This window comes from Ambystoma mexicanum, chromosome 12, assembly GCF_040938575.1.
Source record: "Ambystoma mexicanum isolate Mex_15411 chromosome 12, UKY_AmexF1_1, whole genome shotgun sequence".
NCBI lineage: Eukaryota > Metazoa > Chordata > Amphibia > Caudata > Ambystomatidae > Ambystoma > Ambystoma mexicanum.
Window position 1 is genome coordinate 347,097,765 of NC_090936.1, and position 72,089 is coordinate 347,169,853.

Sequence of the window (72,089 nt, forward strand, 5' to 3'; positions counted from 1 at the left end):
GACCCTTCCGATATCATGAAATGTGATATCTCAATGCTTCTAATATCAAACTTGAGACCCTCAGTGTAGCATGAGATGTGATATCCAAGTCCTTCCCATTCCAATCCTGAGACCCTTCCTATAGCATGAGATGTGATATCTCAATGCTTCTAATACCAAACCTGAGACCCTTCCTATAACATGAGATGGGAATATCCAACTCCTTCCCATTCCAATCCTGAGACCCTTCCGATAGCAGAGATGTGATATCTCAATGCTTATACCAAACCTGAGATCCTTCCTATAACATGAGATGTGATATCCAAGTCCTTCCCATTCCAATCCTGAGACCCTTCCTATAGCATGAGATGTGATATCTCAATGCTTCTAATACCAAACCTGAGACCCTTCCTATAACATGAGATGGGAATATCCAACTCCTTCCCATTCCAATCCTGAGACCCTTCCGATAGCAGAGATGTGATATCTCACTGCTTATACCAAACCTGAGACCCTTCCCATAGCATGAGATGTGATATCCAACTCCTTCCCATTCCAATCCTCAGACCCTTCCTATAGCATGAGATGTGATATCTCAATGCTTCTAATATCAAACTTGAGACCCTACCTATAGCATGAGATGTGATATCCAAGTCCTTCCCATTCCAATCCTGAGACACTTCCTATAGCATGAGATGTGATATCTCAATGCTTCTAATACCAAACCTGAGACTCTTCCTATAACATGAGATGGGATATCCAACTCCTTCCCATTCCAATCCTGAGACCCTTTTGATAGCAGAGATGTGATATCTCAATGTTTATACCAAACATGAGACCCTTCCTACGGCATGAGATGTCATATTCAACTCCTTCCCATTCCAATCCTGAGACCCTTCCTATAGCATGAGATGTGATATCCAACTCCTTCCCATTCCAATCCTGAGACCCTTCCTATAGCATGAGATGTGATGTCTCAATTCTTCTAATACCAAACCTGAGATCCTTCCTATAACATGAGATGTGATTTCCAACTCCTTCCATTCCAATCCTGAGACCCTTCCTATAGCATGAGATGTGATATCTCAATGCTTATACCAAACCTGAGACCCTTCCTATAGCATGAGATGTGATATCCAACTCCTTCCCATTCCAATCCTGAGACCCTTCCTATAGCCTGAGATGTGATATCTCAATGCCTCTAATACCAAACCTGAGATCCTTCCTCTAACATGAAATGTGATATCCAACTCCTTCACTTTCCAAACCTGAGAGCCTATCTATAGCATGAGATGTGATATCCAAGTCCTTCCCATTCCAATCCTTAGACCCTTCCTACAGCATGCAATATGATATCTCAATGATTCTAATAAAAAACCTGAGACCCGTCCTATAACATGAGATGGGATATCCAACTCCTTCCCATTCCAATCCTGAGACACTTCCGATAGCAGAGATGTGATATCTCAATGTTTATGCCAAACCTGAGAGCCTTCCTATAACATGAGATGTGATATCCAACTCCTTCCCGTTCCAAACCTGAGACCCTTCCTTTAGCATGAGATGTGATATCCAGCTCCTTCCCATTCCAATCCTGAGACACTTCCGATAGCATGAGATGTGATATCTCAATGCTTCTAATATCAAAACTGAGACCCTCCCTATACCATGATATGTGATATCTAAGTCCTTCCCATTCCAATCCTGAGACCCTTCCTATAGCATGAGATGTGATATCTCAATGCTTCTACCAAACCTGAGACCCTTCCTTTAGCATGAGATGTGATATCCAACTCCTTCCCATTCCAATCCAGAGACCCTTCCTATAGCATGAGATGTGATATCTCAATACTTCTAATACCAAACCTGAGATCCTTCCGATAACATGAGATGTGATATCTCAATACTTCTAATACCAAACCTGAGATCCATCCTATAACATGAGATGTGATATCCAAATCCTTCCCCTTCCAAACCTGAGACCCTCCCTTTAGCATGAGATGTGATATCCAACTCCTTCCCATTCCAATCCTGAGACCCTTCCTATAGCCTGAGATGTGATATCTCAATACCTCTAATACCAAACCTGAGATCCTTCCTCTAACATGAAATGTGATATCCAACTCCTTCACTTTCCAAACCTGAGAGCCTATCTATAGCATGAGATGTGATATCCAAGTCCTTCCCATTCCAATCCTTAGACCCTTCCTACAGCATGCAATATGATATCTCAATGATTCTAATAAAAAACCTGAGACCCGTCCTATAACATGAGATGGGATATCCAACTCCTTCCCATTCCAATCCTGAGACACTTCCGATAGCAGAGATGTGATATCTCAATGTTTATGCCAAACCTGAGAGCCTTCCTATAACATGAGATGTGATATCCAACTCCTTCCCGTTCCAAACCTGAGACCCTTCCTTTAGCATGAGATGTGATATCCAGCTCCTTCCCATTCCAATCCTGAGACACTTCCTATAGCATGAGATGTGATATCTCAATGCTTCTAATATCAAAACGGAGACCCTCCCTATAGCATGATATGTGATATCTAAGTCCTTCCCATTCCAATCCTGAGACCCTTCCTATAGCATGAGATGTGATATCTCAATGCTTCTACCAAACCTGAGACCCTTCCTTTAGCATGAGATGTGATATCCAACTCCTTCCCATTCCAATCCTGAGACCCTTCCTATAGCATGAGATGTGATATCTCAATACTTCTAATATCAAACCTGAGATCCTTCCGATAACATGAGATGTGATATCTCAATACTTCTAATACCAAACCTGAGATCCATCCTATAACATGAGATGTGATATCCAAATCCTTCCCCTTCCAAACCTGAGACCCTCCCTTTAGCATGAGATGTGATATCCAACTCCTTCCCATTCCAATCCTGAGACCCTTCTGATAGCATAAGATATGATATCTCAATGCTTCTATACCAAACCTGAGATCCTTCCGATAGCATGAGATGTGATATCTCAATACTTCTAATACCAAACCTGAGATCCTTCCTATAACATGAGATGTGATATCCAAATCCTTATCTTCCAAACCTGAGACCCTCCCTTTAGCATGAGATGTGATATCCAACTCCTTCCCATTCCAATCCTGAGACTCTTCTGATAGCATAAGATATGATATCTCAATGCTTCTATACCAAACCTGAGATCCTTCTGATAGCATGAGATGTGATATCTCAATACTTCTAATACCAAACCTGAGATCCTACCTCTAACATGAAATGTGATATCCAACTCTTTCCCCTTGCAAACCTGAGAGCCTTCCTATAGCATGAGATGTGATATCCAAGTCCTTCCCATTCCAATCCTGAGACCCTTCCTATAACATGAGATGTGATATCCAACTCCTTCCCATTCCAACCTGAGACCCTTCCTATAGCATGAGATGGGATATCCAACTCCTTCCAAATCCAATCCCGATACCCTTCCGATAGCATGAGATGTGATATCCCAATGCTTCTACCAAACCTGAGACCCATACTATTGCATGAGATGTGATATCAAACTCCTTCCCATTCTAATCCTGAGACCCTTCCTATAGCTTGAGATGTGATATCCAACTCCTTCCCATTCCAATTCTGAGACCCTTCCTATACCATGAGACTTGATATCTCAATGCTTCTAATACCAAACCTGAGACCCGTCCTATAACATGAGATGTGATATCCAAATCCTTCCCCTTCCAAACCTTAGACCCTTCCTTTATCATGAGATGTGATATCCAACTCCTTCCCATTCCAATCTTGAGACCCTTCCGATATCATGAAATGTGATATCTCAATGCTTCTAATATCAAACTTGAGACCCTCCCTATAGCATGAGATGTGATATCCAAGTCCTTCCCATTCCAATCCTGAGACCCTTCCTATAGCATGAGATGTGATATCTCAATGCTTCTAATACCAAACCTGAGACCCTTCCTATAACATGAGATGGGAATATCCAACTCCTTCCCATTCCAATCCTGAGACCCTTCCGATAGCAGAGATGTGATATCTCAATTCTTATACCAAACCTGAGATCCTTCCTATAACATGAGATGTGATATCCAACTCCTTCCCATTCCAATCCTGAGACACTTCCTATAGCATGAGATGTGATATCTCACTGCTTATACCAAACCTGAGACCCTTCCCATAGCATGAGATGTGATATCCAACTCCTTCCCATTCCAATCCTCAGACCCTTCCTATAGCATGAGATGTGATATCTCAATGCTTCTAATATCAAACTTGAGACCCTACCTATAGCATGAGATGTGATATCCAAGTCCTTCCCATTCCAATCCTGAGACACTTCCTATAGCATGAGATGTGATATCTCAATGCTTCTAATACCAAACCTGAGACTCTTCCTATAACATGTGATGGGATATCCAACTCCTTCCCATTCCAATCCTGAGACCCTTTTGATAGCAGAGATGTGATATCTCAATGTTTATACCAAACCTGAGACCCTTCCTACGGCATGAGATGTCATATTCAACTCCTTCCTATTCCAATCCTGAGACCCTTCCTATAGCATGAGATGTGATATCCAAATCCTTCCCATTCCAATCCTGAGACCCTTCCTATAGCATGAGATGTGATGTCTCAATGCTTCTAATACCAAACCTGAGATCCTTCCTATAACATGAGATGTGATATCAAACTCCTTCCATTCCAATCCTGAGACCATTCCTATAGCATGAGATGTGATATCTCAATGCTTATACCAAACCTGAGACCCTTCCTATAGCATGAGATGTGATATCCAACTCCTTCCCATTCCAATCCTGAGACCCTTCCTATAGCCTGAGATGTGATATCTCAATGCCTCTAATACCAAACCTGAGATCCTTCCTCTAACATGAAATGTGATATCCAACTCCTTCACTTTCCAAACCTGAGAGCCTATCTATAGCATGAGATGTGATATCCAAGTCCTTCCCATTCCAATCCTTAGACCCTTCCTACAGCATGCAATATGATATCTCAATGATTCTAATAAAAAACCTGAGACCCGTCCTATAACATGAGATGGGATATCCAACTCCTTCCCATTCCAATCCTGAGACACTTCCGATAGCAGAGATGTGATATCTCAATGTTTATACCAAACCTGAGACCCTTCCTATAACATGAGATGTGATATCCAACTCCTTCCCGTTCCAAACCTGAGACCCTTCCTTTAGCATGAGATGTGATATCCAGCTCCTTCCCATTCCAATCCTGAGACACTTCCGATAGCATGAGATGTGATATCTCAATGCTTCTAATATCAAAACTGAGACCCTCCCTATAGCATGATATGTGATATCTAAGTCCTTCCCATTCCAATCCTGAGACCCTTCCTATAGCATGAGATGTGATATCTCAATGCTTCTACCAAACCTGAGACCCTTCCTTTAGCATGAGATGTGATATCCAACTCCTTCCCATTCCAATCCTGAGACCCTTCCTATAGCATGAGATGTGATATCTCAATACTTCTAATACCAAACCTGAGATACTTCCGATAACATGAGATGTGATATCTCAATACTTCTAATACCAAACCTGAGATCCATCCTATAACATGAGATGTGATATCCAAATCCTTCCCCTTCCAAACCTGAGACCCTCCCTTTAGCATGAGATGTGATATCCAACTCCTTCCCATTCCAATCCTGAGACCCTTCTGATAGCATAAGATATGATATCTCAATGCTTCTATACCAAACCTGAGATCCTTCCGATAGCATGAGATGTGATATCTCAATACTTCTAATACCAAACCTGAGATCCTTCCTATAACATGAGATGTGATATCCAAATCCTTATCTTCCAAACCTGAGACCCTCCCTTTAGCATGAGATGTGATATCCAACTCCTTCCCATTCCAATCCTGAGACTCTTCTGATAGCATAAGATATGATATCTCAATGCTTCTATACCAAACCTGAGATCCTTCTGATAGCATGAGATGTGATATCTCAATACTTCTAATACCAAACCTGAGATCCTACCTCTAACATGAAATGTGATATCCAACTCTTTCCCCTTGCAAACCTGAGAGCCTTCCTATAGCATGAGATGTGATATCCAAGTCCTTCCCACTCCAATCCTGAGACCCTTCCTATAACATGAGATGTGATATCCAACTCCTTCCCATTCTAACCTGAGACCCTTCCTATAGCATGAGATGGGATATCCAACTCCTTCCAAATCCAATCCCGATACCCTTCCGATAGCATGAGATGTGATATCCCAATGCTTCTACCAAACCTGAGACCCATACTATGGCATGAGATGTGATATCAAACTCCTTCCCATTCTAATCCTGAGACCCTTCCTATAGCTTGAGATGTGATATCCAACTCCTTCCCATTCCAATTCTGAGACCCTTCCTATACCATGAGACTTGATATCTCAATGCTTCTAATACCAAACCTGAGACCCGTCCTATAACATGAGATGTGATATCCAAATCCTTCCCCTTCCAAACCTTAGACCCTTCCTTTATCATGAGATGTGATATCCAACTCCTTCCCATTCCAATCTTGAGACCCTTCCGATATCATGAAATGTGATATCTCAATGCTTCTAATATCAAACTTGAGACCCTCCCTATAGCATGAGATGTGATATCCAAGTCCTTCCCATTCCAATCCTGAGACCCTTCCTATAGCATGAGATGTGATATCTCAATGCTTCTAATACCAAACCTGAGACCCTTCCTATAACATGAGATGGGAATATCCAACTCCTTCCCATTCCAATCCTGAGACCCTTCCGATAGCAAAGATGTGATATCTCAATGCTTATACCAAACCTGAGATCCATCCTATAACATGAGATGTGATATCCAACTCCTTCCCATTCCAATCCTGAGACACTTCCTATAGCATGAGATGTGATATCTCACTGCTTATACCAAACCTGAGACCCTTCCTATAGCATGAGATGTGATATCCAACTCCTTCCCATTCCAATCCTGAGACCCTTCCTATAGCATGAGATGTGATATCTCAATGCTTCTAATATCAAACTTGAGACCCTCCCTATAGCATGAGATGTGATACCCAAGTCCTTCCCATTCCAATCCTGAGACACTTCCTATAGCATGAGATGTGATATCTCAATGCTTCTAATACCAAACCTGAGACTCTTCCTATAACATGAGATGGGATATCCAACTCCTTCCCATTCCAATCCTGAGACCCTTTCGATAGCAGAGATGTGATATCTCAATGTTTATACCAAACCTGAGACCCTCCCTACGGCATGAGATGTCATATACAACTCCTTCCCATTCCAATCCTGAGACCCTTCCTATAGCATGAGATGTGATATCCAACTCCTTCCCATTCCAATCCTGAGACCCTTCCTATAGCATGGGATGTGATGTCTCAATGCTTCTAATACCAAACCTGAGATCCTTCCTATAACATGAGATGTGATATCCAACTCCTTCCATTCCAATCCTGAGACCCTTCCTATAGCATGAGATGTGATATTTCAATGCTTATAACAAAACCTGAGACCCTTCCTATAGCATGAGATGTGATATCCAACTCCTTCCCATTCCAATCCTGAGACCCTTCCTTTAGCCTGAGATGTGATATCTCAATGCCTCTAATACCAAACCTGAGATCCTTCCTCTAACATGAAATGTGATATCCAACTCCTTCACTTTCCAAACCTGAGAGCCTATCTATAGCATGAGATGTGATATCCAAGTCCTTCCCATTCCAATCCTTAGACCCTTCCTACAGCATGCAATATGATATCTCAATGATTTTAATAAAAAACCTGAGACCCGTCCTATAACATGAGATGGGATATCCAACTCCTTCCCATTCCAATCCTGAGACACTTCCGATAGCAGAGATGTGATATCTCAATGTTTATACCAAACCTGAGACCCTTCCTATAACATGAGATGTGATATCCAACTCCTTCCCGTTCCAAACCTGAGACCCTTCCTTTAGCATGAGATGTGATATCCAGCTCCTTCCCATTCCAATCCTGAGACACTTCCGATAGCATGAGATGTGATATCTCAATGCTTCTAATATCAAAACTGAGACCCTCCCTATAGCATATGTGATATCTAAGTCCTTCCCATTCCAATCCTGAGACCCTTCCTATAGCATGAGATGTGATATCTCAATGCTTATCCTTGATTCCTGTAGTAAATTGATTTCCTTTGCAGGCCGACTCCTGTCACGAATGCCTTGTCTGCATGCATTCTCTCCTGGCCATTCTCTCACCGTGGCTATTTGCCTACCCCCTTCCTCTCTCAGTGGATGGACTTCTCCAGCCTAGCCTCCTACCACTCAACTCCGCCTACTTGGAGAATTCAACATGAACCTGTATGCTTCCTGACCTGGACTTTTACGAGATCTGCAACTCTTCATGTCGCTGGCCCTACACACTGCAGGGAATACTCAGGATTTTCTGATCTCAGACCTCCCCCTCTGTAACCCTCTCAACAATCCTCTCCCGTGGTGATCAAGTTCTCATCTCCAAAGAAGGCTAACTGCCAGCTGTTCCTCCTCAGAGGAGTTCTCCCTTTCTGTCCCTGCTCCCTGCACCGTTTCGCGTTGCAAACACTCGCTTCCCTGCTCTCTGGTTTAGACGCTTTTCCTTCTCAGAGGCCTTCTTCCTTTCTGCCCTTTTCGCGTTGCAAGTACTCGCTTCCCAGCTCTCTGGTTTAGACGCGTGTTCCCTGCCTTCTCTCCTCTTCCCGCTGCCTTCAAATCAAAAAATGAGCTCCAAAAGATACACAGTGCTCAGAATGCTCTATAACACCCATTATTCAACATATAGCCGTAACCCGCTAGACGTATTGAAACGTGCTGTAAACTAGCAAAAACAGCTAGAAAATGTACTTTCCTCGCGTTTTTGTAAATGCTAATTCTGATGGGTTCCCATGTATGTACTGTCCGTGCGTTTGTTGTCGAATCCTGAAGTTTTTAACCACTGTTCTCCCATACAAGGGGGGGGGTCAACGTCTACTGCTGTTCACAGGCTGAATGTATACGGCTGAAATCTTCAAGGCATTATCAGCTTTCCTGACTGTTTTGGAACGTGTATTTGCCATCTGTTAATGCAGTCGCCCTGTGTTCATCGTCCCTTCTACTTTACAGGCTGCACTCCCCTGGTGATCACATTCTCCTCTCCAGAGCAGGCTGACTACCAGTTGCTCCTCCTCATAGGAGTTCATCCTTTCTGTCCCTGCTCCCTGCACCGTTTCACGTTGTATGTACTCGCTTCCCAGCTCTCTGGTTTAGATGCGTGTTCCCTGCCTTCTCTCCTCTTCCTACAGCCTTCCAATGAGCTCCACAAGATACAGTGTTCAGAATGCTTTATAACACCCATTATTCAACATATAGCTGTAACCCGCTAGACGTATTGAAACATGCTAAAAACGAGCAGAAACAGCTAGAAAATGTACTTTCCTCGCGTTTTGGTAAATGCGAATTCTGGTGGATTCCCATTTTGTACTCTGTTCGTGCGTTTGTTCAGTCGAATCCTGGTCTTTTGAACCACTCTTCTCCCATACAAGGGAGGGTCAAAATGTGTTGTTCACAGGCTGAATTTATACTGCTGAAATGCTCGCTTCCCTGCTCTCTGGTTTAGACGCGTGTACCCTGTATCCTTCCCATTCCAATCCTGAGACCCTTCCTATAGCATGAGATGTGATATCTCAATGCTTATACCAAACCTGAGACCCTTCCTATAGCATGAGATGTGATATCCAACTCCTTCCCATTCCAATCCTGAGACCCTTCCTATAGCATGAGATGTGATATCTCAATGCCTCTAATACCAAACCTGAGATCCTTCCTCTAACATGAAATGTGATATCCAACTCCTTCCCTTTCCAAACCTGAGAGCCTACCTATAGCATGAGATGTGATATCCAAGTCCTTCCCATTCCAATCCTTAGACCCTTCCTATATCATGCAATATGATATCTCAATGATTCTAATAACAAACCTGAGACCCGTCCTATAACATGAGATGGGATATCCAACTCCTTCCCATTCCAATCCTGAGACACTTCCGATAGCAGAGATGTGATATCTCAATGCTTATACCAAACCTGAGACCCTTCCTATAACATGAGATGTGATATCCAACTCCTTCCCATTCCAAACCTGAGACCCTTCCTATAGCATATGTGATATCCAACTCCTTCCAATTCCAAACATGAGACCCTTCCCATAGCAAGAATGTAATATCCAACTCCTTCCCATTCCAATCCTGAGACCATTCCTATAGCATGAGATGTGATATCTCAATGCTTCTAATACCAAACCTGAGATCCTTCCTATGACATGAGATGTGATATCCAACTCCTTCCCATTCCAAACCTGAGACCCTTCCTATAGCATATGTGATATCCAACTCCTTCCAATTCCAAACATGAGACCCTTCCCATAGCAAGAATGTAATATCCAACTCCTTCCCATTCCAATCCTGAGACCATTCCTATAGCATGAGATGTGATATCTCACTGCTTCCAATACCAAACCTGAGACCAGTCCTATAACATGAGATGGGATATCCAACTCCTTCCCGTTCCAATCCTGAGACACTTCCGATTGCAGAGATGTGATATCTCAATGCTTATACCAATCCTGAGATCCTTCCTATAACATGAGATGTGATATCCAAGTCCTTCCCATTCCAATCCTGAGACCCTTCCTATAGCATGAGATGTGATATCTCAATGCTTCTAATACCAAACCTGAGACCCTTCCTATAACATGAGATGGGAATATCCAACTCCTTCCCATTCCAATCCTGAGACCCTTCCGATAGCAGAGATGTGATATCTCACTGCTTATACCAAACCTGAGACCCTTCCCATAGCATGAGATGTGATATCCAACTCCTTCCCATTCCAATCCTCAGACCCTTCCTATAGCATGAGATGTGATATCTCAATGCTTCTAATATCAAACTTGAGACCCTACCTATAGCATGAGATGTGATATCCAAGTCCTTCCCATTCCAATCCTGAGACACTTCCTATAGCATGAGATGTGATATCTCAATGCTTCTAATACCAAACCTGAGACTCTTCCTATAACATGAGATGGGATATCCAACTCCTTCCCATTCCAATCCTGAGACCCTTTTGATAGCAGAGATGTGATATCTCAATGTTTATACCAAACATGAGACCCTTCCTACGGCATGAGATGTCATATTCAACTCCTTCCCATTCCAATCCTGAGACCCTTCCTATAGCATGAGATGTGATATCCAACTCCTTCCCATTCCAATCCTGAGACCCTTCCTATAGCATGAGATGTGATGTCTCAATGCTTCTAATACCAAACCTGAGATCCTTCCTATAACATGAGATGTGATATCCAACTCCTTCCATTCCAATCCTGAGACCCTTCCTATAGCATGAGATGTGATATCTCAATGCTTATACCAAACCTGAGACCCTTCCTATAGCATGAGATGTGATATCCAACTCCTTCCCATTCTAATCCTGAGACCCTTCCTATAGCCTGAGATGTGATATCTCAATGCCTCTAATACCAAACCTGAGATCCTTCCTCTAACATGAAATGTGATATCCAACTCCTTCACTTTCCAAACCTGAGAGCCTATCTATAGCATGAGATGTGATATCCAAGTCCTTCCCATTCCAATCCTTAGACCCTTCCTACAGCATGCAATATGATATCTCAATGATTCTAATAAAAAACCTGAGACCCGTCCTATAACATGAGATGGGATATCCAACTCCTTCCCATTCCAATCCTGAGACACTTCCGATAGCAGAGATGTGATATCTCAATGTTTATACCAAACCTGAGAGCCTTCCTATAACATGAGATGTGATATCCAACTCCTTCCCGTTCCAAACCTGAGACCCTTCCTTTAGCATGAGATGTGATATCCAGCTCCTTCCCATTCCAATCCTGAGACACTTCCGATAGCATGAGATGTGATATCTCAATGCTTCTAATATCAAAACTGAGACCCTCCCTATAGCATGATATGTGATATCTAAGTCCTTCCCATTCCAATCCTGAGACCCTTCCTATAGCATGAGATGTGATATCTCAATGCTTCTACCAAACCTGAGACCCTTCCTTTAGCATGAGATGTGATATCCAACTCCTTCCCATTCCAATCCTGAGACCCTTCCTATAGCATGAGATGTGATATCTCAATACTTCTAATACCAAACCTGAGATCCTTCCGATAACATGAGATGTGATATCTCAATACTTCTAATACCAAACCTGAGATCCATCCTATAACATGAGATGTGATATCCAAATCCTTCCCCTTCCAAACCTGAGACCCTCCCTTTAGCATGAGATGTGATATCCAACTCCTTCCCATTCCAATCCTGAGACCCTTCCTATAGCCTGAGATGTGATATCTCAATACCTCTAATACCAAACCTGAGATCCTTCCTCTAACATGAAATGTGATATCCAACTCCTTCACTTTCCAAACCTGAGAGCCTATCTATAGCATGAGATGTGATATCCAAGTCCTTCCCATTCCAATCCTTAGACCCTTCCTACAGCATGCAATATGATATCTCAATGATTCTAATAAAAAACCTGAGACCCGTCCTATAACATGAGATGGGATATCCAACTCCTTCCCATTCCAATCCTGAGACACTTCCGATAGCAGAGATGTGATATCTCAATGTTTATACCAAACCTGAGACCCTTCCTATAACATGAGATGTGATATCCAACTCCTTCCCGTTCCAAACCTGAGACCCTTCCTTTAGCATGAGATGTGATATCCAGCTCCTTCCCATTCCAATCCTGAGACACTTCCTATAGCATGAGATGTGATATCTCAATGCTTCTAATATCAAAACTGAGACCCTCCCTATAGCATGATATGTGATATCTAAGTCCTTCCCATTCCAATCCTGAGACCCTTCCTATAGCATGAGATGTGATATCTCAATGCTTCTACCAAACCTGAGACCCTTCCTTTAGCATGAGATGTGATATCCAACTCCTTCCCATTCCAATCCTGAGACCCTTCCTATAGCATGAGATGTGATATCTCAATACTTCTAATATCAAACCTGAGATCCTTCCGATAACATGAGATGTGATATCTCAATACTTCTAATACCAAACCTGAGATCCATCCTATAACATGAGATGTGATATCCAAATCCTTCCCCTTCCAAACCTGAGACCCTCCCTTTAGCATGAGATGTGATATCCAACTCCTTCCCATTCCAATCCTGAGACCCTTCTGATAGCATAAGATATGATATCTCAATGCTTCTATACCAAACCTGAGATCCTTCCGATAGCATGAGATGTGATATCTCAATACTTCTAATACCAAACCTGAGATCCTTCCTATAACATGAGATGTGATATCCAACTCCTTCCCATTCCAATCCTGAGACACTTCCTATAGCATGAGATGTGATATCTCACTGCTTATACCAAACCTGAGACCCTTCCCATAGCATGAGATGTGATATCCAACTCCTTCCCATTCCAATACTCAGACCCTTCCTATAGCATGAGATGTGATATCTCAATGCTTCTAATATCAAACTTGAGACCCTACCTATAGCATGAGATGTGATATCCAAGTCCTTCCCATTCCAATCCTGAGACACTTCCTATAGCATGAGATGTGATATCTCAATGCTTCTAATACCAAACCTGAGACTCTTCCTATAACATGAGATGGGATGTCCAACTCCTTCCCATTCCAATCCTGAGACCCTTTTGATAGCAGAGATGTGATATCTCAATGTTTATACCAAACCTGAGACCCTTCCTACGGCATGAGATGTCATATTCAACTCCTTCCCATTCCAATCCTGAGACCCTTCCTATAGCATGAGATGTGATATCCAACTCCTTCCCATTCCAATCCTGAGACCCTTCCTATAGCATGAGATGTGATGTCTCAATGCTTCTAATACCAAACCTGAGATCCTTCCTATAACATGAGATGTGATATCAAACTCCTTCCATTCCAATCCTGAGACCATTCCTATAGCATGAGATGTGATATCTCAATGCTTCTAATACCAAACCTGAGACTCTTCCTATAACATGAGATGGGATATCCAACTCCTTCCCATTCCAATCCTGAGACCCTTTTGATAGCAGAGATGTGATATCTCAATGTTTATACCAAACCTGAGACCCTTCCTACGGCATGAGATGTCATATTCAACTCCTTCCCATTCCAATCCTGAGACCCTTCCTATAGCATGAGATGTGATATCCAACTCCTTCCCATTCCAATCCTGAGACCCTTCCTATAGCATGAGATGTGATGTCTCAATGCTTCTAATACCAAACCTGAGATCCTTCCTATAACATGAGATGTGATATCAAACTCCTTCCATTCCAATCCTGAGACCATTCCTATAGCATGAGATGTGATATCTCAATGCTTATACCAAACCTGAGACCCTTCCTATAGCATGAGATGTGATATCCAACTCCTTCCCATTCCAATCCTGAGACCCTTCCTATAGCCTGAGATGTGATATCTCAATGCCTCTAATACCAAACCTGAGATCCTTCCTCTAACATGAAATGTGATATCCAACTCCTTCACTTTCCAAACGTGAGAGCCTATCTATAGCATGAGATGTGATATCCAAGTCCTTCCCATTCCAATCCTTAGACCCTTCCTACAGCATGCAATATGATATCTCAATGATTCTAATAAAAAACCTGAGACCCGTCCTATAACATGAGATGGGATATCCAACTCCTTCCCATTCCAATCCTGAGACACTTCCGATAGCAGAGATGTGATATCTCAATGTTTATACCAAACCTGAGACCCTTCCTATAGCATGAGATGTGATATCCAACTCCTTCCCGTTCCAAACCTGAGACCCTTCCTTTAGCATGAGATGTGATATCCAGCTCCTTCCCATTCCAATCCTGAGACACTTCCGATAGCATGAGATGTGATATCTCAATGCTTCTAATATCAAAACTGAGACCCTCCCTATAGCATGATATGTGATATCTAAGTCCTTCCCATTCCAATCCTGAGACCCTTCCTATAGCATGAGATGTGATATCTCAATGCTTCTACCAAACCTGAGACCCTTCCTTTAGCATGAGATGTGATATCCAACTCCTTCCCATTCCAATCCTGAGACCCTTCCTATAGCATGAGATGTGATATCTCAATACTTCTAATACCAAACCTGAGATCCTTCCGATAACATGAGATGTGATATCTCAATACTTCTAATACCAAACCTGAGATCCATCCTATAACATGAGATGTGATATCCAAATCCTTCCCCTTCCAAACCTGAGACCCTCCCTTTAGCATGAGATGTGATATCCAACTCCTTCCCATTCCAATCCTGAGACCCTTCTGATAGCATAAGATATGATATCTCAATGCTTCTATACCAAACCTGAGATCCTTCCGATAGCATGAGATGTGATATCTCAATACTTCTAATACCAAACCTGAGATCCTTCCTATAACATGAGATGTGATATCCAAATCCTTATCTTCCAAACCTGAGACCCTCCCTTTAGCATGAGATGTGATATCCAACTCCTTCCCATTCCAATCCTGAGACTCTTCTGATAGCATAAGATATGATATCTCAATGCTTCTATACCAAACCTGAGATCCTTCTGATAGCATGAGATGTGATATCTCAATACTTCTAATACCAAACCTGAGATCCTACCTCTAACATGAAATGTGATATCCAACTCTTTCCCCTTGCAAACCTGAGAGCCTTCCTATAGCATGAGATGTGATATCCAAGTCCTTCCCACTCCAATCCTGAGACCCTTCCTATAACATGAGATGTGATATCCAACTCCTTCCCATTCTAACCTGAGACCCTTCCTATAGCATGAGATGGGATATCCAACTCCTTCCAAATCCAATCCCGATACCCTTCCGATAGCATGAGAGGTGATATCCCAATGCTTCTACCAAACCTGAGACCCATACTATGGCATGAGATGTGATATCAAACTCCTTCCCATTCTAATCCTGAGACCCTTCCTATAGCTTGAGATGTGATATCCAACTCCTTCCCATTCCAATTCTGAGACCCTTCCTATACCATGAGACTTGATATCTCAATGCTTCTAATACCAAACCTGAGACCCGTCCTATAACATGAGATGTGATATCCAAATCCTTCCCCTTCCAAACCTTAGACCCTTCCTTTATCATGAGATGTGATATCCAACTCCTTCCCATTCCAATCTTGAGACCCTTCCGATATCATGAAATGTGATATCTCAATGCTTCTAATATCAAACTTGAGACCCTCCCTATAGCATGAGATGTGATATCCAAGTCCTTCCCATTCCAATCCTGAGACCCTTCCTATAGCATGAGATGTGATATCTCAATGCTTCTAATACCAAACCTGAGACCCTTCCTATAACATGAGATGGGAATATCCAACTCCTTCCCATTCCAATCCTGAGACCCTTCCGATAGCAGAGATGTGATATCTCAATGCTTATACCAAACCTGAGATCCTTCCTATAACATGAGATGTGATATCCAACTCCTTCACATTCCAATCCTGAGACACTTCCTATAGCATGAGATGTGATATCCAACTCCTTCCCATTCCAATCCTGAGACACTTCCTATAGCATGAGATGTGATATCTCACTGCTTATACCAAACCTGAGACCCTTCCTATAGCATGAGATGTGATATCCAACTCCTTCCCATTCCAATCCTGAGACCCTTCCTATAGCATGAGATGTGATATCTCAATGCTTCTAATATCAAACTTGAGACCCTCCCTATAGCATGAGATGTGATACCCAAGTCCTTCCCATTCCAATCCTGAGACACTTCCTATAGCATGAGATGTGATATCGCAATGCTTCTAATACCAAACCTGAGACTCTTCCTATAACATGAGATGGGATATCCAACTCCTTCCCATTCCAATCCTGAGACCCTTTCGATAGCAGAGATGTGATATCTCAATGTTTATACCAAACCTGAGACCCTCCCTACGGCATGAGATGTCATATACAACTCCTTCCCATTCCAATCCTGAGACCCTTCCTATAGCAGGAGATGTGATATCCAACTCCTTCCCATTCCAATCCTGAGACCCTTCCTATAGCATGAGATGTGATGTCTCAATGCTTCTAATACCAAACCTGAGATCCTTCCTATAACATGAGATGTGATATCCAACTCCTTCCATTCCAATCCTGAGACCCTTCCTATAGCATGAGATGTGATATCTCAATGCTTATAACAAAACCTGAGACCCTTCCTATAGCATGAGATGTGATATCCAACTCCTTCCCATTCCAATCCTGAGACCCTTCCTTTAGCCTGAGATGTGATATCTCAATGCCTCTAATACCAAACCTGAGATCCTTCCTCTAACATGAAATGTGATATCCAACTCCTTCACTTTCCAAACCTGAGAGCCTATCTATAGCATGAGATGTGATATCCAAGTCCTTCCCATTCCAATCCTTAGACCCTTCCTACAGCATGCAATATGATATCTCAATGATTTTAATAAAAAACCTGAGACCCGTCCTATAACATGAGATGGGATATCCAACTCCTTCCCATTCCAATCCTGAGACACTTCCGATAGCAGAGATGTGATATCTCAATGTTTATACCAAACCTGAGACCCTTCCTATAACATGAGATGTGATATCCAACTCCTTCCCGTTCCAAACCTGAGACCCTTCCTTTAGCATGAGATGTGATATCCAGCTCCTTCCCATTCCAATCCTGAGACACTTCCGATAGCATGAGATGTGATATCTCAATGCTTCTAATATCAAAACTGAGACCCTCCCTATAGCATATGTGATATCTAAGTCCTTCCCATTCCAATCCTGAGACCCTTCCTATAGCATGAGATGTGATATCTCAATGCTTATCCTTGATTCCTGTAGTAAATTGATTTCCTTTGCAGGCCGACTCCTGTCACGAATGCCTTGTCTGCATGCATTCTCTCCTGGCCATTCTCTCACCGTGGCTATTTGCCTACCCCCTTCCTCTCTCAGTGGATGGACTTCTCCATCCTAGCCTCCTACCACTCAACTCCGCCTACTTGGAGAATTCAACATGAACCTGTATGCTTCCTGACCTGGACTTTTACGAGATCTGCAACTCTTCATGTCGCTGGCCCTACACACTGCAGGGAATACTCAGGATTTTCTGATCTCAGACCTCCCCCTCTGTAACCCTCTCAACAATCCTCTCCCGTGGTGATCAAGTTCTCATCTCCAAAGAAGGCTAACTGCCAGCTGTTCCTCCTCAGAGGAGTTCTCCCTTTCTGTCCCTGCTCCCTGCACCGTTTCGCGTTGCAAACACTCGCTTCCCTGCTCTCTGGTTTAGACGCTTTTCCTTCTCAGAGGCCTTCTTCCTTTCTGCCCTTTTCGCGTTGCAAGTACTCGCTTCCCAGCTCTCTGGTTTAGACGCGTGTTCCCTGCCTTCTCTCCTCTTCCCGCTGCCTTCAAATCAAAAAATGAGCTCCAAAAGATACACAGTGCTCAGAATGCTCTATAACACCCATTATTCAACATATAGCCGTAACCCGCTAGACGTATTGAAACGTGCTGTAAACTAGCAAAAACAGCTAGAAAATGTACTTTCCTCGCGTTTTTGTAAATGCTAATTCTGATTGGTTCCCATGTATGTACTGTCCGTGCGTTTGTTGTCGAATCCTGAAGTTTTTAACCACTGTTCTCCCATACAAGGGGGGGGGTCAACGTCTACTGCTGTTCACAGGCTGAATGTATACGGCTGAAATCTTCAAGGCATTATCAGCTTTCCTGACTGTTTTGGAACGTGTATTTGCCATCTGTTAATGCAGTCGCCCTGTGTTCATCGTCCCTTCTACTTTACAGGCTGCACTCCCCTGGTGATCACATTCTCCTCTCCAGAGCAGGCTGACTACCAGCTGCTCCTCCTCATAGGCGTTCATCCTTTCTGTCCCTGCTCCCTGCACCGTTTCGCGTTGTATGTACTCGCTTCCCAGCTCTCTGGTTTAGATGCGTGTTCCCTGCCTTCTCTCCTCTTCCTACAGCCTTCCAATGAGCTCCACAAGATACAGTGTTCAGAATGCTTTATAACACCCATTATTCAACATATAGCTGTAACCCGCTAGACGTATTGAAACATGCTAAAAACGAGCAGAAACAGCTAGAAAATGTACTTTCCTCGCGTTTTGGTAAATGCGAATTCTGGTGGATTCCCATTTTGTACTCTGTTCGTGCGTTTGTTCAGTCGAATCCTGGTCTTTTGAACCACTCTTCTCCCATACAAGGGAGGGTCAAAATGTGTTGTTCACAGGCTGAATTTATACTGCTGAAATGCTCGCTTCCCTGCTCTCTGGTTTAGACGCGTGTACCCTGTATCCTTCCCATTCCAATCCTGAGACCCTTCCTATAGCATGAGATGTGATATCTCAATGCTTATACCAAACCTGAGACCCTTCCTATAGCATGAGATGTGATATCCAACTCCTTCCCATTCCAATCCTGAGACCCTTCCTATAGCATGAGATGTGATATCTCAATGCCTCTAATACCAAACCTGAGATCCTTCCTCTAACATGAAATGTGATATCCAACTCCTTCCCTTTCCAAACCTGAGAGCCTACCTATAGCATGAGATGTGATATCCAAGTCCTTCCCATTCCAATCCTTAGACCCTTCCTATAGCATGCAATATGATATCTCAATGATTCTAATAACAAACCTGAGACCCGTCCTATAACATGAGATGGGATATCCAACTCCTTCCCATTCCAATCCTGAGACACTTCCGATAGCAGAGATGTGATATCTCAATGCTTATACCAAACCTGAGACCCTTCCTATAACATGAGATGTGATATCCAACTCCTTCCCATTCCAAACCTGAGACCCTTCCTATAGCATATGTGATATCCAACTCCTTCCAATTCCAAACATGAGACCCTTCCCATAGCAAGAATGTAATATCCAACTCCTTCCCATTCCAATCCTGAGACCATTCCTATAGCATGAGATGTGATATCTCAATGCTTCTAATACCAAACCTGAGATCCTTCCTATGACATGAGATGTGATATCCAATTCCTTCCCATTCCAAACCTGAGACCCTTCCTACAGCATGCGATGTGATATCTCACTGCTTCCAATACCAAACCTGAGACCAGTCCTATAACATGAGATGGGATAAGCAACTCCTTCCCGTTCCAATCCTGAGACACTTCCGATTGCAGAGATGTGATATCTCAATGCTTATACCAAACCTGAGATCCTTCCTATAACATGAGATGTGATATCCAAGTCCTTCCCATTCCAATCCTGAGACCCTTCCTATAGCATGAGATGTGATATCTCAATGCTTCTAATACCAAACCTGAGACCCTTCCTATAACATGAGATGGGAATATCCAACTCCTTCCCATTCCAATCCTGAGACCCTTCCGATAGCAGAGATGTGATATCTCACTGCTTATACCAAACCTGAGACCCTTCCCATAGCATGAGATGTGATATCCAACTCCTTCCCATTCCAATCCTCAGACCCTTCCTATAGCATGAGATGTGATATCTCAATGCTTCTAATATCAAACTTGAGACCCTACCTATAGCATGAGATGTGATATCCAAGTCCTTCCCATTCCAATCCTGAGACACTTCCTATAGCATGAGATGTGATATCTCAATGCTTCTAATACCAAACCTGAGACTCTTCCTATAACATGAGATGGGATATCCAACTCCTTCCCATTCCAATCCTGAGACCCTTTTGATAGCAGAGATGTGATATCTCAATGTTTATACCAAACATGAGACCCTTCCTACGGCATGAGATGTCATATTCAACTCCTTCCCATTCCAATCCTGAGACCCTTCCTATAGCATGAGATGTGATATCCAACTCCTTCCCATTCCAATCCTGAGACCCTTCCTATAACATGAGATGTGATATCCAACTCCTTCCCATTCCAACCTGAGACCCTTCCTATAGCATGAGATGGGATATCCAACTCCTTCCAAATCCAATCCCGATACCCTTCCGATAGCATGAGATGTGATATCCCAATGCTTCTACCAAACCTGAGACCCATACTATTGCATGAGATGTGATATCAAACTCCTTCCCATTCTAATCCTGAGACCCTTCCTATAGCTTGAGATGTGATATCCAACTCCTTCCCATTCCAATTCTGAGACCCTTCCTATACCATGAGACTTGATATCTCAATGCTTCTAATACCAAACCTGAGACCCGTCCTATAACATGAGATGTGATATCCAAATCCTTCCCCTTCCAAACCTTAGACCCTTCCTTTATCATGAGATGTGATATCCAACTCCTTCCCATTCCAATCTTGAGACCCTTCCGATATCATGAAATGTGATATCTCAATGCTTCTAATATCAAACTTGAGACCCTCCCTATAGCATGAGATGTGATATCCAAGTCCTTCCCATTCCAATCCTGAGACCCTTCCTATAGCATGAGATGTGATATCTCAATGCTTCTAATACCAAACCTGAGACCCTTCCTATAACATGAGATGGGAATATCCAACTCCTTCCCATTCCAATCCTGAGACCCTTCCGATAGCAGAGATGTGATATCTCAATTCTTATACCAAACCTGAGATCCTTCCTATAACATGAGATGTGATATCCAACTCCTTCCCATTCCAATCCTGAGACACTTCCTATAGCATGAGATGTGATATCTCACTGCTTATACCAAACCTGAGACCCTTCCCATAGCATGAGATGTGATATCCAACTCCTTCCCATTCCAATCCTCAGACCCTTCCTATAGCATGAGATGTGATATCTCAATGCTTCTAATATCAAACTTGAGACCCTACCTATAGCATGAGATGTGATATCCAAGTCCTTCCCATTCCAATCCTGAGACACTTCCTATAGCATGAGATGTGATATCTCAATGCTTCTAATACCAAACCTGAGACTCTTCCTATAACATGAGATGGGATATCCAACTCCTTCCCATTCCAATCCTGAGACCCTTTTGATAGCAGAGATGTGATATCTCAATGTTTATACCAAACCTGAGACCCTTCCTACGGCATGAGATGTCATATTCAACTCCTTCCCATTCTAATCCTGAGACCCTTCCTATAGCATGAGATGTGATATCCAACTCCTTCCCATTCCAATCCTGAGACCCTTCCTATAGCATGAGATGTGATGTCTCAATGCTTCTAATACCAAACCTGAGATCCTTCCTATAACATGAGATGTGATATCAAACTCCTTCCATTCCAATCCTGAGACCATTCCTATAGCATGAGATGTGATATCTCAATGCTTATACCAAACCTGAGACCCTTCCTATAGCATGAGATGTGATATCCAACTCCTTCCCATTCCAATCCTGAGACCCTTCCTATAGCCTGAGATGTGATATCTCAATGCCTCTAATACCAAACCTGAGATCCTTCCTCTAACATGAAATGTGATATCCAACTCCTTCACTTTCCAAACCTGAGAGCCTATCTATAGCATGAGATGTGATATCCAAGTCCTTCCCATTCCAATCCTTAGACCCTTCCTACAGCATGCAATATGATATCTCAATGATTCTAATAAAAAACCTGAGACCCGTCCTATAACATGAGATGGGATATCCAACTCCTTCCCATTCCAATCCTGAGACACTTCCGATAGCAGAGATGTGATATCTCAATGTTTATACCAAACCTGAGACCCTTCCTATAACATGAGATGTGATATCCAACTCCTTCCCGTTCCAAACCTGAGACCCTTCCTTTAGCATGAGATGTGATATCCAGCTCCTTCCCATTCCAATCCTGAGACACTTCCGATAGCATGAGATGTGATATCTCAATGCTTCTAATATCAAAACTGAGACCCTCCCTATAGCATGATATGTGATATCTAAGTCCTTCCCATTCCAATCCTGAGACCCTTCCTATAGCATGAGATGTGATATCTCAATGCTTCTACCAAACCTGAGACCCTTCCTTTAGCATGAGATGTGATATCCAACTCCTTCCCATTCCAATCCTGAGACCCTTCCTATAGCATGAGATGTGATATCTCAATACTTCTAATACCAAACCTGAGATCCTTCCGATAACATGAGATGTGATATCTCAATACTTCTAATACCAAACCTGAGATCCATCCTATAACATGAGATGTGATATCCAAATCCTTCCCCTTCCAAACCTGAGACCCTCCCTTTAGCATGAGATGTGATATCCAACTCCTTCCCATTCCAATCCTGAGACCCTTCTGATAGCATAAGATATGATATCTCAATGCTTCTATACCAAACCTGAGATCCTTCCGATAGCATGAGATGTGATATCTCAATACTTCTAATACCAAACCTGAGATCCTTCCTATAACATGAGATGTGATATCCAAATCCTTATCTTCCAAACCTGAGACCCTCCCTTTAGCATGAGATGTGATATCCAACTCCTTCCCATTCCAATCCTGAGACTCTTCTGATAGCATAAGATATGATATCTCAATGCTTCTATACCAAACCTGAGATCCTTCTGATAGCATGAGATGTGATATCTCAATACTTCTAATACCAAACCTGAGATCCTACCTCTAACATGAAATGTGATATCCAACTCTTTCCCCTTGCAAACCTGAGAGCCTTCCTATAGCATGAGATGTGATATCCAAGTCCTTCCCACTCCAATCCTGAGACCCTTCCTATAACATGAGATGTGATATCCAACTCCTTCCCATTCTAACCTGAGACCCTTCCTATAGCATGAGATGGGATATCCAACTCCTTCCAAATCCAATCCCGATACCCTTCCGATAGCATGAGATGTGATATCCCAATGCTTCTACCAAACCTGAGACCCATACTATGGCATGAGATGTGATATCAAACTCCTTCCCATTCTAATCCTGAGACCCTTCCTATAGCTTGAGATGTGATATCCAACTCCTTCCCATTCCAATTCTGAGACCCTTCCTATACCATGAGACTTGATATCTCAATGCTTCTAATACCAAACCTGAGACCCGTCCTATAACATGAGATGTGATATCCAAATCCTTCCCCTTCCAAACCTTAGACCCTTCCTTTATCATGAGATGTGATATCCAACTCCTTCCCATTCCAATCTTGAGACCCTTCCGATATCATGAAATGTGATATCTCAATGCTTCTAATATCAAACTTGAGACCCTCCCTATAGCATGAGATGTGATATCCAAGTCCTTCCCATTCCAATCCTGAGACCCTTCCTATAGCATGAGATGTGATATCTCAATGCTTCTAATACCAAACCTGAGACCCTTCCTATAACATGAGATGGGAATATCCAACTCCTTCCCATTCCAATCCTGAGACCCTTCCGATAGCAGAGATGTGATATCTCAATGCTTATACCAAACCTGAGATCCTTCCTATAACATGAGATGTGATATCCAACTCCTTCCCATTCCAATCCTGAGACACTTCCTATAGCATGAGATGTGATATCTCACTGCTTATACCAAACCTGAGACCCTTCCTATAGCATGAGATGTGATATCTCAATGCTTCTAATATCAAACTTGAGACCCTCCCTATAGCATGAGATGTGATACCCAAGTCCTTCCCATTCCAATCCTGAGACACTTCCTATAGCATGAGATGTGATATCTCAATGCTTCTAATACCAAACCTGAGACTCTTCCTATAACATGAGATGGGATATCCAACTCCTTCCCATTCCAATCCTGAGACCCTTTCGATAGCAGAGATGTGATATCTCAATGTTTATACCAAACCTGAGACCCTCCCTACGGCATGAGATGTCATATACAACTCCTTCCCATTCCAATCCTGAGACCCTTCCTATAGCATGAGATGTGATATCCAACTCCTTCCCATTCCAATCCTGAGACCCTTCCTCTAGCATGAGATGTGATGTCTCAATGCTTCTAATACCAAACCTGAGATCCTTCCTATAACATGAGATGTGATATCCAACTCCTTCCATTCCAATCCTGAGACCCTTCCTATAGCATGAGATGTGATATCTCAATGCTTATAACAAAACCTGAGACCCTTCCTATAGCATGAGATGTGATATCCAACTCCTTCCCATTCCAATCCTGAGACCCTTCCTTTAGCCTGAGATGTGATATCTCAATGCCTCTAATACCAAACCTGAGATCCTTCCTCTAACATGAAATGTGATATCCAACTCCTTCACTTTCCAAACCTGAGAGCCTATCTATAGCATGAGATGTGATATCCAAGTCCTTCCCATTCCAATCCTTAGACCCTTCCTACAGCATGCAATATGATATCTCAATGATTTTAATAAAAAACCTGAGACCCGTCCTATAACATGAGATGGGATATCCAACTCCTTCCCATTCCAATCCTGAGACACTTCCGATAGCAGAGATGTGATATCTCAATGTTTATACCAAACCTGAGACCCTTCCTATAACATGAGATGTGATATCCAACTCCTTCCCGTTCCAAACCTGAGACCCTTCCTTTAGCATGAGATGTGATATCCAGCTCCTTCCCATTCCAATCCTGAGACACTTCCGATAGCATGAGATGTGATATCTCAATGCTTCTAATATCAAAACTGAGACCCTCCCTATAGCATATGTGATATCTAAGTCCTTCCCATTCCAATCCTGAGACCCTTCCTATAGCATGAGATGTGATATCTCAATGCTTATCCTTGATTCCTGTAGTAAATTGATTTCCTTTGCAGGCCGACTCCTGTCACGAATGCCTTGTCTGCATGCATTCTCTCCTGGCCATTCTCTCACCGTGGCTATTTGCCTACCCCCTTCCTCTCTCAGTGGATGGACTTCTCCATCCTAGCCTCCTACCACTCAACTCCGCCTACTTGGAGAATTCAACATGAACCTGTATGCTTCCTGACCTGGACTTTTACGAGATCTGCAACTCTTCATGTCACTGGCCCTACACACTGCAGGGAATACTCAGGATTTTCTGATCTCAGACCTCCCCCTCTGTAACCCTCTCAACAATCCTCTCCCGTGGTGATCAAGTTCTCATCTCCAAAGAAGGCTAACTGCCAGCTGTTCCTCCTCAGAGGAGTTCTCCCTTTCTGTCCCTGCTCCCTGCACCGTTTCGCGTTGCAAACACTCGCTTCCCTGCTCTCTGGTTTAGACGCTTTTCCTTCTCAGAGGCCTTCTTCCTTTCTGCCCTTTTCGCGTTGCAAGTACTCGCTTCCCAGCTCTCTGGTTTAGACGCGTGTTCCCTGCCTTCTCTCCTCTTCCCGCTGCCTTCAAATCAAAAAATGAGCTCCAAAAGATACACAGTGCTCAGAATGCTCTATAACACCCATTATTCAACATATAGCCGTAACCCGCTAGACGTATTGAAACGTGCTGTAAACTAGCAAAAACAGCTAGAAAATGTACTTTCCTCGCGTTTTTGTAAATGCTAATTCTGATGGGTTCCCATGTATGTACTGTCCGTGCGTTTGTTGTCGAATCCTGAAGTTTTTAACCACTGTTCTCCCATACAAGGGGGGGGGGTCAACGTCTACTGCTGTTCACAGGCTGAATGTATACGGCTGAAATCTTCAAGGCATTATCAGCTTTCCTGACTGTTTTGGAACGTGTATTTGCCATCTGTTAATGCAGTCGCCCTGTGTTCATCGTCCCTTCTACTTTACAGGCTGCACTCCCCTGGTGATCACATTCTCCTCTCTAGAGCAGGCTGACTACCAGCTGCTCCTCCTCATAGGCGTTCATCCTTTCTGTCCCTGCTCCCTGCACCGTTTCGCGTTGTATGTACTCGCTTCCCAGCTCTCTGGTTTAGATGCCTGTTCCCTGCCTTCTCTCCTCTTCCTACAGCCTTCCAATGAGCTCCACAAGATACAGTGTTCAGAATGCTTTATAACACCCATTATTCAACATATAGCTGTAACCCGCTAGACGTATTGAAACATGCTAAAAACGAGCAGAAACAGCTAGAAAATGTACTTTCCTCGCGTTTTGGTAAATGCGAATTCTGGTGGATTCCCATTTTGTACTCTGTTCGTGCGTTTGTTCAGTCGAATCCTGGTCTTTTGAACCACTCTTCTCCCATACAAGGGAGGGTCAAAATGTGTTGTTCACAGGCTGAATTTATACTGCTGAAATGCTCGCTTCCCTGCTCTCTGGTTTAGACGCGTGTACCCTGTATCCTTCCCATTCCAATCCTGAGACCCTTCCTATAGCATGAGATGTGATATCTCAATGCTTATACCAAACCTGAGACCCTTCCTATAGCATGAGATGTGATATCCAACTCCTTCCCATTCCAATCCTGAGACCCTTCCTATAGCATGAGATGTGATATCTCAATGCCTCTAATACCAAACCTGAGATCCTTCCTCTAACATGAAATGTGATATCCAACTCCTTCCCTTTCCAAACCTGAGAGCCTACCTATAGCATGAGATGTGATATCCAAGTCCTTCCCATTCCAATCCTTAGACCCTTCCTATAGCATGCAATATGATATCTCAATGATTCTAATAACAAACCTGAGACCCGTCCTATAACATGAGATGGGATATCCAACTCCTTCCCATTCCAATCCTGAGACACTTCCGATAGCAGAGATGTGATATCCCAATGCTTATACCAAACCTGAGACCCTTCCTATAACATGAGATGTGATATCCAACTCCTTCCCATTCCAAACCTGAGACCCTTCCTATAGCATATGTGATATCCAACTCCTTCCAATTCCAAACATGAGACCCTTCCCATAGCAAGAATGTAATATCCAACTCCTTCCCATTCCAATCCAGAGACCATTCCTATAGCATGAGATGTGATATCTCAATGCTTCTAATACCAAACCTGAGATCCTTCCTATGACATGAGATGTGATATCCAATTCCTTCCCATTCCAAACCTGAGACCCTTCCTACAGCATGCGATGTGATATCTCACTGCTTCCAATACCAAACCTGAGACCAGTCCTATAACATGAGATGGGATATCCAACTCCTTCCCGTTCCAATCCTGAGACACTTCCGATTGCAGAGATGTGATATCTCAATGCTTATACCAAACCTGAGACTCTTCCTATAACATGAGATGTGATATACAACTCCTTCCCGTTCCAAACCTGAGACCCTTCCTATAGCATGAGATGTGATATCCAACTCCTTCCCATTCCGATCCTGAGACCCTTCCGATAGCATGAGATGTGATATCTCAATGCCTCTAATACCAAACCTGAGATCCTTCCTATAACATGTGATGTGATATTCAATTCCTTCCCATTCCCAATGCTTCTACAAAACCTGAGACCCATACCATGGCATGAGATGTGATATCAAACTCCCGTTCTATACCATGAGACTTGATATCTCAATGCTTCTAATACCAAACCTGAGACCAGTCCAATAACATGAGATGTGATATCCAAATCCTTCCCCTTCCAAACCTTAGACCCTTCCTTTATCATGAGATGTGATATCCAACTCCTTCCCATTCCACTCCTGAGACCCTTCCTATAGCATGAGATGTGATATCTCAATGCTTCTAATACCAAACCTGAGACCCTTCCTATAACATGAGATGTGATATCCAAGTCCTTCCCATTCCAATCCTGAGACCCTTCCTATAGCATGAGATGTCATATCTCAATGCTTCTAATACCAAACCTGAGACCCTTCCTATAACATGAATTGTGATATCCAAGTCCTTCCCATTCCAATCTTGAGACCTTTCCAATAGCAGAGATGTGATATCTCAATGCTTATACCAAACCTGAGATCATTCCTATGACATGAGATGTGATATCTAAATCCTTCTCATTCCAAACCTGAGACCCTTCCTACAGCATGTGATGTGATATCTCAATGCTTCTAATATCAAAACTGAGACCCGTCCTATAACATGAGATGGGATATCCAACTCCTTCCCGTTCCAAACCTGATACCCTTCCTATAGCATGAGATGTGATATCCAATTCCTTCCCATCCCAATCCTGAGACACCTCCGATAGCAGAGATGTGAAATCTCAATGCTTATACCAAACCTGAGACTCTTACTATAACATGAGATGTGATATCTAACTCCTTCCCGTTCCAAACCTGAGACCCTTCCTATAGCATGAGATGCGATATCCAACTCCTTCCCATTCCAATCCTGAGACCCTTCCCATAGCATGAGATGTGATATCTCAATGCTTCTAATACCAAACCTGTGATCCTTCCTATAACAAGAGATGTGATATCCAAATCCTTCCCCTTCCAAATCTGAGACCCTCCCTTTAGCATGAGATGTGATATCTCAATGCCTCTAATACCAAACCTGAGATCCTTCCGATAGCATGAGATGTGATATCTCAATGCTTCTAATACCAAACCTGAGATCCTTCCTATAACATGAGATGTGATATCCAAATCCTTCCCCTTCCATTCCTGAGACCCTCCCTTTAGCATGAGATGTGATATCCAACTCCTTCCCATTCCAATCCTGAGACCCTTCTGATAGCATGAGATGTGATATCTCAATGCCTCTAATACCAAACCTGAGATCCTACATCTAACATGAAATGTGATATCCAACTCCTTCCCTTTCCAAACGTGAGACCCTCCCTATAGAATGAGATGTGATATCCAAGTCCTTCCCATTCCAATCCTGAGACCCTTCCTATAGCATGAGATGTGATATCTCAATGCTTCTAATACCAAACCTGAGACCCTTCCTATAACGTAAGATGGGATATCCAACTCCTTCCCATTCCAATCCTGAGACCCTTCCAATAGCATGAGATGTGATATCCAACTCCTTCCCATTCCAATCCTGAGACCCTTCCTATAACATGAGATGTTATGTCTCAATGCTTCTAATACCAAACCTGAGATCCTTCCTATGGCATGAGATGTCATATAAAACTCCTTCCCATTCCAATCCTGAGACCCTTCCCATAGCATGAGATGTGATATCGAACTCCTTCCCATTCCAATCCTGCGACCCTTCCTATAGCATTAGATTTGATATCTCAATGCTTCTAATACCAAACCTGAGATCCTTCCGATAGCATGAGATGTGATATCTGAATGCTTCTAATACCAAACCTGAGATCATTCCTATAACACAAGATGTAATATCCAAATCCTTCCCCTTCCAAACCTGAGACCCTCCCTTTAGCATGAGATGTGATATCCAACTACTTCCCATTCCAATCCTGAGACCCTTCCTATAGCATGAGATGTGATGTCTCACTGCTTATACCAAACCTGAGACCCTTCCTATAGCATGAGATGTGATATCCAACTCCTTCCCATTCCAATCCTGAGACCCTTCCTATAGCATGAGATGTGATATCTCAATGCTTCTAATATCAAACTTTAGACCCTCCCTATAGCATGAGATGTGATATCCAAGTCCTTCCCATTCCAATCCTGAGACACTTCCTATAGCATGATATGTGATATCCAATGCTTCTAATACCAAACCTGAGACTCTTCCTATAACATGAGATGGGATATCCAACTCCTTCCCATTCCAATCCTGAGACCCTTCCGATAGCAGAGATGTGATATCTCAATGCTTATACGAAACCTGAGACCCTTCCTACGGCATGAGATGTCATATACAACTCCTTCCCATTCCAATCCTGAGACCCTTCCTATAGCATGAGATGTGATATCTCAATGCTTATACCAAACCTGAGACCCTTCCTATAGCATGAGATGTGATATCCAACTCCTTCCCATTCCAATCCTGAGACCCTTCCTATAGCATGAGATGTGATGTCTCAATGCTTCTAATACCAAACCTGAGATCCTTCCTATAACATGAGATGTGATATCCAACTCCTTCCATTCCAATCCTGAGACCCTTCCTATAGCATGAGATGTTATATCTCAATACTTATACCAATCCTGAGACCCTTCCTATAGCATGAGATGTGATACCCAACTCCTTCCCATTCCAATCCTGAGACGCTTCCTATAGCATGAGATGTGATATCTCAATGCTTCTAATACCAAACCTGAGATCCTTCCTCTAACATGAAATGTGATATCCAACTCCTTCCCTTTCCAAATGTGAGAGCCTATCTATAGCATGAGATGTGATATCCAAGTCCTTCCCATTCCAATCCTTAGACCCTTCCTGCAGCGTGCAATATGATATCTCAATGATTCTAATAACAAACCTGAGACCCGTCCTATAACATGAGATGGGATATCCAACTCCTTCCCATTCCAATCCTGAGACACTTCCGATAGCAGAGATGTGATATCTCAATGTTTATACCAAACCTGAGACCCTTCCTATAACATGAGATGTGAAATTTAACTCCTTCCCGTTCCCAACCTGAGACCCTTCCTTTAGCATGAGATGTGATGTCCAGCTCCTTCCCATTCCAATCCTGAGACACTTCCTATAGCATGAGATGTTATATCTCAATGCTTATACCAAACCTGAGACCCTTCCTATAACATAAGATCGGATATCCAACTCCTTCCCGTTCCAAACCTGAGACCCTTCCTATAGCATGAGATGTGATATCTCAAGGCCTCTAATACCAAACTTGAGATCCTTCCTCTAACATGAAATGTGATATCCAACTCCTTCCCCTTCCAAACCTGAGAGCCTTCCTATAGCATGAGATATGATATCCAAGTCCTTCCCATTCCAATCCTGAGACCATTCCTATAACATGAAATGTGATATCCAACTCCTTCCCATTCTAACCTGAGACCCTTCCTATAGCATGAGATGGGATATCCAACTCCTTCCAAATCCAATACTGATACCCTTCCGATAGCATGAGATGTGATATCCCAATGCTTCTACCAAACCTGAGACCCATACTATGGCATGAGATGTGATATCAAACTCCTTCCCATTCCAATCCTGAGACGCTTCCTATAGCTTGAGATGTGATATCCAACTCCTTCCCATTCCAATTCTGAGACCCTTCTTATACCATGAGACTTGATATCTCAATGCTTCTAATACCAAACCTGAGACCCGTCCTATAACATGAGATGTGATATCCAAATCCTTCCCCTTCCAAACCTTAGACCCTTCCTTTATCATGAGATGTGATATCCAACTCCTTCCCATTCCAATCTTGAGACCCTTCCGATATCATGAGATTTGTTATCTCAATGCTTCTAATATCAAACTTGAGACCCTCCCTATAGCATGAGATGTGACATCCAAGTCCTTCACATTCCAATCCTGAGACCCTTCCTATAGCATGAGATGTGATATCTCAATGCTTCTAATACCAAACCTGAGACCCTTCCTATAACATGAGAGGGGATATCCAACTCCTTCCCATTCCAATCCTGAGACCCTTCCGATAGTAGAGATGTGATATCTCAATGCTTATACCAAACCTGAGACCCTTCCTAAGGCCTGAGATGTCATATACAACTCCTTCCCATTCCAATCCTGAGACCCTTCCTATAGCATGAGATGTGATATCTCAATGGTTATACCAAATCTGAGACCCTTCCTATAGCATGAGATGTGATATCCAACACCTTCCCATTCCAATCCTGAGACCCTTCCTATAGCATGAGAAGTGATATCTCCATGCTTATACCAAACCTGAGACCCTTCCTATAGCATGAGATGTGATATCCAAATCCTTCCCATTCCAATCCTGAGACCCTTCCTATAGCATGAGATGTGATATCTCAATGCTTATACCAAACCTGAGAGCCTACCTATAGCATGGGATGTGATATCCAAGTCCATCCCATTCCAATCCTTAGACCCTTCCTACAGCATGCGATGTGATATCTCAATGATTCTAATACCAAACCAGAGACCTGTCCTTTAACATGAGATGGGATATCCAACTCCTTCCCATTCCAATCCTGAGCAACTCCTCATAGCAGAGATGTGATATCCCCAATGCTTATACCAAACCTGAGACCCTTCCTATAACATGAGATGTGATATCCAACTCCTTCCCGTTCCAAACCTGAGACACTTCCTAAAGCATATGTGATATCCAACTCCTTCCCATTCCAAACATGAGACCCTTCCTATAGCAAGAATGTAATATCCAACTCCTACCCATTCCAATCCTGAGACCCTTCCTATAGCAAGAGATGTGATATCCAAATCCTTCCCATTCCAATCCTGAGACCCTTCCTATAACATGAGATGTGATATTCAACTCCTTCCCATTCCAACCTGAGACACTTCCTATAGCATGAGAAGGGATATCCAACTCCTTCCCAATCCAATCCTGAGAATCTTCCGATAGCAGAGATGTGATATCTCAATGCTTATACCAAACCTGAGACCCTTCCTATGGCATGAGATGTGATATCCAACTCCTTGCCATTCAAATCCTGAGACCCTTCCTATAGCATGAGATGTGATATCTCAATGCTTCTACCAAACCTGAGACCCTTCCTTTAGCATGAGATGTGATATCCAAATCCTTCACATTCCAATCCTGAGACCCTTCCTATAGCATGAGATGTGATATCTCAATGCTTCTAATACCAAACCTGAGATCCTTCCTATAACATGAGATGTGATATCCAATTCCTTCCCATTCCAAACCTGAGACCCTTCCTATTGGATGAGATGTGATATCCAACTCCTTCCCATTCCAACCCTGAGACCCTTCCTATACCATGAGATGTGATATCTCAATGCTTCTAATACCAAACCTGGGAACCGTCCTATAACATGAGATGTGATATCTGAATGTTTCTAATAAAAAACCTGAGACCCTTCCTATAACATGAGATGTGATATCCAATTCCTTCCCATTCCAGACCTGAGACCCTTCCTTTAGCATGAGATGTCAAATCCAAATACTTCCCATTCCAATCCTAAAACCCTTCCTATAGCATGAGATGTGATATCTCAATGTTTCTAATAAAAAACCTGAGACCCTTCCTATAGCAAGAGATGTGATATCCAAATCCTTCCCATTCCAATCCTGAGACCCTTCCTGTATATAACATGAGATGTGATATCCAACTCCTTCCCATTCCAACCTGAGACCCTTCCTATAGCATGAGATGTGATATCCAACTCCTTCCCATTCCAATCCTGAGACCCTTCCTATAGCATGAGATGTGATATCTCAATGGTTATACCAAATCTGAGACCCTTCCTATAGCATGAGATGTGATATTCAACACCTTCCCATTCCAATCCTGAGACCCTTCCTATAGCATGAGAAGTGATATCTCCATGCTTATACCAAACCTGAGACACTTCCTATAGCATGAGATGTGATATCCAAATCCTTCCCATTCCAATCCTGAGACCCTTCCTATAGCATGAGATGTGATATCTCAATGCTTATACCAAACCTGAGAGCCTACCTATAGCATGGGATGTGATATCCAAGTCAATCCCATTCCAATCCTTAGACCCTTCCTACAGCATGCGATGTGATATCTCAATGATTCTAATACCAAACCAGAGACCTGTCCTTTAACATGAGATGGGATATCCAACTCCTTCCCATTCCAATCCTGAGCCACTCCTGATAGCAGAGACGTGATATCTCAATGCTTACACCAAACCTGAGACCGTTCCTATAACATGAGATGTGATATCCAACTCCTTCCCGTTCCAAACCTGAGCCACTTCCTAAAGCATATGTGATATCCAACTCCTTCCCATTCCAAACATGAGACCCTTCCTATAGCAAGAATGTAATATCCAACTCCTACCCATTCCAATCCTGAGACCATTCCTATAGCATGAGATGTGATATATCAATGCTTCTAATACCAAACCTGAGATCCTTCCTATGACATGAGATGTGATATCCAAATCCTTCCCATTCCAATCCTGAGACCCTTCCTATAGCAAGAGATGTGATATCCAAATCCTTCCCATTCCAATCCTGAGACCCTTCCTATAACATGAGATGTGATATTCAACTCCTTCCCATTCCAACCTGAGACACTTCCTATAGCATGAGAAGGGATATCCAACTCCTTCCCAATCCAATCCTGAGAACCTTCCGATAGCAGAGATGTGATATCTCAATGCTTATACCAAACCTGAGACCCTTCCTATGGCATGAGATGTGATATCCAACTCCTTGCCATTCAAATCCTGAGACCCTTCCTATAGCATGAGATGTGATATCTCAATGCTTCTACCAAACCTGAGACCCTTCCTTTAGCATGAGATGTGATATCCAAATCCTTCACATTCCAATCCTGAGACCCTTCCTATAGCATGAGATGTGATATCTCAATGCTTCTAATACCAAACCTGAGATCCTTCCTATAACATGAGATGTGATATCCAATTCCTTCCCATTCCAAACCTGAGACCCTTCCTATTGGATGAGATGTGATATCCAACTCCTTCCCATTCCAACCCTGAGACCCTTCCTATACCATGAGATGTGATATCTCAATGCTTCTAATACCAAACCTGGGAACCGTCCTATAACATGAGATGTGATATCTGAATGTTTCTAATAAAAAACCTGAGACCCTTCCTATAACATGAGATGTGATATCCAATTCCTTCCCATTCCAGACCTGAGACCCTTCCTTTAGCATGAGATGTGATATCTCAATGCTTCTAATACCAAACCTGGGAACCGTCCTATAACATGAGATGTGATATCTCAATGTTTCTAATAAAAAACCTGAGACCCTTCCTATAACATGAGATGTGATATCCAATTATTTCCCATTCCAGACCTGAGACCCTTCCTTTAGCATGAGATGTCATATCCAAATACTTCCCATTCCAATCCTAAAACCCTTCCTATAGCATGAGATGTGATATCTCAATGTTTCTAATAAAAAACCTGAGACCCATCCTATAGCAAGAGATGTGATATCCAAATCCTTCCCATTCCAATCCTGAGACCCTTCCTGTATATAACATGAGATGTGATATCCAACTCCTTCCCATTCCAACCTGAGACCCTTCCTATAGCATGAGATGTGATATCCAACTCCTTGCCATTCAAATCCTGAGACCCTCCCTATAACAAGAGATGTCATATCCAACTCCTTCCCATTCCAAACCTGAGACCCGTCCTATAACATGAGATGTGATATCCAACTCCTTCCCATTCCAAACCTGAGACCCTTCCGATAGCATGAGATGTGATATCTCAATGCTTCAAAAACCAAACATGAGAACCATCCTATAACATGAGATGTGAAATCCAAATCCTTCCCTTCCCAAACCTGAGACTCTTCCTATAGCATGAGATGTGATATCTCAATGCTTCTACCAAACCTGAAACCCTTCCTATAGCATGAGATGTGATATCCAACTCCTTCCCATTCCAATCCTGAGACACATCCTATAGCATGAGATGTGATATCACAATGCTTCTAATACCAAACCTGAGACCCGTCCTATAACATGAGATGTGATATCCAAATCCTTCCCCTTCCAAACCTGAGACCCTTCCTTTAGCATGAGATGTGATATCCAGCTCCTCCCATTCCAATCCTGAGACCCTTCCGATAGCAGAGATGTGATATTTCAATGCTTATACCAAACCTGAGACCCTTCCCATAGCATGAGATGTGATATCCAACTCCTTCCCATTCCAATCCTGAGACCCTTCCTATAGCATGAGATGTGATATCTCAATGCTTCTAATACCAAACCTGAGATCCTTCCTATAACATGAGATGTGATATCCAACTCCTTCCCATTCCAATCCCGAGACCCTTCCTATAGCATGAGATGTGATATCTCAATGCTTCTAATACCAAACCTAAGGTCCTTCCTATAACATGAGATGTGATATCCAAATCCTTCCCATTCCAAACCTGAGACCCTCCCTTTAGCATGAGATGTGATATCTAACTCCTTCCCATTCCAATCCTGATACCCTTCTGATAGCATGAGATGTGATATCTCAATGCCTCTAATACCAAACCTGAGATCCTACCTCTAACATGAAATGTGATATCCAACTCCTTCCTTTTCCAAACCTGAGACCCTTCCTATACACGAGATGTGATATCCAAGTCCTTCCCATTCCAATCCTGAGACCCTTCCTATAACATGAGATGTGATATCCAACTCCTTCTATTCCAACCTGAGACCCTTCCTATAGCATGAGATGGGATATCCAACTCCTTCCAAATCCAATCCTGATACCCTTCCGATAGCATGAGATGTGATATCCCAATGCTTCTACAAAACCTGACACCCATACCATGGCATGAGATGTGATATCAAACTCCCGTCCTATACCATGAGACTTGATATCTCAATGCTTCTAATACCAAACCTGAGACCGGTCCAATAACATGAGATGTGATATCCAAATCCTTCCCCTTCCAAACCTTAGGCCCTTCCTTTATCATGAGATGTGATATCCAAGTCCTTCCCATTCCATTCCTGAGACCCTTCCTATAGCATGAGATGTGATATCTCAATGCTTCTAATACCAAACCTGAGACCCTTCCTATAACATGAGATGTGATATCCAAGTCCTTCCCATTCCAATCCTGAGACCCTTCCTATAGCATGAGATGTGATATCTCAATGCTTCTAATACCAAACCTGAGACCCTTCCTATAACATGAATTGTGATATCCAAATCCTTCCCATTCCAATCCTGAGACCCTTCCGATAGCAGAGATGTGATATCTCAATGCTTATACCAAACCTAAGACCCTTCCGATAGCATGAGATGTGATATCTCAATGCTTCTAATACCAAACCTGAGATCCTTCCAATAACATGAGATATGATGTCCAAATCCCTCCCCTTCCAAACCTTAGACCATCCCTTTAGCATGAGATTTGATATCCAACTCCTTCCCATTCCAATCCTGAGACCCTTCTGATGGCATGAGATGTGATATCTCAATGCCTCTAAAACCAAACCTGAGATCCCACCTCTAACATGAAATGTGATATCCAACTCCTTCCCCTTCCAACCCTGAGAGCCTTCCTATAGAATGAGATGTGATATCCAAGTCCTTCCCATTCCAATCCTGAGACCCTTCCTATAACATGAGATGTGATATCCAACTCCTTCCCATTCCAATCATGAGACCCTTCCTATAGCTTGAGATGTGATATCCAACTCCTTCTCATTCCAATTCTGAGACCCTTCAGATAGCAGAGATGTGATATCCAACTCCTTCCCATTCCAAACCTGAGACCCTTCCGATAGCATGAGATGTGATATCTCAATGCTTCTAAAACCAAACATGAGAACCATCCTATAACATGAGATGTGAAATCCAAATCCTTCCCTTTCCAAACCTGAGACCCTTCCTATAGCATGAGATGAAATATCAAACTCCTTCCCATTCCAATCCTGAGATAGCTTGAGATGTGATATCCAACTCCATCCCATTCCAATCCTGAGACCCTTCCGATAGCATGAGATGTGATAGCTCAATGCTTCTAATATCAAAACTGAGACCCTCCCTATAGTATGAGATGTGAATTCTAAGTCCTTCCCATTCCTATCCTGAGACCCTTCCGATAGCAGAGATGTGATATCTCAATGCTTATACCAAACCTGATGACCCTTCCTATGGCATTAGATGTGATATCCAACTCCTTCCCATTCCAATCCTGAGTTCCTTCCTATAGCATGAGATGTGATATCTCAATGCGTCTATCAAACCTGATACCCTTCCTTTAGCATGAGATGTGATATTCAACTCCTTCCCATTCCAATCCTGAGACCCTTCCTATAACATGAGACGTGATATCCAACTCCTTCCCATTCCAATCCTGAGACTCCTCCTATAGCATGAGATGTGATATCTCAATGCTTCTAATACCAGACCTGGGACCGGTCCTATAACATGAGATATGATATCCAAATCCTTCCCCTTCCAAACCTGAGACCCTTCCTATAGCAAGAGATGTGATATCCAATTCCTTCCCATTCCAATCCTGAGACCCTTCCTATAACGAGATGTGATATCCAACTCCTTCCCATTCCAACCTGAGACCCTTCCTGTAGCATGAGAAGGGAGATCCAACTCCTTCCCATTCCAATCCTGAGACCCTTCCTATACCATGAGATGTGATATCTCAATGCTTCTAATACCAAACCTGGGACCCGTCCTATAACATGAGATACGTCCTATAACATGAGATATGATATCCAAATCCTTCCCCTTCCAAAGCTGAGACCCTTCCTTTAGCATCAGATGTGATATCCAAATCCTTCCCATTCCAATACTGAAACCCTTCCTTAGCATGAGATGTCATATCTCAATGTTTCTAATAGAAACCTGAGACCCTTCCTATAGCAAGAGATGTGATATCCAAATCCTTCCCATTTCAATCTTGAGACCCTTCCTATAACATGAGATGTGATATCCAACTCCTACCCATTCCAACCTGAGACCCTTCCTATAGCATGCATGAGAAGGGATATCCAATTCCTTCCCATTCCACCCCTGAGACCCTTCCTATACCATGAGATGTGATATCTCAATGCTTCTAATACCAAACCTGGGAACCGTCCTATAACATGAGATGTGATATCTCAATGTTTCTAATAAAAAACCTGAGACCCTTCCTATAACATGAGATGTGATATCCAATTCCTTCCCATTCCAGACCTGAGACCCTTCCTTTAGCATGAGATGGAATATCCAAATACTTCCCATTCCAATCCTAAAACCCTTCCTATAGCATGAGATGTGATATCTCAATGTTTCTAATAAAAAACCTGAGACCCTTCCTATAGCAAGAGATGTGATATCCAAATCCTTCCCATTCCAATCCTGAGACCCTTCCTGTATATAACATGAGTTGTGATATCCAACTCCTTCCCATTCCAACCTGAGACCCTTCCTATAGCATGAGATGTGATATCCAACTCCTTACCATTCAAATCCTGAGACCCTCCCTATAACAAGAGATGTCATATCCAACTCCTTCCCATTCCAAACCTGAGACCCTTCCTATAACATGAGATGTGATATCCAACTCCTTCCCATTCCAAACCTGAGACCCTTCCGATAGCATGAGATGTGATATCTCAATGCTTCAAAAACCAAACATGAGAACCATCCTATAACATGAGATGTGAAATCCAAATCCTTCCCTTCCCAAACCTGAGACTCTTCCTATAGCATGGGATGTGATATCTCAATGCTTCTACCAAACCTGAAACCCTTCCTATAGCATGAGATGTGATATCCAACTCCTTCCCATTCCAATCCTGAGACACATCCTATAGCATGAGATGTGATATCACAATGCTTCTAATACCAAACCTGAGACCCGTCCTATAACATGAGATGTGATATCCAAATCCTTCCCCTTAAAAAAACCTGAGACCCTTCCTTTAGCATGAGATGTGATATCCAGCTCCTCCCATTCCAATCCTGAGACCCTTCCGATAGCAGAGATGTGATATTTCAATGCTTATACCAAACCTGAGACCCTTCCCATAGCATGAGATGTGATATCCAACTCCTTCCCATTCCAATCCTGAGACCCTTCCTATAGCATGAGATGTGATATCTCAATGCTTCTAATACCAAACCTGAGATCCTTCCTACAACATGAGATGTGATATCCAACTCCTTCCCATTCCAATCCCGAGACCCTTCCTATAGCATGAGATGTGATATCTCAATGCTTCTAATACCAAACCTAAGGTCCTTCCTATAACATGAGATGTGATATCCAAATCCTTCCCATTCAAAACCTGAGACCCTCCCTTTAGCATGAGATGTGATATCCAACTCCTTCCCATTCCAATCCTGATACCCTTCTGATAGCATGAGATGTGATATCTCAATGCCTCTAATACCAAACCTGAGATCCTACCTCTAACATGAAATGTGATATCCAACTCCTTCCTTTTCCAAACCTGAGACCCTTCCTACAGCATGTGATGTGATATCCAAGTCCTTCCCATTCCAATCCTGAGACCCTTCCTATAACATGAGATGTGATATCCAACTCCTTCTATTCCAACCTGAGACCCTTCCTATAGCATGAGATGGGATATCCAACTCCTTCCAAATCCAATCCTGATACCCTTCCGATAGCATGAGATGTGATATCCCAATGCTTCTACAAAACCTGACACCCATACCATGGCATGAGATGTGATATCAAACTCCCGTCCTATACCATGAGACTTGATATCTCAATGCTTCTAATACCAAACCTGAGACCGGTCCAATAACATGAGATGTGATATCCAAATCCTTCCCCTTCCAAACCTTAGACCCTTCCTTTATCATGAGATGTGATATCCAAGTCCTTCCCATTCCATTCCTGAGACCCTTCCTATAGCATGAGATGTGATATCTCAATGCTTCTAATACCAAACCTGAGACCCTTCCTATAACATGAGATGTGATATCCAAGTCCTTCCCATTCCAATCCTGAGACCCTTCCTATAGCATGAGATGTGATATCTCAATGCTTCTAATACCAAACCTGAGACCCTTCCTATAACATGAATTGTGATATCCAAATCCTTCCCATTCCAATCCTGAGACCCTTCCGATAGCAGAGATGTGATATCTCAATGCTTATACCAAACCTAAGACCCTTCCGATAGCATGAGATGTGATATCTCAATGCTTCTAATACCAAACCTGAGATCCTTCCAATAACATGAGATATGATGTCCAAATACCTCCCCTTCCAAACCTTAGACCATCCCTTTAGCATGAGATTTGATATCCAACTCCTTCCCATTCCAATCCTGAGACCCTTCTGATGGCATGAGATGTGATATCTCAATGCCTCTAAAACCAAACCTGAGATCCTACCTCTAACATGAAATGTGATATCCAACTCCTTCCCCTTCCTACCCTGAGAGCCTTCCTATAGAATGAGATGTGATATCCAAGTCCTTCCCATTCCAATCCTGAGACCCTTCCTATAACATGAGATGTGATATCCAACTCCTTCCCATTCCAATCATGAGACCCTTCCTATAGCTTGAGATGTGATATCCAACTCCTTCTATTCCAACCTGAGACCCTTCCTATAGCATGAGATGGGATATCCAACTCCTTCCAAAACCAATCCTGATACCCTTCCGATAGCATGAGATGTGATATCCCAATGCTTCTACAAAACCTGAGACCCATACCATGGCATGAGATGTGATATCAAACTCCCGTCCTATACCATGAGACTTCATATCTCAATGCTTCTAATACCAAACCTGAGACCGGTCCAATAACATGAGATGTGATATCCAAATCCTTCCCCTTCCAAACCTTAGACCCTTCCTTTATCATGAGATGTGATATCCAAGTCCTTCCCATTCCATTCCTGAGACCCTTCCTATAGCATGAGATGTGATATCTCAATGCTTCTAATACCAAACCTGAGACCCTTCCTATAACATGAGATGTGATATCCAAATCCTTCCCATTCCAATCCTGAGACCCTTCCGATAGCAGAGATGTGATATCTCAATGCTTATACCAAACCTGAGACCCTTCCGATAGCATGAGATGTGATATCTCAATGCTTCTAATACCAAACCTCAGATCCTTCCAATAACATGAGATGTGATGTCCAAATCCTTCCCCTTCCAAACCTCAGACCCTCCCTTTAGCATGAGATGTGATATCCAACTCCTTCCCATTCCAATCCTGAGACCCTTCCTATAACATGAGATGTGATATCCAACTCCTTCCCATTCCAATCATGAGACCCTTCCTATAGCTTGAGATGTGATATCCAACTCCTTCTCATTCCAATTCTGAGACCCGTCCTATACCATGAGACTTGATATCTCAATGCTTCAAATACCAAACCTGAGACCGGTCCTATAACATGAGATGTGATACCCAAATCCGTCCCCTTCCAAACCTTAGACCCTTCGTATAGCATGAGATGTGATATCTCATTGCTTCTAATACCAAACCTGAGACCCTTCCTATAACGAGATGGGATATCCAACTCCTTCCCATTCCAATCCTGAGACCCTTCAGATAGCAGAGATGTGATATCCAACTCCTTCCCATTCCAAACCTGAGACCCTTCCGATAGCATGAGATGTGATATCTCAATGCTTCTAAAACCAAACATGAGAACCATCCTATAACATGAGATGTGAAATCCAAATCCTTCCCTTTCCAAACCTGAGACCCTTCCTATAGCTTGAGATGAAATATCAAACTCCTTCCCATTCCAATCCTGAGATAGCTTGAGATGTGATATCCAACTCCATCCCATTCCAATCCTGAGACCCTTCCGATAGCATGAGATGTGATAGCTCAATGCTTCTAATATCAAAACTGAGACCCTCCCTATAGTATGAGATGTGAATTCTAAGTCCTTCCCATTCCTATCCTGAGACCCTTCCGATAGCAGAGATGTGATATCTCAATGCTTATACCAAACCTGATGACCCTTCCTATGGCATTAGATGTGATATCCAACTCCTTCCCATTCCAATCCTGAGTTCCTTCCTATAGGATGAGATGTGATATCTCAATGCTTCTATCAAACCTGATACCCTTCCTTTAGCATGAGATGTGATATTCAACTCCTTCCCATTCCAATCCTGAGACCCTTCCTATAACATGAGACGTGATATCCAACTCCTTCCCATTCCAATCCTGAGACTCCTCCTATAGCATGAGATGTGATATCTCAATGCTTCTAATACCAGACCTGGGACCGGTCCTATAACATGAGATATGATATCCAAATCCTTCCCCTTCCAAACCTGAGACCCTTCCTATAGCAAGAGATGTGACATCCAATTCCTTCCCATTCCAATCCTGAGACCCTTCCTATAACGAGATGTGATATCCAACTCCTTCCCATTCCAACCTGAGACCCTTCCTGTAGCATGAGAAGGGAGATCCAACTCCTTCCCATTCCAATCCTGAGACCCTTCCTATGCCATGAAATGTGATATCTCAATGCTTCTAATACCAAACCTGGGAACCGTCCTATAACATGAGATGTGATATCTCAATGTTTCTAATAAAAAACCTGAGACCCTTCCTATAACATGAGATGTGATATCCAATTCCTTCCCATTCCAGACCCGAGACCCTTCCTTTAGCATGAGATGTGATATCCAAATACTTCCCATTCCAATCCTAAAACCCTTCCTATAGCATGAGATGTGATATCTCAATGTTTCTAATAAAAAACCTGAGACCCTTCCTATAGCAAGAGATGTGATATCCAAATCCTTCCCATTCCAATCCTGAGACCCTTCCTGTATATAACATGAGATGTGATATCCAACTCCTTCCCATTCCAACCTGAGACCCTTCCTATAGCATGAGATGTGATATCCAACTCCTTACCATTCAAATCCTGAGACCCTCCCTATAACAAGAGATGTCATATCCACCTCCTTCCCATTCCAAACCTGAGACCCTTCCTATAACATGAGATGTGATATCCAACTCCTTCCCATTCCAAACCTGAGACCCTTCCGATAGCATGAGATGTGATATCTCAATGCTTCAAAAACCAAACATGAGAACCATCCTATAACATGAGATGTGAAATCCAAATCCTTCCCTTCCCAAACCTGAGACTCTTCCTATAGCATGAGATGTGATATCTCAATGCTTCTACCAAACCTGAAACCCTTCCTATAGCATGAGATGTGATATCCAACTCCTTCCCATTCCAATCCTGAGACACATCCTATAGCATGAGATGTGATATCACAATGCTTCTAATACCAAACCTGAGACCCGTCCTATAACATGAGATGTGATATCCAAATCCTTCCCCTTCCAAACCTGAGACCCTTCCTTTAGCATGAGATGTGATATCCAGCTCCTCCCATTCCAATCCTGAGACCCTTCCGATAGCAGAGATGTGATATTTCAATGCTTATACCAAACCTGAGACCCTTCCCATAGCATGAGATGTGATATCCAACTCCTTCCCATTCCAATCCTGAGACCCTTCCTATAGCATGAGTTGTGATATCTCAATGCTTCTAATACCAAACCTGAGATCCTTCCTACAACATGAGATGTGATATCCAACTCCTTCCCATTCCAATCCCGAGACCCTTCCTATAGCATGAGATGTGATATTGCAATGCTTCTAATACCAAACCTAAGGTCCTTCCTATAACATGAGATGTGATATCCAAATCCTTCCCATTCCAAACCTGAGACCCTCCCTTTAGCATGAGATGTGATATCCAACTCCTTCCCATTCCAATCCTGATACCCTTCTGATAGCATGAGATGTGATATCTCAATGCCTCTAATACCAAACCTGAGATCCTACCTCTAACACGAAATGTGATATCCAACTCCTTCCTTTTCCAAACCTGAGACCCTTCCTACAGCATGTGATGTGATATCCAAGTCCTTCCCATTCCAATCCTGAGACCCTTCCTATAACATGAGATGTGATATCCAACTCCTTCTATTCCAACCTGAGACCCTTCCTATAGCATGAGATGGGATATCCAACTCCTTCCAAATCCAATCCTGATACCCTTCCGATAGCATGAGATGTGATATCCCAATGCTTCTACAAAACCTGACACCCATACCATGGCATGAGATGTGATATCAAACTCCCGTCCTATACCATGAGACTTGATATCTCAATGCTTCTAATACCAAACCTGAGACCGGTCCAATAACATGAGATGTGATATCCAAATCCTTCCCCTTCCAAACCTTAGACCCTTCCTTTATCATGAGATGTGATATCCAAGTCCTTCCCATTCCATTCCTGAGACCCTTCCTATAGCATGAGATGTGATATCTCAATGCTTCTAATACCAAACATGAGACCCTTCCTATAACATGAATTGTGATAACCAAATCCTTCCCATTCCAATCCTGAGACCCTTCCGATAGCATGAGATGTGATATCTCAATGCTTCTAATACCAAACCTGAGACCCTTCCTATAACGAGATGTGATATCCAAGTCCTTCCCATTCCAATCCTGAGACCCTTCCTATAGCATGAGATGTGATATCTCAATGCTTCTAATACCAAACCTGAGACCCTTCCTATAACATGAATTGTGATATCCAAATCCTTCCCATTCCAATCCTGAGACCCTTCCGATAGCAGAGATGTGATATCTCAATGCTTATACCAAACCTAAGACCCTTCCGATAGCATGAGATGTGATATCTCAATGCTTCTAATACCAAACCTGAGATCCTTCCAATAACATGAGATATGATGTCCGAATCCCTCCCCTTCCAAACCTTAGACCATCCCTTTAGCATGAGATTTGATATCCAACTCCTTCCCATTCCAATCCTGAGACCCTTCTGATGGCATGAGATGTGATATCTCAATGCCTCTAAAACCAAACCTGAGATCCTACCTCTAACATGAAATGTGATATCCAACTCCTTCCCCTTCCAACCCTGAGAGCCTTCCTATAGAATGAGATGTGATATCCAAGTCCTTCCCATTCCAATCCTGAGACCCTTCCTATAACATGAGATGTGACATCCAACTCCTTCCCATTCCAATCATGAGACCCTTCCTATAGCTTGAGGTGTGATATCCAACTCCTTCTCATTCCAATTCTGAGACCCGTCCTATACCATGAGACTTGATATCTCAATGCTTCAAATACCAAACCTGAGTACGGTCCTATAACATGAGATGTGATACCCAAATCCGTCCCCTTCCAAACCTTAGACCCTTCCTATAGCATGAGATGTGATATCTCATTGCTTCTAATACCAAACCTGAGACCCTTCCTATAACGAGATGGGATATCCAACTCCTTCCCATTCCAATCCTGAGACCCTTCAGATAGCAGAGATGTGATATCCAACTCCTTCCCATTCCAAACCTGAGACCCTTCCGATAGCATGAGATGTGATATCTCAATGCTTCTAAAACCAAACATGAGAACCATCCTATAACATGAGATGTGAAATCCAAATCCTTCCCTTTCCAAACCTGAGACCCTTCCTATAGCTTGAGATGAAATATCAAACTCCTTCCCATTCCAATCCTGAGATAGCTTGAGATGTGATATCCAACTCCATCCCATTCCAATCCTGAGACCCTTCCGATAGCATGAGATGTGATAGCTCAATGCTTCTAATATCAAAACTGAGACCCTCCCTATAGTATGAGATGTGAATTCTAAGTCCTTCCCATTCCTATCCTGAGACCCTTCCGATAGCAGAGATGTGATATCTCAATGCTTATACCAAACCTGATGACCCTTCCTATGGCATTAGATGTGATATCCAACTCCTTCCCATTCCAATCCTGAGTTCCTTCCTATAGCATGAGATGTGATATCTCAATGCTTCTATCAAACCTGATACCCTTCCTTTAGCATGAGATGTGATATTCAACTCCTTCCCATTCCAATCCTGAGACCCTTCCTATAACATGAGACGTGATATCCAACTCCTTCCCATTCCAATCCTGAGACTCCTCCTATAGCATGAGATGTGATATCTCAATGCTTCTAATGCCAGACCTGGGACCGGTCCTATAACATGAGATATGATATCCAAATCCTTCCCCTTCCAAACCTGAGACCATTCCTATAGCAAGAGATGTGATATCCAATTCCTTCCCATTCCAATCCTGAGACCCTTCCTATAACGAGATGTGATATCCAACTTCTTCCCATTCCAACCTGAGACCCTTCCTGTAGCATGAGAAGGGAGATCCAACTCCTTCCCATTCCAATCCTGAGACCGTTCCTATACCATGAGATGTGATATCTCAATGCTTCTAATACCAAAGCTGGGACCCGTCCTATAACATGAGATACGTCCTATAACATGAGATATGATATCCAAATCCTTCCCCTTCCAAACCTGAGACCCTTCCTTTAGCATGAGATGTGATATCCAAATCCTTCCCATTCCAATACTGAAACCCTTCATATAGCATGAGATGTCATATCTCAATGTTTCTAATAGAAAACCTGAGACCCTTCCTATAGCAAGAGATGTGATATCCAAATCCTTCCCATTTCAATCTTGAGACCCTTCCTATAACATGAGATGTGATATCCAACTCCTACCCATTCCAACCTGAGACCCTTCCTATAGCATGAGAAGGGATATCCAATTCCTTCCCAATCCAATGCTTCTAATACCAAACCTGAGACCCGTCCTAAAACATGAGATGTGAGATCCAAATCCTTCCCCTTCCAGACCTGAGACCTTTCCTTTAGCATGAGATGTGATATCCAACTCCTTCCCATTCCAAACCTGAGACCCTTCCGATAGCATGAGATGTGATATCTCAATGCTTCTAAAACCAAACATGAGAACCATCCTATAACATGAGATGTGAAATCCAAATCATTCCCTTTCCAAACCTGAGACCCTTCCTATAGCTTGAGATGAAATATCAAACTCCTTCCCCTTCCAACCCTGAGAGCCTTCCTATAGAATGAGATGTGATATCCAAGTCCTTCCATTCCAATCCTGAGACCCTTCCTATAACATGAGATGTGATATCCAACTCCTTCCCATTCCAATCATGAGACCCTTCCTATAGCTTGAGATGTGATATCCAACTCCTTCTCATTCCTATTCTGAGACCCGTCCTATACCATGAGACTTGATATCTCAATGCTTCAAATACCAAACCTGAGACCGGTCCTATAACATGAGATGTGATACCCAAATCCGTCCCCTTCCAAACCTTAGACCCTTCCTATAGCATGAGATGTGATATCTCATTGCTTCTAATACCAAACCTGAGACCCTTCCTATAACGAGATGGGATATCCAACTCCTTCCCATTCCAATCCTGAGACCCTTCAGATAGCAGAGATGTGATATCCAACTCCTTCCCATTCCAAACCTGAGACCCTTCCGATAGCATGAGATGTGATATCTCAATGCTTCTAAAACCAAACATGAGAACCATCCTATAACATGAGATGTGAAATCCAAATCCTTCCCTTTCCAAACCTGAGACCCTTCCTATAGCTTGAGATGAAATATCAAACTCCTTCCCATTCCAATCCTGAGATAGCTTGAGATGTGATATCCAACTCCATCCCATTCCAATCCTGAGACCCTTCCGGTAGCATGAGATGTGATAGCTCAATGCTTCTAATATCAAAACTGAGACCCTCCCTATAGTATGAGATGTGAATTCTAAGTCCTTCCCATTCCTATCCTGAGACCCTTCCGATAGCAGAGATGTGATATCTCAATGCTTATACCAAACCTGATGACCCTTCCTATGGCATTAGATGTGATATCCAACTCCTTCCCATTCCAATCCTGAGTTCCTTCCTATAGCATGAGATGTGATATCTCAATGCTTCTATCAAACCTGATACCCTTCCTTTAGCATGAGATGTGATATTCAACTCCTTCCCATTCCAATCCTGAGACCCTTCCTATAACATGAGACGTGATATCCAACTCCTTCCCATTCCAATCCTGAGACTCCTCCTATAGCATGAGATGTGATATCTCAATGCTTCTAATGCCAGACCTGGGACCGGTCCTATAACATGAGATATGATATCCAAATCCTTCCCCTTCCAAACCTGAGACCCTTCCTATAGCAAGAGATGTGATATCCAATTCCTTCCCATTCCAATCCTGAGACCCTTCCTATAACGAGATGTGATATCCAACTCCTTCCCATTCCAACCTGAGACCCTTCCTGTAGCATGAGAAGGGAGATCCAACTCCTTCCCATTCCAATCCTGAGACCCTTCCTATACCATGAGATGTGATATCTCAATGCTTCTAATACCAAAGCTGGGACCCGTCCTATAACATGAGATACGTCCTATAACATGAGATATGATATCCAAATCCTTCCCCTTCCAAACCTGAGACCCTTCCTTTAGCATGAGATGTGATATCCAAATCCTTCCCATTCCAATACTGAAACCCTTCCTATAGCATGAGATGTCATATCTCAATGTTTCTAAAAGAAAACCTGAGACCCTTCCTATAGCAAGAGATGTGATATCCAAATCCTTCCCATTTCAATCTTGAGACCCTTCCTATAACATGAGATGTGATATCCAACTCCTACCCATTCCAACCTGAGACCCTTCCTATAGCAGGAGAAGGGATATCCAATTCCTTCCCAATCCAATGCTTCTAATACCAAACCTGAGACCCGTCCTAAAACATGAGATGTGAGATCCAAATCCTTCCCCTTCCAGACCTGAGACCTTTCCTTTAGCATGAGATGTGATATCCAACTCCTTCCCATTCCAAACCTGAGACCCTTCCGATAGCATGAGATGTGATATCTCAATGCTTCTAAAACCAAACATGAGAACCATCCTATAACATGAGATGTGAAATCCAAATCATTCCCTTTCCAAACCTGAGACCCTTCCTATAGCTTGAGATGAAATATCAAACTCCTTCCCCTTCCAACCCTGAGAGCCTTCCTATAGAATGAGATGTGATATCCAAGTCCTTCCATTCCAATCCTGAGACCCTTCCTATAACATGAGATGTGATATCCAACTCCTTCCCATTCCAATCATGAGACCCTTCCTATAGCTTGAGATGTGATATCCAACTCCTTCTCATTCCAATTCTGAGACCCGTCCTATACCATGAGACTTGATATCTCAATGCTTCAAATACCAAACCTGAGACCGGTCCTATAACATGAGATGTGATACCCAAATCCGTCCCCTTCCAAACCTTACACCCTTCCTATAGCATGAGATGTGATATCTCATTGCTTCTAATACCAAACCTGAGACCCTTCCTATAACGAGATGGGGTATCCAACTCCTTCCCATTCCAATCCTGAGACCCTTCAGATAGCAGAGATGTGATATCCAACTCCTTCCCATTCCAAACCTGAGACCCTTCCGATAGCATGAGATGTGATATCTCAATGCTTCTAAAACCAAACATGAGAACCATCCTATAACATGAGATGTGAAATCCAAATCCTTCCCTTTCCAAACCTGAGACCCTTCCTATAGCTTGAGATGAAATATCAAACTCCTTCCCATTCCAATCCTGAGATAGCTTGAGATGTGATATCCAACTCCATCCCATTCCAATCCTGAGGCCCTTCCGATAGCATGAGATGTGATAGCTCAATGCTTCTAATATCAAAACTGAGACCATCCCTATAGTATGAGATGTGAATTCTAAGTCCTTCCCATTCCTATCCTGAGACCCTTCCGATAGCAGAGATGTGATATCTCAATGCTTATACCAAACCTGATGACCCTTCCTATGGCATTAGATGTGATATCCAACTCCTTCCCATTCCAATCCTGAGTTCCTTCCTATAGCATGAGATGTGATATCTCAATGCTTCTATCAAACCTGATACCCTTCCTTTAGCATGAGATGTGATATTCAACTCCTTCCCATTCCAATCCTGAGACCCTTCCTATAACATGAGAGGTGATATCCAACTCCTTCCCATTCCAATCCTGAGACTCCTACTATAGCATGAGATGTGATATCTCAATGCTTCTAATGCCAGACCTGGGACCGGTCCTATAACATGAGATATGATATCCAAATCCTTCCCCTTCCAAACCTGAGACCCTTCCTATAGCAAGAGATGTGATATCCAATTCCTTCCCATTCCAATCCTGAGACCCTTCAGATAGCAGAGATGTGATATCCAACTCCTTCCCATTCCAAACCTGAGACCCTTCCGATAGCATGAGATGTCATATCTCAATGCTTCTAAAACCAAACATGAGAACCATCCTATAACATGAGATGTGAAATCCAAATCCTTCCCTTTCCAAACCTGAGACCCTTCCTATAGCTTGAGATGAAATATCAAACTCCTTCCCATTCCAATCCTGAGATAGCTTGAGATGTGATATCCAACTCCATCCCATTCCAATCCTGAGACACTTCCAATAGCATGAGATGTGATAGCTCAATGCTTCTAATATCAAAACTGAGACCCTCCCTATAGTATGAGATGTGAATTCTAAGTCCTTCCCATTCCTATCCTGAGACCCTTCCGATAGCAGAGATGTGATATCTCAATGCTTATACCAAACCTGATGACCCTTCCTATGGCATTAGATGTGATATCCAACTCCTTCCCATTCCAATCCTGAGTTCCTTCCTATAGCATGACATGTGATATCTCAATGCTTCTATCAAACCTGATACCCTTCCTTTAGCATGAGATGTGATATTCAACTCCTTCCCATTCCAATCCTGAGACCCTTCCTATAACATGAGACGTGATATCCAACTCCTTCCCATTCCAATCCTGAGACTCCTCCTATAGCATGAGATGTGATATCTCAATGCTTCTAATGCCAGACCTGGGACCGGTCCTATAACATGAGATATGATATCCAAATCCTTCCCCTTCCAAACCTGAGACCCTTCCTATAGCAAGAGATGTGATATCCAATTCCTTCCAATTCCAATCCTGAGACCCTTCCTATAACGAGATGTGATATCCAACTCCTTCCCATTCCAACCTGAGACCCTTCCTGTAGCATGCGAAGGGAGATCCAACTCCTTCCCATTCCAATCCTGAGACCCTTCCTATACCATGAGATGTGATATCTCAATGCTTCTAATACCAAAGCTGGGACCCGTCCTATAACATGAGATACGTCCTATAACATGAGATATGATATCCAAATCCTTCCCCTTCCAAACCTGAGACCCATCCTTTAGCATGAGATGTGATATCCAAATCCTTCCCATTCCAATACTGAAACCCTTCCTATAGCATGAGATGTCATATCTCAATGTTTCTAAAAGAAAACCTGAGACCCTTCCTATAGCAAGAGATGTGATATCCAAATCCTTCCCATTTCAATCTTGAGACCCTTCCTATAACATGAGATGTGATATCCAACTCCTACCCATTCCAACCTGAGACCCTTCCTATAGCAGGAGAAGGGATATCCAATTCCTTCCCAATCCAATGCTTCTAATACCAAACCTGAGACCCGTCCTAAAACATGAGATGTGAGATCCAAATCCTTCCCCTTCCAGACCTGAGACCTTTCCTTTAGCATGAGATGTGATATCCAACTCCTTCCCATTCCAAACCTGAGACCCTTCCGATAGCATGAGATGTGATATCTCAATGCTTCTAAAACCAAACATGAGAACCATCCTATAACATGAGATGTGAAATCCAAATCATTCCCTTTCCAAACCTGAGACCCTTCCTATAGCTTGAGATGAAATATCAAACTCCTTCCCCTTCCAACCCTGGGAGCCTTCCTATAGAATGAGATGTGATATCCAAGTCCTTCCATTCCAATCCTGAGACCCTTCCTATAACATGAGATGTGATATCCAACTCCTTCCCATTCCAATCATGAGACCCTTCCTATAGCTTGAGATGTGATATCCAACTCCTTCTCATTCCAATTCTGAGACCCGTCCTATACCATGAGACTTGATATCTCAATGCTTCAAATACCAAACCTGAGACCGGTCCTATAACATGAGATGTGATACCCAAATCCGTCCCCTTCCAAACCTTAGACCCTTCCTATAGCATGAGATGTGATATCTCATTGCTTCTAATACCAAACCTGAGACCCTTCCTATAACGAGATGGGGTATCCAACTCCTTCCCATTCCAATCCTGAGACCCTTCAGATAGCAGAGATGTGATATCCAACTCCTTCCCATTCCAAACCTGAGACCCTTCCGATAGCATGAGATGTGATATCTCAATGCTTCTAAAACCAAACATGAGAACCATCCTATAACATGAGATGTGAAATCCAAATCCTTCCCTTTCCAAACCTGAGACCCTTCCTATAGCTTGAGATGAAATATCAAACTCCTTCCCATTCCAATCCTGAGATAGCTTGAGATGTGATATCCAACTCCATCCCATTCCAATCCTGAGACCCTTCCGATAGCATGAGATGTGATAGCTCAATGCTTCTAATATCAAAACTGAGACCATCCCTATAGTATGAGATGTGAATTCTAAGTCCTTCCCATTCCTATCCTGAGACCCTTCCGATAGCAGAGATGTGATATCTCAATGCTTATACCAAACCTGATGACCCTTCCTATGGCATTAGATGTGATATCCAACTCCTTCCCATTCCAATCCTGAGTTCCTTCCTATAGCATGAGATGTGATATCTCAATGCTTCTATCAAACCTGATACCCTTCCTTTAGCATGAGATGTGATATTCAACTCCTTCCCATTCCAATCCTGAGACCCTTCCTATAACATGAGAGGTGATATCCAACTCCTTCCCATTCCAATCCTGAGACTCCTCCTATAGCATGAGATGTGATATCTCAATGCTTCTAATGCCAGACCTGGGACCGGTCCTATAACATGAGATATGATATCCAAATCCTTCCCCTTCCAAACCTGAGACCCTTCCTATAGCAAGAGATGTGATATCCAATTCCTTCCCATTCCAATCCTGAGACCCTTCAGATAGCAGAGATGTGATATCCAACTCCTTCCCATTCCAAACCTGAGACCCTTCCGATAGCATGAGATGTGATATCTCAATGCTTCTAAAACCAAACATGAGAACCATCCTATAACATGAGATGTGAAATCCAAATCCTTCCCTTTCCAAACCTGAGACCCTTCCTATAGCTTGAGATGAAATATCAAACTCCTTCCCATTCCAATCCTGAGATAGCTTGAGATGTGATATCCAACTCCATCCCATTCCAATCCTGAGACACTTCCAATAGCATGAGATGTGATAGCTCAATGCTTCTAATATCAAAACTGAGACCCTCCCTATAGTATGAGATGTGAATTCTAAGTCCTTCCCATTCCTATCCTGAGACCCTTCCGATAGCAGAGATGTGATATCTCAATGCTTATACCAAACCTGATGACCCTTCCTATGGCATTAGATGTGATATCCAACTCCTTCCCATTCCAATCCTGAGTTCCTTCCTATAGCATGACATGTGATATCTCAATGCTTCTATCAAACCTGATACCCTTCCTTTAGCATGAGATGTGATATTCAACTCCTTCCCATTCCAATCCTGAGACCCTTCCTATAACATGAGACGTGATATCCAACTCCTTCCCATTCCAATCCTGAGACTCCTCCTATAGCATGAGATGTGATATCTCAATGCTTCTAATGCCAGACCTGGGACCGGTCCTATAACATGAGATATGATATCCAAATCCTTCCCCTTCCAAACCTGAGACCCTTCCTATAGCAAGAGATGTGATATCCAATTCCTTCCCATTCCAATCCTGAGACCCTTCCTATAACGAGATGTGATATCCAACTCCTTCCCATTCCAACCTGAGACCCTTCCTGTAGCATGCGAAGGGAGATCCAACTCCTTCCCATTCCAATCCTGAGACCCTTCCTATACCATGAGATGTGATATCTCAATGCTTCTAATACCAAAGCTGGGACCCGTCCTATAACATGAGATACGTCCTATAACATGAGATATGATATCCAAATCCTTCCCCTTCCAAACCTGAGACCCATCCTTTAGCATGAGATGTGATATCCAAATCCTTCCCATTCCAATACTGAAACCCTTCCTATAGCATGAGATGTCATATCTCAATGTTTCTAAAAGAAAACCTGAGACCCTTCCTATAGCAAGAGATGTGATATCCAAATCCTTCCCATTTCAATCTTGAGACCCTTCCTATAACATGAGATGTGATATCCAACTCCTACCCATTCCAACCTGAGACCCTTCCTATAGCATGAGAAGGGATATCCAATTCCTTCCCAATCCAATGCTTCTAATACCAAACCTGAGACCCGTCCTAAAACATGAGATGTGAGATCCAAATCCTTCCCCTTCCAGACCTGAGACCTTTCCTTTAGCATGAGATGTGATATCCAACTCCTTCCCATTCCAAACCTGAGACCCTTCCGATAGCATGAGATGTGATATCTCAATGCTTCTAAAACCAAACATGAGAACCATCCTATAACATGAGATGTGAAATCCAAATCATTCCCTTTCCAAACCTGAGACCCTTCCTATAGCTTGAGATGAAATATCAAACTCCTTCCCCTTCCAACCCTGAGAGCCTTCCTATAGAATGAGATGTGATATCCAAGTCCTTCCATTCCAATCCTGAGACCCTTCCTATAACATGAGATGTGATATCCAACTCCTTCCCATTCCAATCATGAGACCCTTCCTATAGCTTGAGATGTGATATCCAACTCCTTCTCATTCCAATTCTGAGACCCGTCCTATACCATGAGACTTGATATCTCAATGCTTCAAATACCAAACCTGAGACCGGTCCTATAACATGAGATGTGATACCCAAATCCGTCCACTTCCAAACCTTAGACCCTTCCTATAGCATGAGATGTGATATCTCATTGCTTCTAATACCAAACCTGAGACCCTTCCTATAACGAGATGGGATATCCAACTCCTTCCCATTCCAATCCTGAGACCCTTCCTATAGCATGAGATGTGATATCTTAATGCTTGTAATACAAAACTTGAGACCCTTCCTATAGCATGAGATGTGATATCCAACATCTTCCCATTCCAAACCTGAGACCCTTCCGATAGCATGAGATGTGATATCCAACTCCTTCCCATTCCAAACCTGAGACCCTTCCGATAGCATGAGATGTGATATCTCAATGCTTCTAAAACCAAACATGAGAACCATCCTATAACATGAGATGTGAAATCCAAATCCTTCCCTTTCCAAACCTGAGACGCTTCCTATAGCTTGAGATGAAATATCAAACTCCTTCCCATTCCAATCCTGAGATAGCTTGAGATGTGATATCCAACTCCATCCCATTCCAATCCTGAGACCCTTCCGATAGCATGAGATGTGATAGCTCAATGCTTCTAATATCACAACTGAGACCCTCCCTATAGTATGAGATGTGAATTCTAAGTCCTTCACATTCCTATCCTGAGACCCTTCCGATAGCAGAGATGTGATATCTCAATGCTTATACCGAACCTGATGACCCTTCCTTTAGCATGAGATGTGATATTCAACTCCTTCCCATTCCAATCCTGAGACCCTTCCTATAACATGAGACGTGATTTCCAACTCCTTCCCATTCCAAACCTGAGAACTTTCCTTTAGCATATGTGATATCCAACTACTTCCCATTCCAATCCTGAGACCCTTCCGATAGCATGAGACGTGATATCCAACTCCTTCCCATTCCAATACTGAGAGCCTTCCAATAGCATATGTGATATCTCAATGCTTCTAATATCAAAACTGAGACCCTCCCTATAACATGAGATGTGATATCCAACTCCTTCCCATTCCAATCGAGACCCTTCCTATAACATGAGATGTGATATCTCTATGCTTCTAATACCAAACCTGACGCCCTTCCCGTAGTATATGTGAAATCCAACTCCTTCCCATTCCAAACTTGTGACCCTTCCTGTAGCATGAAATGTGATTTTTCACCCCTTCCAATACCATACCCGAGACCATTCCCACAGCCTGAGATTTGAAATCTCATTTCTTCCAATACCAAACCCGAGACCCTTCCGATAGGATGTGATTTGATATCTCAGTGCTTCTAATACCAAACCTGAGACCCTCCCTATAACAATAGATATCATATCCAACTCCTTCCCATTCCAATCCTGAGACTCTTCCTATAGCATGACATGTGATATCGAACTTCCCATTCAAATCCTGAGACTCAGACCTCCCCGTCTAACCTCACCACTCCTAGCTCCCGGATTGATAATGCACTCCTGCTGTGTCTTCTCTCCCTTCTTCTGCTTCCTTTCCTCTCTCCTTCCTCATGTGCCCTAGGTCAGGCTCCTTCTACACCTCCGCAAGGATTACTGATTTGTACCCCTCCCCACTCTCAACTCTCACTCAGTTAACACTCATCTGACATCTGCCATTTCCTGGAAGAACCCGACCTTGATGTCCTTGGTCTAACCGAGACATGGATGACGGCCAGCGCTGTCTCGAGCTCTGACACTTTCCTCCCTGATGACAAGTTCCTCTCCATGCCCAGATCCAACCGTTCTTGAGGGGGAGTATCCTTGATTCCTGTAGTAAATTGCTTTCCTTTGCAGGCCGACTCCTCTCACGAATGCCTTGTCTGCATGCATTCTCTCTTTCCTGGCCATTCTCTCACCGTGGCTATTTGCCTACCCCCTTCCTCTCTCAGTGGATGGACTTCTCCATCCTAGCCTCCTACCACTCAACTCCGCCTACTTGGAGAATTCAAAATGAACCTGTATGCTTCCTGACCTGGACTTTTACGAGATCTGCAACTCTTCATGTCTCTGGCTCTACACACTGCAGGGAATACTCAGGATTTTCTGATCTCAGACATCCCCCTATGTAACCCTCTCAACAATCCTCTCCCGTGGTGATCAAGTTCTCATCTCCAAAGAAGGCTAACTACCAGCTGTTCCTCCTCAGTGGAGTTCTCCCTTTCTGTCCCTGCTCTCTGCACCGTTTCGCGTTGCAAACACTTGCTTCCCTGCTCTCTGGTTTAGACGCTTTTCCTTCTTCCTTTCTGTGCTTGTTCTCTGCATCGTTTTGCGTTGCAGAGAACAACTCGCTTCCCAGCTCTCTGGTTTAGACGTGTGTTCCCTGCGTTCTCTCCTCTTCCCGCTGCCTTCAAATCAACAAATGAGCTTCAAAAGATACACGGTGCTCAGAATGCTTTATAACACCCATTATTCAAGATATAGCTGTAACCCGCTAGACGTATTGAAAAGTGCTAAAAACTAGCAAAAATAGCTAGAAAATGTTCTTTCCTCGCGTTTTGGTAAATACGAATTCTGGTGGATTCCCATTTTGTACTCTGTTCCTGCATTTGTTCAGTCGAATCCTGATGTTTTTAACCATTCGTCACCCATACAAGGGGGATCAAAATCTACTGTTCACAGGCTGAATGTATACTGCTGAAATCGTCAATGCATTATCGGGTAAACCGACTGTTCTGGAAAGTGTATTTGCCATCTGTTATTCCAGTCAGCATGTTTTCATCGTCCCTTCTTGTTTCAAGGCTGCACTCCCGTGGTGATCACATTATCCTCTCCAGAGCAGGCTAACTACCAGCTGCTCCTCCTCAGAGGCGTTCCACCTTTCTGTCCCTGCTCCCTGCACCGTTTCGCGTTGCATGTACTCGCTTCCCAGCTCTCTGGTTTAGATGCGTGTTCCCTGCCTTCTCTCCTCTTCCTACAGCCTTCCAATGAGCTCCACAAGATAGTGTTCAGAATGCTTTATAACCCCATTATTCAACATATAGCTGTAACCCGCTAGACGTATTGAAACGTGCTAAAAACTAGCAAAAATAGCTAGAAAATGTACTTCCCTCGCGTTTTTGTAAATGCGAATTCTGGTGTGTTCCCATGTTGTATGTACTGTGTCCGTGCGTTTGTTGTCGAATCCTGAAGTTTTTAACCACTGTTCTCCCATACTAGGGAGGGGGGGTCAACATCTACTGCTGTTCACAGGCTGAATGTATACGGCTGAAATATTGAAGGCATTATCAGCTTTCCTGACTGTTTTGGAACGTGTATTTGCCATCTGTTAATGCAGTCGCCCTTTGTTCATCGTTCCTTTTAGTTTACAGGCTGCACTCCCCTAGTGATCACATTCTTCTCTCCTATGCAGGCTAACTACCAGCTGCTCCTCCTCATAGGTGTTCATCCTTTCTGTCCCTGCTCCCTGCACCGTTTCGCGTTGCATGTACTCGCTTCCCAGCTCTCTGGTTGATATGCGTGTTCCCTGCCTTCTCTCCTCTTGCTACAGCCTTCCAATTTGCTCCACAAGATACAGTGTTCAGAATGCTTTATAACACCCATTATTCAACATATAGCTGTAACCCGCTAGACGTATTGAAACGTGCTAAAAACTAGCAAAAACAGCTAGAAAATGTACTTCCCTCGCGTTTTGGTAAATGCAGGGTACACGCGTCTAAACCAGAGAGCAGGGAAGCGAGCATTTCAGCAGCATAAATTCAGCCTGTGAACAACACATTTTGACCCTCCCTTGTATGGGAGAAGAGTGGTTCAAAAGACCAGGATTCGACAGAACAAACGCACGAACAGAGTACAAAATGGGAATCCACCAGAATTCGCATTTACCCAAACGCGAGGAAAGTACATTTTCTAGCTGTTTCTGCTCGTTTTTAGCACGTTTCAATACGTCTAGCGGGTTACAGCTATATGTTGAATAATGGGTGTTATAAAGCATTCTGAACACTGTATCTTGTGGAGCTCATTGGAAGGCTGTAGGAAGAGGAGAGAAGGCAGGGAACACGCATCTAAACCAGAGAGCTGGGAAGCGAGTACATGCAACGCGAAACGGTGCAGGGAGAAGGGACAGAAAGGATGAACGCCTATGAGGAGGAGCAGCTGGTAGTCAGCCTGCTCTGGAGAGGAGAATGTGATAACCAGGGGAGTGCAGCCTGTAAAGTAGAAGGGACAATGAACACAGGGCGACTGCATTAACAGATGGCAAATACACGTTCCAAAACAGTCAGGAAAGCTGATAATGCCGTGAAGATTTCAGCCGTATACATTCAGCCTGTGAACAGCAGTAGACGTTGACCCCCCCCCTTGTATGGGAGAACAGTGGTTAAAAACTTCAGGATTCGACAACAAACGCACGGACAGTACATACATGGGAACCCATCAGAAATAGCATTTACAAAAACGCGAGGAAAGTACATTTTCTAGCTTTTTTTGCTAGTTTACAGCACGTTTCAATACGTCTAGCGGGTTATGGCTATATGTTGAATAATGGGTGTTATAGAGCATTCTGAGCACTGTGAATCTTTTGGAGCTCATTTTCTGATTTGAAGGCAGCGGGAAGAGGAGAGAAGGCAGGGAACACGCGTCTAAACCAGAGAGCTGGGAAGCGAGTACTTGCAACGCGAAAAGGGCAGAAAGGAAGAAGGCCTCTGAGAAGGAAAAGCGTCTAAACCAGAGAGCAGGGAAGCGAGTGTTTGCAACGCGAAACGGTGCAGGGAGCAGGGACAGAAAGGGAGAACTCCTCTGAGGAGGAACAGCTGGCAGTTAGCCTTCTTTGGAGATGAGAACTTGATCACCACGGGAGAGGATTGTTGAGAGGGTTACAGAGGGGGAGGTCTGAAGATCAGAAAATCCTGAGTATTCCCTGCAGTGTGTAGGGCCAGCGACATGAAGAGTTGCAGATCTCGTAAAAGTCCAGGTCAGGAAGCATACAGGTTCATGTTGAATTCTCCAAGTAGGCGGAGTGAGTGGTAGGAGGCTAGGATGGAGAAGTCCATCCACTGAGAGAGGAAGGGGGTAGGCAAATAGCCACGGTGAGAGAATGGCCAGGATAGAATGCATGCAGACAAGGCATTCGTGACAGGAGTCGGCCTGCAAAGGAAATCAATTTACTACAGGAATCAAGGATAAGCATTGAGATATCACATCTCATGCTATAGGAAGGGTCTCAGGATTGGAATGGGAAGGACTTAGATATCACATATGCTATAGGGAGGGTCTCAGTTTTGATATTAGAAGCATTGAGATATCACATCTCATGCTATCGGAAGTGTCTCAGGATTGGAATGGGAAGGAGCTGGATATCACATCTCGTTTTAGGAAGGGTCTCAGGTTTTTTATTAAAATCATTGAGATATCATACTGCATGCTGTAGGAAGGGTCTAAGGATTGGAATGGGAAGGACTTGGATATCACATCTCATGCTATAGATAGCCTCTCAGGTTTGGAAAGTGAAGGAGTTGGATATCACATTTCCTGTTAGAGGAAGGATCTCAGGTTTGGTATTAGAGGCATTGAGATATCATCTAAGGCTATAGGAAGGGTCTCAGGATTTGTTATAAGCACTGAGATATCACATCTCATGCTATAGGAAGGGTCTCAGGATTGGAATGGAAGGAGTTGGATATCACATCTCATGCTATAGGAAGGGTCTCAGGATTGGAATGGGAAGGAGTTGGATATCACATCTCATGCTATAGGAAGGGTCTCAGGATTGGAATGGGAAGGAGTTGTATATGACATCTCATGCCGTAGGGAGGGTCTCAGGTTTGGTATAAACATTGAGATATCACATCTCTGCTATCGAAAGGGTCTCAGGATTGGAATGGGAAGGAGTTGGATATCCCATCTCATGTTATAGGAAGAGTCTAGGTTTGGTATTAGAAGCATTGAGATATCACATCTCATGCTATAGGAAGTGTCTCAGGATTGGAATGGGAAGGACTTGGGTATCACATCCCATGCTATAGGGAGGGTCTCAAGTTTGATATTAGAAGCATTGAGATATCACATCTCATGCTATAGGAAGGGTCTCAGGATTGGAATGGGAAGGAGTTGGATATCACATCTCATGCTATAGGAAGGGTCTCAGGTTTGGTATAAGCAGTGAGATATCACATCTCATGCTATAGGAAGTGTCTCAGGATTGGAATGGGAAGGAGTTGGATATCACATCTCATGTTATAGGAAGGATCTCAGGTTTGGTATAAGCATTGAGATATCACATCTCTGCTATCGGAAGGGTCTCAGGATTGGAATGGGAAGGACTTGAATATCACATCTCATGCTATAGGGAGGGTCTCAAGTTTGATATTAGAAGCTTTGAGATATCACATATGATATCGGAAGGGTCTCAGGATTGGAATGGGAAGGAGTAGGATATCACATCTCATGGTAAAGGAAGGGTCTAAGGTTTGGAAGGGGAAGGATTTGGATATCACATCTCATGTTATATTACGAGTCTCAGGTTTGGTATTAGAAGCATTGAGATATCAAGTCTCAGAGTATAGGAAGGGTCTCAGAATTGGAATGGGAAGGAGTTGGATATCACATCTCAAGCTATAGGAAGGGTCTCAGGATTGGAATGGGAAGGACTTGGATATCACATCTCATGCTATAGGAAGGCTCTCAGGTTTAGAAGGGGAAAGAGTTGGATATCACATTTCATGTTAGAGGTAGGATCTCAGGTTTGGTATTAGAGGCATTGAGATATCACATCTCATGCTATCAGAAGGGTCTCAGGAATGGAATGGGAAGGAGTTGGATATCACATCTCATGCTAAAGGGAGGGTCTCAGGTTTGGAAGGGGAAGGATTTGGATATCACATCTCATGTTATAGGAAGGATCTCAGGTTTGGTATTAGAAGCATTGAGATATCACATCTCATGCTATCGGAAGGATCTCAGGTTTGGTATTAGAAGCATTGAGATATCACATCTCATGCTATCAGAAGGGTCTCAGGATTGGAATGGGAAGGAGTTGGATATCACATCTCATGCTAAAGGGAGGGTCTCAGGTTTGGAAGGGGAAGGATTTGGATATCACATCTCATGTTATCGGAAGGATCTCACGTTTGGTATTAGAAGTATTGAGATATCATATCTCATGCTATAGGAAGGGTCTCAGGATTGGAATGGGAAAGAGTTGGATATCACATCTCATGCTAAAGGGAGTGTCTCAGGATTGGAATGGGAAGGACTTAGATATCACATATCATGCTATAGGGAGGGTCTCAGTTTTGATATTAGAAGCATTGAGATATCACATCTCATGCTATCGGAAGTGTCTCAGGATTGGAAAGGGAAGGAGCTGGTTATCACATCTCATGCTAAAGGAAGGGTCTCAGGATTGGAATGGGAAGGATTTGGATATCACATCTCTTGCTATAGGAAGGGTCTCAGGATTGGAATGGGTAGGAGGTGGATATTACTTTCTTGCTATAGGAAGGGTCTCATGTTTGGAATGGGAAGGAATTGGATATCACATATGCTATAGTTAGTGTCTCAGGTTTGGAACGGGAAGGAGTTGGATATCACATCTCATGTTATAGGAAGGGTCTCAGGTTTGGTATAAGCATTGAGATATCACATCTCTGCTATCGGAAGCGGCTCAGGGTTGGAATGGGAAGGAGTTGGATATCCCATCTCATGTTATAGTAAGAGTCTCTGGTTTGGTATTAGAATCATTGAGATATCACATCGCATGCTGTAGGAAGGGTCTAAGGATTGGAATGGGATGGACTTGGATATCACATCTTATGTTATAGGAAGGATCTCAGGTTTGGTATTAGAAGCATTGAGATACATCTCATGCTATAGGAAGGGTCTCAGGATTGGAATGTGAAGGATTTGGATATCACATCTCATGCTAAAGGAAGGGTCTCGGGTTTGGTAGAAGCATTGAGATATCACGTCTCTGCTATCGGAAGGGTCTCAGGATTGGATTGGGAAGGAGTTGGATATCCCTTTTCATGCTATAGGAAGGGTCTCAGGTTTGGAAGGGGAAGGATTTGGATATCACATCTCATGTTATCGGAAGGATCTCACGTTTAGAAGTATTGAGATATCATATCTCATGCTATAGGAAGGGTCTCAGGATTGGAATGGGAAAGAGTTGGATATCACATCTCATGCTAAAGGGAGTGTCTCAGGATTGGAATGGGAAGGAGTTGGATATCACATCTCATGTTATAGGAAGGGTCTCAGGATTGGAATGGGAAGGATTTGGATATCACATCTCTTGCTATAGGAAGGGTCTCAGGATTGGAATGGGTAGGAGGTGGATATTAATTTCTTGCTATAGGAAGGGTCTCATGTTTGGAATGGGAAGGAATTGGATATCACATATGCTATAGTTAGTGTCTCAGGTTTGGAACGGGAAGGAGTTGGATATCACATCTCATGTTATAGGAAGGGTCTCAGGTTTGGTATAAGCATTGAGATATCACATCTCTGCTATCGGAAGCGGCTCAGGATTGGAATGGGAAGGAGTTGGATATCCCATCTCATGTTATAGTAAGAGTCTCTGGTTTGGTATTAGAATCATTGAGATATCACATCGCATGCTGTAGGAAGGGTCTAAGGAATGGAATGGGATGGACTTGGATATCACATCTCATGCTATAGGTAGGCTCTCAGGTTTGGTATAAGCATTGAGATATCACATCTCATGCTATAGGAAGGGTCTCAGGATTGGAATGGGAAGGAGTTGTATATGACATCTCAGGCCATAGGAAGGGTCTCAGGTTTGGTATAAGCATTGAGATATCACATCTCTGCTATCGGAAGGGTCTCAGGATTGGAATGGGAAGGAGTTGGATATCCCATCTCATGTTATAGGAAGGGTCTCAGGTTTGGTATTAGAAGCATAGAGATATCACATCTCATGCTATAGGAAAGGTCTCAGGATTGGAATGGGAAGGACTTGGATGTCACATGCTATAGGGAGGGTCTCCAGTTTGATATTAGAAGCATTGAGATAACAAATCTCATGATATCGGAAGGGTCTCAGGACTGGAATGGGAAGGAGTTGGATACCACATCTCATGATAAAGGGAGGGTCTAAGGTTTGGAAGGGGAAGGATTTGGATACCACATCTCATGTTATAGGACGGGTCTCAGGTTTGGCATTAGAAGCATTGAGATATCAAGTCTCATGGTATAAGAAGGGTCTCAGAATTGGAATGGGAAGGAGTTGGATATTGTTAGGAAAGATTTCGTAATTGTAGGGAATTTTCCTTCCATGTGGCAACCCCTAAACTTTTTGCTATTGTTTTTAACCTTGTTCTTGACTTTGCCAGAGAAGTATAGCCTTCTGCCGCACTTCTCTGGGCTTTCGCTCCTTTTCTTATGGGGAAACTGACATGCCCTTAAGACAGTCAGTACCGGGGAACGCTGTTTCCCGTAGTTTCTTTTATTATGTTGCGGCTTTAGTGCAACATGACACAAGAGGGCACTGTAAGCTAAGTTACAGCTCTCTTGGGTCTCTAGCCTTCTACAGACCCTAGATACTCTTTTAGGATGGTATTTGATCGGTGCAAGTCATTCAGGGACTCGAATGGTGGCAGCGATCGTTTTGTTTATTTTGAGCTCCTTTTGGCGTTCTGAGCACGTTTTTCGCACTGAACCCAAAATGGTGGCCTGGCTCCCAAAATGGCCAGACCACGAGGCTCCTTTGTCTTGTCCACTGACCGTCTTGCTCCCTTCACCTTCCCCAGGTCGGGCGACCCGGGGCCTTCCTTATTTGGGCATGTACTTTCCCGCGAAACGTGGTTGCTTTCGCGGGCTTCTACATGTCGTTTGTGTGCCTCCAGGGTGTGGGCTGGGATGTCTGGTCCCAATACACATCCTGGGTGCCAGAGAGTCTAGGGTGGTGTGAATGCCTGGGACCACCGTGGTCCGTGATTGGTCCACGTATGGTATGTGTGTTGATGAGCGGATCTCCCATTGGCTCCCCTCCGTTTTGGCGCGAAGGGAACCGTGGATAAGAGGGAGCTGGAAACACCACTACAATGTCGATCTCCTGAGTTCTCACGAACGAAGGAATACAGGAGCCAAGTATCCTGCAACCAAGAGGCTGGACCAAGGAATCGCTGGTGACCCGCTGAAGGAATCCTACTTTGCACTGCTGTCGTCCTGTGAAGCCCTTTCCGCCTTGGATCGAACCAGAAGGCCTGTACTGGTGCTTCGACCTTTGGAATAGCAGGAACAGCTATTCCCGGCGACTTCATCAACTCCTGCCAAGTAAGCCTTCGGAAGTGTCTCTGGGCCATCCAGTTGACTGACCAGTTTACAAGGTAGTCCTGCTCTGTAACCGCCGCCAGGTTGTGTTGTATTTCGAGTCCTTGTCACTCTCCCACGCTTCGTACACTTGGCGTTCCCAAGTCTGAAGGGAGGAGTGTACATTTGGCTCGAATACACACGGCCGCTCCGTTGTCCTGCTGCGGCAACAAACTGGGCTGGTTTCGTCGATTGGGACGTCTTTTTGCTCTACACGACTACGAGGCGTTCCCTGCTCTTCTGAACCTGCCAGCTGCTGAAACTAACGTGGAGAAGCCTGGGTCTGCTTGCTTCGGGGACCGGTGAGTAGTTTAGCTAGGATCTGGTCGCCCTCCTGCAGTATCCCATTGCTTTCCCTGCTGTGTAAAAACAGCACCCTTTTGGCCGTACTCGTGCTCTGCTTCTGCCCGCTGTGGAGGCTGCGCTTGAGTTGCGGAACCTGTTCTCCTTCTGCTGTGCACTAACCCGAACTGCCTGACTTCCTCCGAAGAGCTTCCCCTTTTGCCCGTTGGCACCGGCGTGGCAGGTACTTTGAGCACAAGGCTCCACTCTTCGCAGGGCTCGGACTTCCATCTAGTTAGGTGCCTCTGAAGGCGAACTGAGTCTAAAGCGTTATCGCACTGCCTGTTTTCCTTTCCTTTCAGGTGGACTACATATTTCGTGCTTTAAACGCTTGCGACTGTGTATTTGTATATATATTGTGTTGATATGGTGTGTGTTGGTTTAATATTGTAATATTGTGATTTTCTCGCTACGGTCATTGTTTTAAAGGCCTTAAAATAAATGTGTATCTATTTTTGATATAACAACTGTTTGGAGTAGTTTGTAAGCGCTCTTGCTTTGTGTGCTCATTGCGGGCTTTCAGTCACCCTCACCCCTCCTGAGACCTAGTCTTGACCGCCGCGATCGCTACCTTGATTGGTCTGGCTTGTCCAGAGGTTACCCTGTTCCAAGTAATTAGGTTGGCCTTCTGAACTTCTGCGCCACCAGGACAGAGTTCAGAAATCCGTCTTAACAAATTGGTGTACAGCGGTGGGATACGACTGAAGGTATCCAGTGTTGTGCTCGAACTAAGGCATTTCAGGTTATTCCAAACAGTACACGTAGTGAATTGTTGTAATATAACTTTAAAAAGGCCATAGTCCTATCAAACAGTATGGAAGCAAATACGTTGTTAACTTTAAATGCTTCTAAATCAGAAACGCTGAAAAAGATGTGTGCGGAGAGAGGTGTTTCCTCTCAAGGCACAAAATTGGAAATGATCCAGAGAATCGTGGCGTGGCAAGAAGCGCAGCTTGACGCTATTACTTCCGAGGACAGTGCAGAAGGTGGTGGGGCTGCTCTCACTGGTAGAACCGACGGTTCTGCCGCTGCACTGATCCATCGCGACCACGAGGACAGGGAGGATGTGATGTCTAATGTTTCCTCTGCCAGTGTTGATGGGGAGGCTATGCTTGAATTCAAGAAGCAAGAGCTGCGGTTTAGGCAGCAGGAGCTTGAATTCAGCATAGCCAAACTAAAAATCGAACAGGCAGAAAAACAGAAAGACAGGGATCACCAGTTGGAACTGGCCAAGCTTCAGGTTGCAAATGGATCCAAGGGTCCTGGACATGGGTCTGGGGCTTCCTCTCATCCACGGTTTCCAAAAGATCTGCTCAGTGTGTATGAAGAAAGGAATGACATTATGGACTGGCTGAATGCGTTTGAGTATGCATGCGAGGTTCAAGAAGTTGACAATGCTGATAAGATTGCGTGGTTGCTCAGTAGACTGCCCCATTCTGGCTGTAGTGCCATTATGGAAATGTCGAAGGCTGAGCGGGCTGATTTCGCAATGTTAAAGCAAACTCTCATTTTAAAGTTTGGGAAGACTCCGGCCCAATATTTAAAGCGTTTTCGAGAGTATAAGAAAAAGGAAGGTGGTACTTGGGTATCTTATGTCGCTGAATCTTTGAAAAACTTAACTGGCTGGGTCGAAGGTTATAAGGTTTCTACCTTCGAAGGCATGATAAATCTTGTCATGCTGGAATATATTTTTGCTTCTTCTTCCCCGGAGCTTAAGCAGCATTTGGCCGATTCGAAGGAGATAGATCCTAAGAAGCTGGCCATTGCAGCAGACTTATGGGTGTCACATCGAGTGTCCCATAAGGACAAAACTCATCCTGGTAAGCAGGAGGAAGGGAAAAAGTCCAAAGATATGGAGGGTGGGGAATCTGCTAAATCTTCTTCCCATAAGGGCCACAAAAAGAAAAACAAGGGTAAGACACAAGAGAACTCACAGGGTAGTGGAGGTCAGCCTCCGAAACAGAACTCTGGTTACAATAAGCCTCCCTACGTAAACAGACCCACTGGGGCTTGTTTTTCTTGTGGAGCAACTGACCACGTGAAGGGGGATCCCCGTTGTAAGGTTAGACCTTTGGGGGTCCACTCCGCTAATCTGGCCTTCTCCTCCTACGAGGAAGAAGAGATTACAGGAGCATCCTTCTCCTCAGACTCATTTCCCAGCGGGATAGAGGCTGAGGTAGTTTTAGTGTCCCTGGGTTCCTGGGAGCCTAAAGTCGCAGAGGCTTATGCTAGGATTTCGGATAATACCAAGCACTACTTTAAAGACAGTGTGCTGATCAATGGAGTGGATACTCCAGCTCTTAGGGATAGTGGGTGCAGTCGCACTGTAGTGGATTCTACCTTGGTAGACTCAGAGGAAGTTGCCAGAGCTACTCTGATGCCCACTAAGTTGGCTGACGGCCCCCTCCGTATGTTTCCCGTGATCCCTGTAAATCTTACTTTAAATGGTACAGCAGTCAGGATTCCAGTGAGCATTCAGAGAAACGTCCCGGGAAAGGTCTTGTTGGGTAATGATCTCAGAGCTTTAGGGCTCGTAGGAGACACTGCCGAAAGACCCTACACACGGTCTCAAGCACGGGCAGCATTGGCCAAGTCCAATACGCTGCCCCAGCCGAAGGGGAAACCCAAGGCGAAAGGAGTCTACAAGTCAAGACGAGGGAAAGAGAATATTCCCCCGAGCTCGCCTACCACTGCGGTGGAGGAAGTTGGTCAATCGCCCGGGCCTGACGAGGAGGTGGCGATGCCTGAAGTATTCGACCCCAACGATCATCCTGAACTAAAAGACTTGTTAGTTGAAGGAGGTCCTGATAGGGACGAATTCAGTAAAGGCCAACGTGAGTGCCCATCTCTGGAAGGCCTAAGGAGACAGGCCTGCTCCCAGCTTGAGGGTGAACCTCCTGGGAAGCATAGGATTTATTGGGAAGGTGGACTCCTGTATAGTGAGCCCACAGAGTCTACAGAAGGAGACCATAGGAGGTTGGTGGTTCCCCTTGCTGTTAGGCCCTTCCTCCTGCAGTTGGCGCATGAAGTTCCCCTTGCTGGTCACCTTGGTATGAAGAGGACCAAGCAAAGGTTATCCATGCACTTCTACTGGCCCAAGATGGGGGTGCAAGTAGAAAGTCACTGCAGGAGTTGTGCCTCCTGCCAGTTGTCTGGTAAGGTTGGCGCGACAATCCAAGCTCCGTTGGTACCGCTCCCAGTTGTGGGGGTACCATTTGAAAGGGTAGGGATCGACATCGTTGGTCCCCTTGACCCGCAAACATCCTCGGGCAATAGGTTTATCCTGGTGCTGGTCGACCATGCAACCAGGTATCCTGAGGCCATCCCATTGAAAACTGTAACTGCCAAGTCAGTTGCAAAAGCTTTACTCGGCATATTTACTAGGGTTGGCTTCCCTAAAGAAGTTGTGTCAGATCGTGGCAGCAACTTTATGTCGAAGTATATGCAGGCTATGTGGAAAGAATGTGGGGTCACCTACAAGTTCTCTTCTGCATACCACCCCCAGACCAATGGTCTGGTGGAACGTTTCAACAGAACGTTAAAGAGCATGATTGGGGCTCTGGAGGAGCCCCAGAGAAGAAAATGGGATCTTCTTTTACCATGCCTACTGTTTGCCTACCGAGAGGTACCACAGGAGGGTGTTGGCTTCAGCTCCTTCGAACTTCTGTTCGGTCATCCCGTACGGGGACCCTTAGCCATCGTCAAAGAGGGATGGGAGATGCCCACTCCCCCTGTTACTACCAATGTAGTTGACTATGTGCTAGGGCTCAGAAAACGGATGGTACTTCTGATGGGCTTGGCTAGTGATAAATTGAAGGCAGGGCAGGCGCTGGTGAAACATTGGTACGACCAGAAAGCTTCCCTCATCAACTTTACACCTGGTCAGCAAGTCCTGATCATGAATCCAATAAGGCCTCGAGCTTTACAGGACAAATGGTCAGGCCCTTACACAGTGGTGGAGCCCCTGGGTGAGGTGAACTATTTAGTGGACCTTGGAAGGCCTGGACAGGCTCCAAAAGTGTTCCACGTGAATAGGCTGAAGGCTTTCGTCCCAAGAGTCGAAATCGCAGCACTGCTACTGGCTTCAGATGTTGAGGAAGAGGAGTCAGAACCTCTCCCCGACCTGTTCCAAAGCGGTCCTTCAGATAGCTCCGTTGAGGGTGTCCGAGTGGCCCCTCACCTGACTTCTGATCAGCAGGCTGAGGTGAAAAGTTTGCTTAGGCAGTTTTCCCCCCTGTTTTCACAGTCCCCTGGTTTGACACCTTGGTGCAAACATAACATTGACACAGGAGACAGTGTACCTACCAAAAGTAGGGGATACAGGATGTCGGATAAAGTACGGTCTTATATTAAGACCGAGGTCAACAAGATGTTAGACCTTGGGGTGATTGAACCCTCTAGTAGTCCTTGGTCCAGTCCTGTGGTTTTGGTTCCAAAAGCAGGCACTTCTGAATTGAGGTTCTGCGTGGATTACAGGGCTCTGAATGCTGTCACCAAGACAGACGCACACCCCTTGCCTCGAACAGATGAGCTGGTGGATACTTTGGGTGCCTCCAAGTACCTCAGCACGTTTGACCTCACTGCTGGCTATTGGCAAATAGCTTTAGCAGAACATGCCAAGGAGAAGACAGCATTTTCTACTCCAGACGGCCATTACCAATTCCGGGTAATGCCGTTCGGGTTGAAGAATGCACCTGCCACTTTCCAGAGGCTTGTGAATCATGTGTTGAATGGGTTGGACGAATTCTGTCTTGCATATCTGGACGATATAGCAGTTTTCAGTGCCACCTGGGAAGACCATGTGAAACACCTCAGGATTGTGCTCCAGGCTCTTCAGAAAGCCCACTTGACCAAAAAGGCTAGTAAATGCCAGATTGGACCAGGCTCAGTGGTTTACCTTGGACATGAAGTAGGTGGAGGGAGGATACAGCCTCTACCCAGTAAAGTACAAGCAGTACAAGACTGGCCTACCCCCACTACGCAAACCCAAGTGAGAGCCTTCTTAGGACTCACGGGGTATTATCGCAATTTTGTGGCAGACTATGGCACCATAGCTGCTCCTCTGACTGCCCTCACAACTCTGAAGAAACCCAAGAAGGTAACTTGGACCGACGAGTGTGAGAAGGCCTTCAATGGCTTAAAAGACTCCTTGTGCCAGGCGCCTGTGCTCAGGGCCCCTGATTATCAAAGACCTTTTATCGTGCAGACGGATGCCTCTGACACTGGGATAGGAGCTGTACTATCACAAGTAGATGAGAAGGGTAAGGAACACCCTATCGGTTTTATTAGTCGCCAGCTTAAGGACAGAGAGCTCAGATGGTCCATGGTAGAGAAAGAATGTTTCTCTGTTGTGTGGGCCCTAAGGAAGCTGAGGCCCTACCT